At 28.7% G+C, this 72089-nt stretch overlaps 3 protein-coding genes across 5 annotated transcripts; all 3 read right to left on the bottom strand.

The window, feature by feature from the left end:
* Nucleotides 1–2747: 2747 nt before the first annotated feature.
* On the bottom strand, nucleotides 2748–10825 carry LOC107454069 (uncharacterized). Its single transcript, XM_043055606.3, has 3 exons — nucleotides 10590–10825; nucleotides 4497–4717; nucleotides 2748–3105 (listed from the first exon to the last, which is right to left on the bottom strand). Exons 2-3 carry the CDS (start codon nucleotides 4709–4711, stop codon nucleotides 3006–3008), a joined length of 315 nt encoding a protein of 104 aa, XP_042911540.1. The 5' UTR covers nucleotides 4712–4717; nucleotides 10590–10825; the 3' UTR covers nucleotides 2748–3005.
* A 10755-nt stretch (nucleotides 10826–21580) lies between these two features.
* LOC122272216 (uncharacterized) lies at nucleotides 21581–31696 on the bottom strand. The gene is made up of 3 exons (XM_043055605.3): nucleotides 31459–31696; nucleotides 25234–25447; nucleotides 21581–22855 (listed from the first exon to the last, which is right to left on the bottom strand). The coding sequence occupies exons 2-3, from the start codon at nucleotides 25437–25439 to the stop codon at nucleotides 22564–22566; spliced, it is 498 nt and encodes a 165-aa protein (XP_042911539.1). The 5' UTR covers nucleotides 25440–25447; nucleotides 31459–31696; the 3' UTR covers nucleotides 21581–22563.
* An 8590-nt stretch (nucleotides 31697–40286) lies between these two features.
* LOC107454070 (uncharacterized) lies at nucleotides 40287–66791 on the bottom strand. Of its 3 annotated transcripts, none has more exons than XM_087157780.1 (4): nucleotides 66611–66791; nucleotides 45966–46165; nucleotides 42877–42912; nucleotides 40287–40575 (listed from the first exon to the last, which is right to left on the bottom strand). In XM_087157780.1, the coding sequence occupies exons 2-4, from the start codon at nucleotides 46154–46156 to the stop codon at nucleotides 40440–40442; spliced, it is 363 nt and encodes a 120-aa protein (XP_087013906.1). In that variant the 5' UTR covers nucleotides 46157–46165; nucleotides 66611–66791; the 3' UTR covers nucleotides 40287–40439. The 3 variants fall into 3 exon arrangements, with proteins under 3 accessions (XP_087013906.1, XP_087013905.1, XP_087013907.1); XM_087157779.1 differs by lacking the exon at nucleotides 66611–66791 and adding an exon at nucleotides 52617–52993; XM_087157781.1 differs by lacking the exons at nucleotides 42877–42912; nucleotides 66611–66791 and adding an exon at nucleotides 52617–52993.
* Between the last annotated feature and the right edge of the window lie 5298 nt (nucleotides 66792–72089).

The following is a 72089-nucleotide window of genomic DNA, read 5'->3' as shown; positions in this document are numbered from 1 at the left end:
TATTTTTTGATCATATTAATTCCGTCTTGACTTAGACATGTTTAGATTTTCTTCCATTAAACTTGTCAATTGTGATCAAGTATTTAAAGATGTTTGCAAACAATTGTTTGAACAAATGTTTTTAGGAACTTTATATTTGGGAACATTAGCTAGCATTTTAAAGCAGAAATTATTAAGATTAAATTCTTGGAAACAAAAGTAGCATTAATATTTCCGTTAAAATTGAAGAGCTGAAAACGAAAAACATATTCTACACTTGCGTTTGATTACAAATAACCCAGTTATTTTTATATTTATGCTTGTTTGTAAAAATATTTATGTAGTTGCAAAACATGTAACTATGTTTGACTTTGATTGAAGGCACCTGAATATTTTTAAAACTTTTTGAAGTAATAATGCAATGTCATTTTCATCCTTATTTAAAACAGTAAAGCTGGGAAAAATCAACAGTTTAAACTGGTGAATGCTCTCTTATATCAGAATATTCATTTTTCAATAAATATAAATGTCAAAAATTTGTTAGTTAACCTTAATATGTTGACTTTTCAAGCAATATGTTAGTGTTTAAAATAAAGAATAACTCAACGAATAGTTAGGCTATTAAGAATTCAGAGCTCAGGTAGATAAATATATATTAAGTAATTCGAAATTCCGAAAACTATACTAATTTATTTGCCGCAATATATAAATATAAGGGATGGTCCAAGCTTTTAAAAGAGAAAAAAAATAGTTTGGAACTTTGTATTACTTTTCTACTAATTTTTTAACATTTAATGATTGTATAAAAATATTAAAGATAATATGATATTGTTAATAACGGGAGTGTGCTTAGAATTTATTTTGTGTTGATTTAAAAGAATTTTTATTTTTATTTTAAATATCCAATTAAGAGTTTGTAATTGCGTAACATAATTCTGATGGAATGCTGCAAAAAGAATTTAATTTTACTTATTAATTTTGATTTAATTTTACTAATTGATTGCATTTGAATCATATTTTGTTATTTCAGTTACATTTTATTTTAATTGAATTAGATTTGATTAAAATTACATTTGAATTATATTTATTATATTTAAATTAGAATCATATTACATATTATATTTGAATTAGTATCATATTATATTATATTTTTGAAATTACTTTGCATCTGAATTTTAATTATATTTAATTTTAAGCTCCTTAATATGAGAATTTAACTTACATTTTTTAAAATTACATTAATTTTAGTCACTTTTAAATCACTTCACTTTTTAAATCACATTATATTTTATTTTTATTTTAATTGTACTATATTTGGAAAATATAATATAATACAAATTATTATTTAGAAATAAACTTATTTTCAAGAATCGGCATAATATATTAGTTAGTTTTAAATAATGTATATAAACAAGTAGAGTTCCTAGTTTCTTTTCATCAATAAATTATTTCTTCGTTATATTTATGAACACTAATATTTAATCATATCTTTATTTAAATTCCTAATCTGAATAAAAAATAAATTTTAAAAAATAAATAAATGAAACGAGCTGTTAGGAAATCCTATGTAAAATAAATAATTTACTTGTTATAATTATTGTAAAATTTATTGTTAGTTATGTTTATGAACAGTTACTAAAAAAAGTCCTTATCTCAATAATTAATCTGACCAAAAAAATAAATTTAAGAGCTGATATGAAGTCCAATACGAAATATACAATCTACTTGTTCTATTTAAGAACAGTTATTTTTATAGCATTAATTATACGTTATATTTAAGAACAGTAATATTGGGTCATTTTCATACGTTATGTTTATGAACAGTAATATTTGGTTATTTTCGTAATTTATATATTTCAGGTAAAGAATTATTGAGAGCTGTTATGGAATCCTATTTAAAATATTAGTATTCTGCATGCTATTCTTTACAGTTATATTTACGAACAGTAATATTGGGTCATTTTCACACGTTATGTGTATGAACAGTAATATTTGGTTGTTTTCGTAATTTATATATTTTAGGCAAAGAATTATTGAGACCTGTTATGGAATCCTATTTAAAATATTAGTATTCTGCATGATATACAGTTATATTTACGAACAGTAATATTGGGTCATTTTCATACGTTATGTTTATGAACAGTAATATTTGGTTGTTTTCGTAATTTATATATTTTAGGCAAAGAATTATTGAGACCTGTTATGGAATCCTATTTAAAATATTAGTATCCTGCATGATATACTTTACAGTTATATTTACGAACAGTAATATTGGGTCATTTTCATACGTTATGTTTATGAACAGTAATATTTGGTTGTTTTCGTAATTTATATATTTTAGGCAAAGAATTATTGAGACCTGTTATGGAATCCTATTTAAAATATTAGTATTCTGCATGATATACTTTACAGTTATATTTACGAACAGTAATATTGGGTCATTTTCATACGTTATGTTTATGAACAGTAATATTTGGTTGTTTTCGTAATTTATATATTTTAGGCAAAGAATTATTGAGACCTGTTATGGAATCCTATTTAAAATATTAGCATTCAGCATGCTATACTTCACAGTTATATTTGCGAACAGTAATATTGGGTTATTTTCTTCCTTTATTTTTATTTACTCTATTCTTTAGTTATTCTATTCATTCGAGCAAAACATCAATCAGAGATGTTTTGAAACTCTGAGAAAAATTCATTAGTTATTTGGAATTCGTGCGTAAATCGAAATAAATCAATTAAAAAATAAATCCCAAGACATTAAATTAAAAAAATATTGTTACTTTATTGATCAATAAAATAATAATAAAAACGTAGCTACGTATATGTACAGGGTATGTATTAGCGCATATGATGACTGTAGGAGACGCTGACAAGGATGAGGTACAGGTAAAAATTGAAAAAACGAAATTATTTACAGTTTTTTTTTGTGACATTTGGTGAGAGACGATTCTTCTCCATTCGAATGGAAACCAACCTCTGCCACCGCAAACTAATAGTGAGCTAGAATTTCAGGTGATAAATTACCAGTAAGCTTCTCCACCTCCATATCCACCATGTCCTCCTTGGTATGGGTCATGATGGATCAGTTGAGCATGGGCAGATGCACTGTGGCTGTGGACACTGTTGGTGGAAAAAAAATATTGGTATTATTATTAAATGAGTGAAATGAAAGAAATGAGTGTACTGTGCTTTACAACACTAATATTTTTTAATATAAAATTTACCAATCCTTAACGAGGGAATATTTTAGACTACATTTTTATCTTATTGTTATTAAATGAGTCAAAGTGAGAAATGAGTGTAATGTGTTTTACAACACTAATTTTTTTACTGATAATTTTGATATAAAATATATTAATCCTTAACGAAGGTATATTTTAGGTTGCACTTTTATCTCATTATTATTAAATGATTGGAAGGGAAGAAAAGAGTGTACAACACCAATATTTTATTTAATATAAAATTTACCAAACCTTAACGAGGGAATATTTTAGACCACATTTTATCTTATTATAATTAAATGAGTGAAAGGTAAGAAATGTTATTAAATTATAATAACATTTCTTACATTTCTTACATTACGTAATATATAACATTTCTTACATTACGTAATATATATATATATATTACGTAAGAAATGAGTGTAATGTGTTTTACAACACTAATTCTTTTATTAATAATTTTAATATGAAATAAATTAATCCTTAACGAGGGTATTTTTTGAATTGCACTTTTATCTCATTATTATTAAATGAGTGAAAGGGAAGAAAAGAGTGTAATGTGTTTTACAACTCTAATTCTTTAAATATAAAATGCAATAACTTTAACAAGGGAATATTTTTGACTATACTTTTATATTATTATTACTATTATTTCTGAATTTTTCAATTTTATATAAGAAAAAGAGTGTAGTGATATTCATCTGTTAAATTTAGATGTTTGCAAAGTAACCAATACACTATAATAAAAATGACTGAAATTCTATGAATACATTCTGGATTTTTTCAAAATTGTGAAAGAAAAAATTTGATTTCGCAAATATTTTCATAAACTGTCAAATTATCTAGTAGGTTTCATTTTTTGTACTTAATATAATAGCGACATTTAAACGTTGAGATTTGATTCTAAATTTAATAAACTTGAATTATTATGATTTCGACGAAGCGCAGAGGATAGCTACAAAAAAGAAACTAATTTAATGTTTTGCAAAAATAATGTGTATAAGATTCAATTTTCTTCTTCTTCATTTAACTGACTGCCCTTTGGAATCCAAAGCCTTCTTAAGAATCTTCTTCCATTATGTTCTCGTATTGCAATTGGTTAAAAACCTCATCAATGCAGTCAAACCACATAAGTTTGGGCCTGCCTTTAATTCGAAGATGAATTGGTTTAAAATTGATTCCTGAATTAGAGGCAGTTAATTGAGAATTGTTAACTGAATTAGAGGCAGCAGAATTTTAATAATTTAAAATTAGTTTAAACTTTAAGGTAGAAGAAATGATGATACTTACGGGTATTTAACGTGGCTGTCTTTTCCCAATTTGATTGGGAATGGAAGAGGCAATGGGATTGGCACAAATCTAGGCTTGATGGCTTTGGCGATCAAGTAAGCAGCCAAAAGTTTCTTGTATCTCAATCCACCGCCAGCAGCTACAAAGGGTGGGAAAATCGTAGATCCAAGCAACACTACGGTTAAGGCTAAGCACAGAAATTTACAACTGGCCATCTTAATCTGAAAAGACAAAAGGGCATTTAACATCGACGGTAAACAAGAAAATTATGAAAAAAATATAACTTAATGAGGAAAAATTTGTAGATGTCATGAAAGGTGTTAATGATATATAGTGAGATTGTATTACAATTTGCTTTTTTTCTGCTTGGTCATATTGTGTCGATTGAGCTATAAAATTGATAGTAGCTCATAAAGATTTGCACAAATATATTATACTATATATTAAGAGTAGAAGTTTATATATTATACATTAGAAATTAAACAATAAAAAATAATTAAGTACTTATAGATATTAATCTGAAAGAAAATAGCCATGCTTCACACATTAGAAGTTATAAGAGTTATTGGAGAAGTTATTAGTCTTTTGTATTACATACATGAGTACATAATACAAAATAGTTCATAATCGGAAAACTTCTATATTCTCTAATTACGAAATAAACGAAAGTACTCCATTAATAATTGAATGTGTTGACAGTATTAAATTATTAAAGTTTTGCAATTAAAATAAATTCAAATAAATATTAATAGAATAGAACAAAACAGTAAATTTTTAATAAAATTTAAAAAAAACTAGATTTTACAATAATGCAGCGCCTATGAAGAAGTAATGCTTTTTTTTTTTTGGACTTTAAAATTTATATTTCGTTTAGTTCGCCTTGAAAGCTGCCAAACCACCAATCATTTATTAATTTATCCATTTATAAATCATTTCCATTATTTTATCCATTTATTAATTTATTTAATCATCTATTAATTAGTGTTTGAAAACTATTATTACATAAGTTAATTGTTTATATTTAAAGAAAAAAAAACAATAAACGTAAAATAATTAAGGTTTGTCAAAAGGGTTTCATCCTTCTCTGCAAGAAATAGCATTTTTTTTCTAGAGTGTTTTTTTAACCACATTTCATAACTGCGAACTATTATTTAAAAATACTTAATATACTAATTTCATTTAAGGAATTTTCATTTTAATTTATTAACTTTTATTAAGTTTGGTTGGGTGGTAATTTCGTTTTTTCGTAAGAAATAATTAAACCAGTTTTTAATATTTTTCTTTCGTAAAAGGGCAATAGTCTTTAAATTAAACTTGAAAGTAGATCAAAGCAATTTGCGATTGCTTTAGGGTCAAGAGTTAGTCAAATCTGTTCAAAAGAAAAATTTCGAATAATTGTCTCAAAACCTATTTTCTGATTAAACTAGTTTTTAAAAGTCTATATATTTGTTAAAATAATATATATTTATAGCTTTATCAGTATACGTTCCATTAAAAACATTATTCCATTAAAAGAAGTAAATGGAAGGATTATTTTATTTGAATAAGTTAAAATATCTATTACAAGACGTTTTTTTAATATTTTTAGATTACCACTATGTGAATTTATTATTGTATATAATAATATATATTTTCAAACGAAGGAAAGAAAATTAAATTTCTGCAAAAATAATTACTAGTTTTAAGCATTTATAAAATTTTTATTGTTTTAATTTTCATAGTAGGTCTTGGCCCTCTATGGGCTGTCAAGTCACTGAATTTAGTCTTTTTAATTTTTATGTTACAAAAGTTTAATTGTTTAACAATTTTTATGCGTTTAATAAAAATGTAATACTAATTGTAATTAAAGTTAGTAAAATTAAAGTTTTTGCACTAATTTTTTAATTTAACACATTAACTTGCTGAAGTTAAACGTAAGTATACGTTAACTTTTTATTTATGATAGTATTTTGACATAACACTTACTTGTAAATTCTTTAAAAGTAATTATAGAAAAGTAATAAATTGTATCAAATTTATTTACAATTTAGAATGTAAAATAAATTGATTCATAATAATCTATAAGGCGAAAGCAAATACTAGCAACAGGGAATTAAAAATAAAATATGCCTTAATAATTTATAAGTCGACACCAAAAATTTATAATTAAAAATTTAAAACAATTCATGTCGTAATAATCAATAGGACGACGCCAAAGCTTGAAACCAGACAGCACAGTTACGCCACAACTGGTTCTACGCCTTAAGTGTTCCTTTCCCTTTCTATTGGAAGATCTAGAACAAAGATCTTTTTTTTTTTCTAAAGATATCTTCTGGACAAGGAAAGTAAAAGTTATTTTTTTAGGTCGGATGATGGTGTTTTACTTCCTCCATCTTTATAACACTCTCTCTTTCGTTTTTAGGATATTTTTACTTCTTCCTTTTAAATCCTTATCACGACGGAGGCGAAAATCAGATGTAATGATACCACTCATTTTTAGTTATAACTGATGGTCTCCTGTCTTTGTTTTTTTTTTTTCTTTTTGGAATTTAATGAGTACCGGACGTTGAACTAAATAGCAGGTGATATTTACGGAAATGTTTTCTTTGGTGGAGAAGAATTTACGAGAGTATGCTAATGAGATGACTTAAATAGAAAGTCATACTTTTGACTAGTTATTCTTTTATAAGCTTGGTATTTACGAGGAAGTCATGTATTGTGATAATAAAATGAAATAAACAAGTTTTTCTGTTTGGTGTTTAATTAGCGTAATTGGAGTGAGGATTAATTGCTGGTTATTTTTATGACGGTTTACAATTAGCTTTTCTAATATTTTTTTCCCTTAACTCTGAAACAGTCATTAGTTGTCAAAATAAACGATATAAACGAAATAAATGACACGTTGTTAGTAATTAGTTCATTTTGAGACAGTTTTATGTACCGAATTGGAAAGTTTAATTGCGATTCTTTCAACTGTTTATTTAAATTTTCCTGCAAGATCTTAATATAAATGATAGCATTATTTTCCCTCGAAAGTTACAGACATTAATACTAATTGTAAAATTTAGTGGAAGTGCACGTTAAGTAACATTTTGATATCACTCAAACATCCATCTATATGAGCAAAAATTTATACTGCCCAGTATGAGAAATTTGAATGTAAAAATATGTTATGTCAACAGTTTCCTGATAATTTTTTACATTCTAAAGATGGTTTTCCCAAATTCAAAGAAATGTCACTCAACATGCTTTTGCTCTAAGCTCTTTAGTTATTATTTAGTTAATAACTTGTTATAAAGCAAAAGGGAGGAATTTGTTTTAATTTCATTTTGAAACCACATAAATATCTTTATATCAGAAAGTGTTATGGTCGGCTGTGAGTAAGGAACAAAAATTTATTTAGCCGACAATGAGAATTTTAATGCAAAAGAAATTATTTTTAACAACTTTCTAATATATTTATATGTTTTTAAGAGGATTTTTCCCGAATTCAATAAAATATCATTAAACATGCTTTTCTGCTAAACTCTTCAGTTTTTGTTAATGGCTAATTGTAAAGCTTAGTGGAAAAAAATGTTACGGGGCATTTTGTAAACTCGTTGTTTAAAAATGTTGGGGCACCATAAATATTGAACTAAAATTAATAAAAGGCATTTCATTGGAAAAAAAAGCATTTTTCTAACAGTTTGTTAATTATGACTCTAAAGCTTTTAATTATCAAAATATGTTCCTCTACTAAGTTCGTCAGTTATTATTTATTCATACTTCATGTTTAGCTTTATACGTTATAATGTTGTAGTCATTAATTTGAACAATATTTAAGATAATTTCCAGCATTTATATATACAATATTTATGTTGATTTTCCTTACATAGTAAAGACAATAAACACTTGAATTTTACTCAAAAAAATTTTTGAATTTTAATGACGTTTTAAACTTTTCCCAGAAAACTATAGAATTCCGCTCTTTATTATCGAGCTTTTCTTACTTTTTTAGAAAAATCAGTTAAAAAATAATTTAGCCAAATTGAAATTGAGTGTAAAGCGAGAAAATCTTTGTGGTTAGTCAAACGGCTTCTAAGTTAATAGCGAGAGATTTATTTACTTTATAAAATTAAAAGGAAGTTTTTGCTGCGCATACTTTTTAACTATTATATCATTAATATTAATATTTCTTCCTTTCTTTATTTGAAAAAATATTAAATATATTAAATTTAGAAAAATAGAGGATAAAATCGTTTTGAGAATGACACCGAAATGATGTGATAAGAGCCACTAGGGTAAAAATGGTTAATTATTAATTTATTAATTAATTAATTTAATTAAATTAATTAATAACACATAATTAAATTAATTAAGTAGATATTTTACAGTGTTAACTACCAATTATTATTTTTAACGCACACACAATTCTTTGATTATTAATCCATATTAGGAACGTTAAATTATTGAAATATTACTTCGAATATAAAACTAAGAATGAAATAACTGTGCTATTTTTGATAACTTTGACTGTTTTTGATCACTTTGCAATGCTTAGAGCTAACGAGTTAACCAATTATATATTTTTATACGTATAGTTCAAGTGCTATATTAGTTTAAAAAAAAGAAGTGATTACAAATTTAAAAGATTTTTTGAAAAAAAATTCTTTAAATTTATAAACAATCCATAATAATGGCCATAAACTATTTAAGGAAAATTTTAACGAAGACATGGGCAAATGCATTAATAGAACAAACAAAATATGCATGCATTAAGTCAACTGGAACAAATAATAGCGATTAACACCATCAAAATGAGCGGTAAGCAATTTAATTGAAGCGAATAAAGTAAAAAAAAAAAAAACATTTTATTTTCAAGGCAAGTGAAAGAGGTAATTGAACGATTGCATAACTAAACAGCTCAAGTTCATGTTCAACTACAAATGCCGTTCCGGATGAATCATTTTATGCATCATTTGGAAAGCTGCTCGCATTTAATTGCTAATCGTCCTTTAATGCGTTCAATTTTTTTCATAAATTCAGGAAATTTAATGTTTTATTCAGAATATATAAATTGAATAAACATATACTTAAAACCATTTTTTTATGTTTTGAAATTTACTATAAATATTCAGGACTTAAGCAATTTACAATGCTGTATTTAGTATTTTATTCCAGTTTTTGCAAATTATCCTACAGTGAAATAATTCTTATTACAATTAAATACTATATTATGTGATTGTTTTAAAATAATTTTAAGTAAATTACATTATTAGAATTTACATGAGTTATGAGTTATGAAACTATTTTAAACCTAATATTTCATTAAATCTTTAAAGATTACTTTTTAGTGTTTTATAGTACTAAAATTATTTTTATTATATTTTCCTTTATAGTTAGAATTCATCTATGCATACTTTTTGTTTAATATGCTTTTTTTAGGTCGATATACTACTGAATATTATTTTTACTATGCTTTCCTTTAAGTTCGGATTCATATATACTTTTAGTTTGAAGTAGGTTGGAGAATTTTATTTAAGTCTTAAATCCTTGTAAAAAGATTTTTTTTAAAGCAAAAAATGAGCTTTTCTACTTTTATTTAAGAGATCAAGTAAATTTTTGCAATTAAAATTTTAGAAAATATTCGTTTTAAAGTTGACTTTTTTAATTCAGTTTCTTTAAATTTTTTTAACGCAATCATGAAGCTTTAGTTGAAATTTAAAGCAGTAAATATTATTAAAATTGATTAATTTTAGACGAAGCAAATAACCTTTTATTCGCTTGAAACATTGCAGTCTTAAACAAAACTGATTGATTTGAAACCGTTTTTTGTCCTCACAATCGATTTTTGCTTTTTTAATTTCAGCAAATGCTGCTAACTGACTTAAACCATAGGGTTTAAAGCGAGCCAGACAAAATTCAAATAATAAAGAAAAATTGCAGCTTTATCCGAAAGGCAAATGTTGCAGCACTAGCCAAAATAGTTTGGCAAATATTGCAGAACGAGCAACACTATTAAGATATTATTGGTTTCACTATTAATCGAACGAATTATCCAAAGTGTATTTTTCTTAATCCATGGGTTGTTGTAGGTATGCAAGCGTTCAGGTATATCCACAAGTTTCATCTTACCTTTAATGAGTGAGTAGATCCTAAGACCACTTAAAACTTCTTAAAGGGTGTGAAGTAGTAGGTGAGTTTGATGCCTGTATCAGCGGCGCACGCCCTTTTATATAAAACTACAAATGGCCCATGGGTTTTCCTTTAAATCTCAGATGGCCCAATTGAGATCCTGTAGCGCCACACCTCCCCCGCGGACAAATGTAAAAAAAATCCCTCTGCGTGCGGCAGCTATAATTGTTTACATCACAAAATGGCCATTTCCTTTGTTTTGTTAAAGAGACGGTTGAGATTTTTTCGATCTTGTTAATCTGTTGCAGGGAGGAAAGGAAGCTAAATTAGGAAGGCTCGGCACGTCCAATTAGATCGCTTCGAACATGCCCGAGGCTATTGTCCATCCGCTGCCCCAGAATGGTCTGCATACCACTTTCTCTCGCCATTATTCTTACCTGTGAGATATTTTTAAGAATTCTATTAGGCGAGCACGTGGGGACACTTTCACTTTGGTCGACGCCCACGGTGTTCCTACTGGGATACCTATGTAGAATATTTATGTCGCTATCGTTTGCATCTTTGGAATAAAAGAAAGAGGACAAGCTGCGAAACATTATGGAATTCGTCTCGGCTAATATTAGTATCAGTTGACAATAAGAATATTAAATTTTTTTTTCTTTCACGTTCATGATAAGAATTACTTCCTAAACTTCCGTTTATGTTGTCACTTTGTTCAGAGTGGATTACGCACAAATGTTTTCCTTGGTACACTCTAATCTGCAACACATTTTGAGGGTGCTTTAATCATTTTAGGTACCCAAGAGTATTAAGGTATTATAGATATTTTAGTTATTCTAGATATCTAAGTTACTTTAGTTATCTAAATTATCGTTAGTTATTTTTGACATCTAAGTTATCTCTTACAATTTCAAATAAGTTATCTTTAGACAATTTAAATAAGTTATCTTTTGTTTTCAATATCTAAGTTACTTAATTGTTTTTTATTATCTAAGTTAAACATTCCAGACTTAAAAGTTTTATTTCTAATCATTTTAACAGCGTAAGATATTTTGAATGAATTTAAAAGAAAAAAAATAACAATATTTCAAAAATAAAAGATATAAATGTTAGTGATAAAATAAAAAATAAATTAAAGATATAATGAATTTAAAAGAAAAAATAACAATATTTCAAAAATAAAACATATAAATGTTAGTGAATAGAATTGTATTTAAGAACGAATATATCGTTCAAATTTAGGTAAAAAAGGGGAAAAAATACAGATTTCTTTTTTAACATGATATTTAAAAAAAGCAAAATTCATTTCGTATTAATAAAGTGAAAGTAAACTATTTGAAATTAAAGAACAGATTACGTATTTTCAAATGATAAGAGTATCTCATAAAGATGTATCTCATTAAATTTAACTCAACTAAATATATTATAAAAATACTATTATAAAAATATTTTTTCAGACTTTTATTTTTTACAACGCAAAATTTACATAACGATTTTGTCATGATAATTTAAGTTACACGTAATTATAATTAAATAAAGATTATATTATGGAATCAACACATAAAAGCTTTTCTTTCGTTTTATATGCTTATTTCGTCAGCATTTTTATTCATTTTTTGCTATTTTTTAAAAAATTTTACTTATTCATTATTTATTATTTATTTAATTATAAAAGTTCATTGTTCATACATTTTTATTTATTTACTTAATTTTTTTTGTCTTTATTTATTTCTTTATTATTATTATTATTATTATTTTAGTAGATGGTGTACAACTAAAAACTTTTATTAATCATAATTTGATTCAAAATACTTAACAACAGTGACAAGCTTTTTTTTGTTGTTTCTTTTCCTGTTTCTTAAAAAGTGGTCTGAAGATTTTTTGTTGCGAACAAAGTTACAATGATAAATAGAGTTAACTTATTTAAATAAGGCCTTTATATTCTGGTGAAAGCAGATATATGCGTTCTTTATATGATTCTCTTATTAATTTTATGTTTTGTATTTGATAAAGCTTGTGTACTCCAGCACATTCTATTCTTTAAGTATGAACCGAGTATATGATGTATATGACCATTTTTAGATTAAATTGATATTTTTTAGAACTTCATTTTACTTTAAAATATTCGGAAACATCTAAAGTGGAATATTAAAAAAAAACATTTAAAAATATACATTTTGTTATTTTATGATTAAAACTTTACTTAATTATCTTTTATTTTTATTAGTTTAGGTATTCGGTTAGGTACGTACGAAAAAAGGTTTTAACTCTATGTTTAGATTTAAAATTAATTCTTTTTTTTTATTCAAAAGGAATTAAAATTAAAATTAAAAAAATGTCTGATATGAATATTCATATCAGACATTTTTCTAATTTTAATTTTATGTTTCTAGATTAATTCATAGATAAAAATAGATTCTCTTATTAATTTTAAGACGTAGAAATCGTTCCTTCACAAAGGGACATAAAAAATCCCAACAAGATCCCAATTAAAAACTATTTTCTGAAGTTAATGGGTAATAATTCTTGGAAATAAGCTCATTAAAAGAATCCCCAAAATTCCCTATAGTTTGCCTAGAATCATCTGTTAAAACGAATCAAGATTGTTATAAAGCTATTTTAAAAAATTATTTTTTAAAAGCAATTTTAGAAAAATCGTAGAAAAATTGGGAACGCATGTAATCTTATCATCAGTTCAAAAGATTATATCACTAAAACGTGATACGACTATATCACGATAATAATACTTTTCTGCGTTGTATTAATATAGCCGAAGCAAAATATATCAATGCATTAGGGGGAGGAGCACCAGAAAAAAAAAAGAGAAGAGAGAAACTGATTCAAAAATTAAACATTATCACATAAACATTATCGCATAGGTCGTAAAAGTTTAGGAAAAGTACAAAATGGAACGCAAATCGGAACATATTGTGTTTTGGTGATTTTTGCCTGATAATAATATTAAATTTTCGAATGGATTTTCTTTCTTTTTTTTTTTTAGTTGTCCTTTCACTATTTTTTTGTTTATATATTTTAATCCTTATCTTTGGCTACATAAACACAATGTTAGAAGGCACTATTTTTGAGGATTTAATCGTATAAGCTGATGACAAAATAATATCTTTTTATTTTTTTCTCCTTTCCTAATTATTTCTTTAAAAAAAAATATTACTTTTTTTTAAATTTTATATATATAATAATATACATATTTTATTATATATTTTTTTTTCTTTCTTCCTTTTAATTTTTTCTTTGTTTTCCCTCGATTTTTTTATTTTATGTTGTGGGTTCTATATACTTACAGCTTATGCACAGTTAAATCTTCCTTTATAAATTTTCTCTTTTCGTACATTCTTTGTTTCTCTTGTTTCTGTGCTTTTATATATCTATATCTATCAATCTATCTAAATTATGGATCAATAACTCACACTCAAGCTGTCGTAAACGTCTTATGAGAACAAAAAAAAATTGATTAGTGAATATTCTTGAACTAAGAAACTATTGCAAACAATACATTAAATTCATTCACACATTTTTTTATTACTCACTTAACTACATAAGTTTTGTTTTGGAATTTACAAATGAAAAGGTAACTTATTGATTATTCATTCATTAATCTCGACTTATAATTAGTATAAATTTTATTCTGTGTTTTTTTCCCAATTGTTTGGTTAAACTTAGACTCAAAAACGTTTATGATAAATTAAGTTTTTATATTGAGTCATAATTTAAATAATATGAATTGGAGTAATATTTATGCTTACATTATTATAAATATTTCTGTAAATAATTTTCATACGATCAAGAAATTTTTTTTTCTTCTCTTCTTAACCTATATGTCTCAACTTTTAACTAAAAGGAGTGGGAATCAAGTAAGTTTTTCCGATCCTAACTCCCACTCCAAATCCTTTGTTTCAATTTTTTGAAAATTTTGTACAATGGAGTTGAATTACTTTATCGCACTTCTTAAAATTTATTATGGTTCAACTTTACAGAAAACATAGTTTAGTATAACTTATTATTAAGATTGTAGTAAATTTGAACCGTATCATGGTTCAAGGAATAGATAATATGGCTCAAATTTGAACCAGTTTATCTTTCCGGAACCAGTTTGAGTTGGAGGAAGTGTTTTTTTTTAAAAATCTTTTCATCATGAATATTGCGGTTTCATGAATAAAAGATGAAAGAATTCCTACAATCTTGCTAAGTTTAATATCTAGCAAATTACCGTATTATGGTTCAAAACCAAATCGGTTTTTCTTACTATGTAGTGTGAGGGATTTTTCTTCTTCCTTTTTCTTCATGAATTTTCCGGTTTAAAAAAAGACTTCAAATGGAATAGGTGGAATCTGGGATAGCCTGGTTGGTAGGGCGCTGGACTTACGTTCGTAAGAACGGGAGTTCAAATCCAGCCGGCCGAAGCCTCTCCGTGTAGTAAATGGTGACTGGTGCACGCTAAATATGTCGGATCACAAAGTCCTCCATATTCCCATAACAAATTATACCTCTGAGGGTATTGAATTGGAGATTGATCATTCTCTGGTTCAGGTCAAAATTACGATCGGTGGATGAATGAATGGGTCCGCCCAATAAACGGGTATGAGGTATGGGTGTAACAGAAGTCAAATTCTTGGCCAAAGATTGCGTTACTGGAAAACAGGAACAATCTCAACCCTTGCCTTATAACCTACGACAGCAAAAACAACAAAGGAATAGGTGGTGATAAAAAATAAATTAAAAAAAGGAAATTTAAGTGTTTTTTTGTTTTGTTTTTTTTTAATAAAAAAGAGCATTTATTTATTATATTAAGATTTAAAACTATTTAGGAATTTTCATAGTTAAAATTTCATAATAAGGTAAAAATAATATTTTTTTGTGGAATGTGAATTTTAGATAAAAACGAAGCGACCCCCTTTCGTTGCATGATAGTCTATAATATTTTTTTTCCTAAGAAAAAGAGGTGCTATAAAGGATATTTCATATCATACCTTTAAATTTCGCAATATATTTTTTAATGAAAAATAAACCTTTTTCCTCATCTTAAGGGGTTCTTTCAAAATCATCAAGTTTTGCAATGGTCTCTAATACCGGGTTTGGCTAAAAAATGACTTCTTTATGAATGGGAATGTGTGTGTTCTGGAAGTGCACTCTTTCCCGCCATTAATTGCGTAACGTGGATGACCCAGTTACACTTTTCTTTATGACTTTTTAGTTCCTCTGGAAGTGTTTCTTTTTTTTTTCCGCTTTCCAACTTGCTCTATATTAAGTAGTGACCTTAAGGAACTGATCTTTATAAATACCGTTATTATATTACGCTGTCTGTCACATTTTTATTTTCCGGCTTGAGCAGGTTATCAGGTGCGCAATCACAATCCTTTCATTTCTTTCGTCATTCCTGAAAGAAGTGTTTTCTATATAAGCATGCAGGTCCATTAAAACCAATGTTTTGACAAAGCTTGCCTTTACTTAAAACAAGGCAGCTTTTTTTTTCCTTCCTTAATGCAATATAGCTCTAGTAGAGTTTCACAGGCCTACGGGACTTGGTCTAAAAGGATACTATATGCCTGTTATTGATATTTATATATTACATTATTATCAATATTTGATAAGCATTATAGCCTTATAATCGCATGGGCTTATGGTCTGAAGAGGTGCTATATGTTTTTACTATTGATATTTATTTATAAGAGTATTATTAATATATTTAATACGTATTATGGACTTCATTATTGCACCGATCTACCGGGCCTGATCGGAAGAGATAATATCAAAGGCCTGTTATTGATATATTTTTAAAAAACGATATTAACCATATTTGATAAGCATTATGGCTTTCATATCGCATGGGCCTACGCGGCCTAGTCTGAAGAGATAATATAAATATCTGATATTGATATTTATTTATAACAGTAAAATCAATATTTAATATCCATACTTCTATGTTTCGTGAAGCATTATTTGCTTTGTATATTGTTAATTACTTTAATGAGCAAAAATCTTTTAGATGCATAAGAATCCTTCATATGAATAATAATTAAAACTCGTTGTTCTTTGTTTTCAAACAATACTATTAGCATTCTATTCGAGAATATTTCCTAAGATTCCTTATCGCAGAAAGATTAATAGCTAAGACCTGCACTTGTACTTACATTTGTACAGGTTTTGCTGACGTATTGTAATTCTTTACGAGAAGGGATACTTTTTTTCTTATTCCGATTTTTTTTACCTTAAAAATTAAAAACAGCACATTTCAGGAGGTTCAGGACGTTCAGGATCCAAGTTCACAGCAATCAGGCTCCTTGATTCAGTCGAAATGTTTCAACATTACAATATTATTAACAATATAAATCGAAATGTCAAGTGCTCAATTGTGAATAAAATTCCTGTCACAATTTCATTTTTTAACTATTTATATTTTAAAATTATGAGAGTGTTTTTATCTTCTGAGTGTTTCACCTCAGTGTTTCCTGATTATATAAATAAATTCATTGATAGTTAAACAAACATAACTGTTTCCTTTTTTGCTTTACGAAATGAAAAATGTAAAATTATCAACTTAGTTTGTGATGACACTGATAAATTTAAAAAAAAGTGTTCTTGCTCGACAAGTTTATTTAACCTTTTATGAGACTGCTTTTAAATTATTTTCTTTAATATATGCATTATTCACTCAATGCTGACCAATTCGAATTTTTTTAATATTATTCTCTGCTTTAGATTAAATGAAGTCAAACTAACAGCAAAACTATAACAAAAATCCTGCCTTATTTTTTAATTTAAACTTCTTAAAATTTTAAGAGCGCATTACAAAATGTTAAAATACATTAGAATTCTAAAATGATATGAGAATATCCAAACCTGTGAATATATTAAATGATTTGCTGAATGCAGTAAATAAATCAATAAATTACACTGGGGCACACATTTTCTTTCCTTTATTTCTTTTCTCTTTTTGTATGAGGTTTTTTTTAACAGATCTCAGATACTTTTTTATCGAAGATTTCAAATCAGCAATAGGATTCTTTCTCTAAACTAATTTTTTTTTTAAATTAACCTATCTAGTCTTGTCCTACAGTCTATTTTTTGTTAAAATGTACGAGTTTAAAAACGTTATACTCAGCAGGGGGTTGATAAAAGTTGCGACTAACTTCTTCGGGAGTTTATAATCAGAATTAAAGTTCCATACGAATCCAGGCCCAAAAATGTTGTCATACGCCGCTTAGGGCGCTATCCCTATTATGAATTGTTTCTTCGCATGCTTCTGAAAAGGTCATAATAGGTAACCGCCCCTAGCCATGTACGATAACATTTCAGGTCATGGGTTCCCATTCAATTTTAATCCATGCGATGTACCCTAACTCCCCATGAAGTTTGACACAATATTTTTGCTACCCCCTGTCATACATAAGGTTTTTTCGACAAAAAAATGTCATTTAAAAAAGATCTATAGCTTGAGGAGCAAAACTAGTTTCAGATTTGTATGAATGCAATAAAAAAATTTCCCCCAGTGAAATTAATAAGCGTTAAAACTTTTATTACTTGCAATGCTTAAATGCATTTATAAAATAAAAACAGTTAATTTTTTTTAAACTTAATAAAAATAAGCATGTTTTGCCAAGGTTACACTTTTGTATTTTTTTATTTGTTGAATGTATATCTTAAACATGCAAAAATTTTTCAAAACTGCAATTTTAAAAAATTTTACAAAAAAAAAATTTGCATTTTCTTTAAAAAATTTGTTTTATGTAGCACACGCTTCGTTTGTAAAAGAAGCGTGTGCTACATTTATTACTTTTTTTTACCAGATGCTTTTCAGATTAGATATAATTTAAATAAGTACGATTTGGATTATTTTATAGGGAGTTTAATTTCGAAAAATGTTCATTTACCTAGCAGCCGGATCTCATGATTTCGTCGGGAGGTTCCAGAGGTGAAAAAAATGTAATTTGGCAAAATTAAGTTAGTATGTTTTAAAGCACCACTAAGTATAAATTAAATTTGTATATGAAAATCTCAACGATGTCTAGCTATGTATTTTACAAGGTTATAATAATTCCTGTATATAATTGTAAATTCAATTGTTATAACACTACCGCTACAAAGAATCTTAATGGTGAAGAATTTTAAAGCGTAAAAAACAGCAGCGGTTATCAAGTTTTAGGATATTTTCTTTTACGAGAAAATAGTGAGGAATATTTTATTTCACAAAAACAAATTAAAAATTAAATTTATTTTCCTCTTATGCGTAACTGATAGCTCTATATTTTATGCTTTATTTTTGACAAAGATTACAAAAAATGTGTAATATGGTGATCCTTCGCAATTCATGTTCATATATTATGTTCCAAATTTTATGGTCCTGGTCTATAGGGCATATAACATCTGTAAATTTATATCACGGAATACTCTTCAGATGTAGCATGGAGCTTGGTGAACAGCACATCTTTACTTCTGTACATTTACACACCAGTCGACCAGTCTGTGTAGGGGGCAGGGAACTGTCCTTGCATCAGAAAGGTTCTGGGTTCGAATCCCGGGCAAGGCATGGATGTTTCTTTCCCTCTATCTGTGTTCTATGTCCTTTCTCCTTTGTGTGTGAATGTGTGAATGTGACCCGCCCTATAAACGGGTTGTGGTAGTGTGACGTGGGCGACGCTGTTCCACCGCCGTGGCTTCGCCACAGGTGCCCACTGGGTAACGAAAAGAGAATTAGCAGTTCTGGCACTTTCTGTGGCCAATGGACAATAGCTCCAAGTGCCCGCCATTAAAAAAAAAAAAAAAAAAAAAACATTTACACAATTGCCATCCAGGGTCACTCTCTGGGTTGTTTCATTTGAAGGTCCCTTTTGTTCATCACAATGAACATGAGGGGATTTAATTTAATACTATGCCAACCTTCGTCTATCAAAAGGTCCCTTATGATATAATCGAGTTAACATGTCTTATATACTAGTGATATGGTATTTAATATTTGTAGTGGTTGTTACTCCCCTTCCAGAATTTTATCTGTGATAGAATTCGATGTACAGATACCACTAGTTGAATCATGCTGTTTATTTATTTATATCAATTTTGCTCAATATATTTTTCTTTATTTTATAGCATTTTTCTCTTTTTTTTTTGTTGTTGTTGTTGATTATAGCATACCGTAAACCGGGGCGAGTCTACCCATTTTTTCAGTTTGTCAACTTTCAAGTGGTCAAACTTTTGTAAATATTAAAGAAAAAAGGCTTTTAATAGGTGTTTCGGAATCGCTATTTATCCCTCTTTAAAGCTCTGAAATCGATTTTAGAAAATATTATCAGTTACGCTGTTACTGTATATTTTTATGGAACTGCTGACAAATCTCTCGTATGGGGCGAGTCTTCCCATTCTACTAAAATGAATGTTAACATTGTAAATAATCAAATTTTACTATGAAATTGTTATTTTAGTTACTATATAGGATATTTATGAAGTAAAATTCATAACTTTATTATATATTCCATTTTTTTATTCATAAAATAACACACATTGAGTATTTGATCGATTTTCACATTTTGATCACAGTTTTGTTTTTATAATTATTAACATTATAAAATAACATTTTTTTTTCTGATTATTGTTGATAAAAATAAATTAAAATTAATATAAATTTACAATTAAATAATTAATAAATAATAATAATTAAAGATTATTAACAAAATCATGGCATTTTTTTGTAACATTTAAATCCATTTGTTTTGCGAATGTAATTTCGAACCATCTGTAATAATAAATAATAATTTATTTAACTTGCATTAAATAAAAAAAGTTAATTTTATAATATAAAAATTGAAAAAATAGGTAAAATAAACATATTTTATATTTACATTTATATTTAACCTATAATTTTTCTTATTAATGATAAATTTATCAATGCAGAATTAAAATAATATACTCAAATTCATTTAAAATGACTTAATTTTAATATAAACAAAGTTCTAAATTATATTATTATGCTTCATTAAAACTAAATACGAATGGGTAGACTCGCCCCGCGAATTCTGGCTTTTTGTTTACAACAGCAAAACTTACATTATTTTTGTTTTTTTTCGTATAAAATTAATGTAATCTTAGTCTTAGATAAGTTTATCACTTAACCAAAGTGAAAATAGTAATAATAATAATATACTTACGGAGCACCAACTAAAAGTTTGCTGATTTTCAATACAAATCTCTCAAAAGACGTTTGAACAGGTCGGTTAAAAAGACACCAAATAAATAAAAACGGATCAAGCTACTACAGCGCCATCTTCCTTGGAGTCTGAACAAATCTTCCGTCGGTAAAAAAAATTTTACTTGCAATTTAAAATAGTGAAAATTAAATAAAACTAAAATGGGTAGACTCGCCCCGGTTTACGGTATTGCATTTTGCTCATTTTTTTCAGTTTTGTTTATTATCGGAAGACTTTACTTACTCTACCGGATATTTTTCTTCTTCTTCTTTGAGCAGTATATTTTTAAGCAAATCAATTGTTTAATTTGGATCATCCATCAATATTGACGAGTTCATATCACGTCTGGGTCACCAATGAGGGGAATTTATCTTTATCGACTATGCCAACCTTCATCTATCAAAAGGTACCTCAAAATAGAATCGAGTTACCATGTCTTATATACTAGTGATTTGGTATTTAATATTTGGAGTGGTAGCTACGCCACAGACAAATATTCAACACATATTAAATTTTTATTTTATGACCGGCTGTAGTTATGCTTTGATTCTCGTTATAGTGGTACATTAAATGCATTTTTTGTCATAATTTTATGAAGAAAACCACTTGAACGAATATTGTGAAATTCCATCATGGGAAATTTCAGAATTCTTATTAAAAAAATATAAATTTGCTGGTGTCTGCAAAACGAAATATTTATTTCATATATTCCAAAAACGGCAAAAATTGATCAATAATGTTTAAAGCATTGAAATAAATGATATAACATTGGGAAACTGAATGCATTTGTTTTTTTAAATTTATTTTGATTAAAAATGAAAAATACGTAAACATAAGTCTAAAAATATTTATTAAGCACATGAAACCAATGAGTATATAACCCATTATGTATATATTACTAAACTAATAAGAATATGAAGCAATCTAATGGCAGGTGAGCTGGCGTGTGATAAAGATTGAAGTTGAGACTGATACTTGATAAATGAATAACCAAAGTTGATAAATTATAATTACAGTAATCTTCGTAATTACAATTAGTGTTCCGTAATTACCACCCTTAATATATATGTTAAGAAATATTTAAATCAGCAAAGAAAACGCTGTCTAAATATAACGAATCACTATTGAAACTATAAGCACAAAAACTTCATTGATTCCCGGAAGAAAAAAAAGAAGAGTCCTGAAGGCGATTATCAAAAATTCAAAGTTTAAACAGACATTTAAATAACAGGTTTCGAACTTGTGTTTAACGTTTTTAAACTATTACATTTAGGCAAGAAATAAACTATAAGACTAGACTAGATAGGTCATTTAAAAAAATAGCTGTAGTTTGAAGAGAGAATCTTATTGCAGATTTGAAATCTTCGAACTGGAGCGATTTTAATAACGTTTTTGTTTCTCCCTCTCTCTCTAATGTGTGATTTCTGATGGGCGCATTTTAACAACGATTCCAAAATTTGCAAAGTAAGGGTGGTGGTTACGAAACATCCTGTTAATAATTAAATTAAAAACATCAGACTTTTTGAGCCAGTTGCCACTTTTCATTGTAGTTGTGTGAAATTATGGTAGAACTTTTGTAATTAATGAATGTAATTTCGCACAATATCCACGAAAGTAACTAACGATGGCGGTAATGTTACCATTTACTTTCCAGTTCTTCGTTTTGAATCTTATTTTATTCAACAATTTTTGAAGTCAATGATTCAATGATTTTATTCCAAAGCATGATGTGTCCCGCAATGCATCACGCTTTGAATTATCTTAAAATGTTCTTTCAATCATTTCCGCCACCAGTCTTCACTGAAATTCGTGTAATCGTCCACGGTATTGTATTCTTCAATACTGTTGTGTACAGACGGTACAAACACGGATTCACTGTCCTTAACAATATCGGAAGAACTGAGACTCAGCTGTTTCAGGATGCTGTCGATGTTTTCAGATGCTGATTGAAGTTCTGCCAGTGCATGAGTACCAGAAGCTTTCGAGTCATATGTTGGGTAGTCATAGGATGCCTGTTGCCAGAACTGGTCACCTTGATGACCATATGCTGAATAGCCGTATGGATGAACGCTGAAAACAGAGATTTACAGTTTTTAGGATTATGCTTTAATAAAGTACTGACTTGTTACCTGATTAAAATCTTCATTGGTTTCAAAAATACATAAAAGGCAACGTATTTTTTAAGTAACTTATTTTAAATTCAAAATACATAAAAAGTAAATATATAAAAAGTAAGCTTCAAAAATTCATAAAAAGTAAGGCATTTTTGAAGTAACGTATTTTTGAAGTAATGTATTTTTGAAGCGAATAAAGCTTTTAATCTTGGACAGTTTCTTGCGATTATTTATTTAAAATCTATTTATTCTTCTTAGGATTATTTATGCAGCGCAAACATCAGGCGAGATTGCATCGAATAAGGATCAGAAAAAAATACAGTTGATTCCAAGAATTTGTAGAACAGCTCTTCTACAGTGTGTATTTGAGCAAGCAATTTGATTATTACAAACATCAAGAATTGTTATTTTATTTTCCAAAGTTGCTCAACAAATGTCAAGTTTTAATTTTTTTTCCTCTGAATTTCTATGCAAAACCAGATGTGTGAAATATTTCAAAATTAACAGAAAAAACTAACCTGGAATCATTTGTCTGAATATTACAGTTTTAGTTGTACTAAATTTACATCACTCTAGAGCTGTACAATGGGCTATTAGGGAAACATCCCTAAAGATGATCCCAAGATGTGTCATAACAATTTTGATCCTCTGCAGAGGAGATGGCTTCCTACTTTGGTAGCCAGACGAACTACATGCGAAGTCGTGCACTTTACGTTCGAAGAGTTTCACGAGGAACGATACCGCGCACTCTTTACTCTTTCACAGACTGATCGAAGTGGTCATCCAGTCGCTCACTGACCACAGCCAGTGGGCATTCCGAGAACTACTGGGAACCATGTCTTACGACCAACCCACTGTGGGACATACCATGGTTTTACTTTAGTCTCCGTTCTTTTTTCCTAACCCTATAACGTGCGATTTTTTATGTATTGCAGTGGTTTTAAAACTACTCTCAAAAGAGCTGTAGAATATTAATGTAATAAGTAATAAAATAAGTATTTTATTATCTGTGCTACTATTTAAAATCTGAAAAAAAATATCGAATTCTATGCTTACAGATCCAATTAGAATCTTTAAGTTACTTATTTATATTTCTTGGTATTTTAGTATATTTAAATTAAAAAGTATTGCTATTAATGAGTATTGCTATACAAACAAATTTTATCCTTTCATCTAAATTTATTATTTTTCATTTAAAAAAAGGAAGCTTGTTATTAATCTACTTGTTTACTCATTCATTGTTGCACATTCGTATGAAGGTTTGTATGCTCATTACAAAGACAGCTTATAAGCAAGCCCTTGTCAAGTTGAAGAATCGATATCATAACAGCAACACAACGATATATACAGAGTTACATCCAGGCTTAGATCCAGGACTCGAACCCGTTAATTCCACGATAAAGATTATTTGATCGAACGACGATTCCGCTTGGCTAGAAAGGCTGCTTAACACATTTAGGATTAACATACACTTTTCAAAGAAAAATTGGTAGCAGCTCAGGTGTTTCATTATAAAGATTTATTTTGCAGAAACAAGTTAGCTTTGCCAACCGTTATTTATTACAATATGAATGTATTGTACCTGAAGTCAAAATACTGTGCTTTTTAAAGCAAAAATGGTAATTGGTTATAATATAAAAAAAACGCAACTACTTCCACTTAGTAGGAATAACATTTACCATGACGCAATGCTAAATTCTATGCCACTATCCACATAAATTCCACTATCCACATAAATCAATTATTAATCAAAAATCGAATATCAATTACTTTTCTTTATAATGCAATAAAATCTGGTGAGCAGCTATTTAAACAATCAAACACTTCGTTTGTTTATTTGTGGCTTGAAGTTAGGATCGCAGAAAATGCCGTTTATGGGTTAAATTTAGTAGGAATAACACAACCTGTGACGTAGGCTATAGTATACCCAATTAGCAAAAAGAGATATCATCTTGGTATAAGCAAATGTGTACTACCACTTCGTCCATATGGGTGTTATTCATATATAAAACACTTTTTGTGAACGAGCACTGAATTAAAGAGTCAAGTGTGGTGCTACATATACAAAATGGAATGTAAATAAAAGTCATGGTGCTATACAATGATAAGTCACATTTTCAAATTGTTTAGAGGAGCAATTTGGGTGAAAAACACCTAGATTTCCTTGTAAGCAATAAGATGTAAGCATTAAGCAGTCATCTAATAGAAATTCCGGAAATCTGTAGAAAAAAAAATAAGAAGAAACTGTTTCACTCAAAACTTAAACACTGGAATGTGTGGCTTATTATTATATTTCCCCCAAGTACTTTAAATTAAAGTATGAAATTTACTTACGGATAGGGTTTTCGCACGTGCTTGCTAAAGGTAATAGGGAGTGGAATAGGAATAGGTAGTGGAACAAATCGTGGTTTCAAAAGTCCACCTATTATAGCGGCTAAAGCAATTTCTTTTGTCATGAAATGAACTCCCATAATTTCTGGTATTAAAAATCCCAGCAACAGCAACATGATGTTCAGACATTTCATAAATTTTGGATGCATTTTGGTATCTGTAAAAGAGCAAGACAATCTTAATTTATTCAATGTCAGAAAATTTTGCAGGAAATCTCTAAGACTTGATATAAATTCATTAATAAAAGCACAGAGTTTAAATAAAACACTTCTTTTAAGAGTACGCGGTTTTTGCAATTATACGGTTCAATAACAGAAACAGATTTAATGCAATTCTCAAAACTCTCCAGAAATGTGTTTCGGTCTCTCTTAAGAAGACGCCACTACGGGGGAGAAATTCTTAAAAACAATTCTTTTCCATCTACCTAAGTAATTTGAAGTTAAAAAAAGTGAACCTAGAGAAAAACCATGACGTTTTAAATGCTTAAAAAATGTTTTCCAAAGATCAGAATGCGAAAAAATTAATTTAGGTTTACTTTCCAAATGCGTAATCTTGCCATAATTTATTTGCACTTTGATAATTTGAAGAAAAAAAATCCAGCACTTAAATTCATAATATTTCATTTATGGTTTACTCTAGATTTATGTGAACTCAATTTTTTCTAAACTTTAAATTGTAATATACAAATGTTAGCAATTATTCTAGAAGTTAGTGACCTCCAAAAGTTTCATGTAACATACATTATGTTATCATAGGTAAATTTCATGATTTAATGGTAAATTTTAAATTAATTAATTCTATAAGTTAATTGAACCATTGAAAAATCATTAATAATAATATGACAGCTTTATTAATAATAATAATAAAAAACAGCGATAGCAGAAAACGCAGCTAGCAAATTAAGATCCTCTTTTTCCCTTCCCATTTATGTTTATGAAATTACTTTCTACAGTTAAATTAACATATTAGGGATGCATAAAAGAATATTGAAATAATTATAAAAATAAAGAAAAAACTCGTGCAAAAATTCTATTATTATTTATTTTTTTAAATCTTAAACTTTTATTAAAATTTTCTTTAATAAATGTTTTTTTAATAAAAAACTGACAATATTTAGATTAGAAAAATAGGGGCTTAATCTAGACTTTTAACTTCTTGAAATACATTTAAAGTTAACTCCTGAAACCAATAAGATTGAGTCTTTTTGCGCAAAAATCCTACCATTAGATCAAAAATTATTCTGGAGAATAGCAACTTCCAAAAGCTTGAAGCAACATACATTCACTGTGTTTACATTATTAAATTTCTTGATTTAATAACAATTTAAATTAATTATTTCTACACGTTAGTTAAATTGTAGGAAAAAAAGTATTATATTTTGTGGTAGCTTTTATAATGATAAAAAAAACAATGATATTAATTTTAAAAACCACAAACAAATAGACATAATCTAGTTATTAACATCAGAGCTAGAATTTTAGAGCTTTAAAAAATATTGGAAAAAATGCGAAACGCTTTTAACATCCGTCAAAAAAGATTTTAAAATTTAAAATAATGCCTTTAAGTTTTAGAAAATTTTTTTATAAAAAATCTTTAAAAAAAACTAATAAATCTTACTTTGTATTTGTAAATTGAATGAAAAATGTAGAAATTAAAATAAATATGCAGTTTATGAGAAAAGTAAAATGTAAAAAAATACCACATAATATTAGAATTAGAAGTAACTATCTTAGAGCACATCAGAATTGCATTGTATTATTAAATGTTTTTGTGAAGTCTTTAAATCAACAGTTGCTTAGGGTGTTTTAAAAATTTTAATTTGAAGTCCTTAAAAAGAAAATTAATGCGAAATTAATTTGTGAGGAAAACAGTTAATCCACAAGCAAAATGGTCTTATAATAAAAATCATTCAAAATTAATAAAAAATGCAAATCTAAATACAGAAAAAATTATTTAAAACATTTATAAGGAATGCCATATGAAGGAAAAAATGACCAAGTATGTATTTACCATCAATAAGCTAGTCTAGTTTATCATAAATGGAAATGAAATTAACGGAACCGTTAATAACAAGAAAGGAGATCTTAATCACTATAACAATAATGAAAAATTACAGTAGAAAAATTCGATTAAATTCCATTTTTTTTAATCATAAATTTTTCTTAAAAGCAGCAAAAGAAATTAGTTTGCTTAAAAAACTTAGATTAGAAAATAAGGTCTTTCAACCTTCATCTTGACACACATCTACTTTTTGGCAAGTATTATCATTTTTAAATATGCTATCTTAATTCGAAACAGATTGAATTGATATTAGATATTGACAATAGACACAATTAGATTGATTTGCATATAATTTTTTTTTTTTTTGAAATTCTATTGTAAGTTCTTCATAAAGAAATTTCAACTTAAGGTTATTTAATTTTCTGAATGACTTTTTTTGTTCGGACATTGTGAGTATGGCACCCACGCAAATGCAAATTTGAATAAAAACGAACTTTTTTTAGGTCAAATTTTCTTAAAATGGAGTCTCTCTTATTCACGCTAATTTAAATCAGTACCATTTCGGATCACCGATAATTAATTCCGGTTCAAATAATGAAGCTAAAGGATCCTTGAGGAAAGGATGTTTTTAGGTCCAATATAGTGATGTCTCTGTAAAAAGTAATACTGTAAGATATTTTTTAATTTTATTCTGAAAAATAAAAAAAAAATTTGAGGAATTATTCTGTTTTGTTCTGTATAAACATGTACCTTAAAATGATTTTATTTCCAATATGAAAAGAAATAAGTGGGCAAATTTGTTCTGTACAAATAAAAAAAGATCAACATTTTACTGCGAAAATTAAATCGAAGCATTTTATCCACATTATTAAAAATGGATCCTCACATTTGACAAAACTTTCTTTGTTTTTGGCGAAACCATTTACTGGTATATGCTCCGAGCAAAAGATTCGTCAAAGTGAAGAAATAACTCTCCTTACTTCTTCGAGGAAACGACTTTCATCATAATTAACGATATATTTTGTCATTCTATTTTTTTTTCCAAAAAAAATGTGTTCATCTAAATTTTCTATTAATCACTTCTTCGTGAGCACCATTAGGTGGATCAAATGTCTTCCAGACAACACAAGAAGGTTAGATAATATAGAGGGATAAATTACACAGGTGCCCGAATCCAGATTCAAATCCGGGATCCTCCTGGTATGGTACGAGGCCAACTTCTTGATCACCATAGAGACTGTTTGACTTGACTTAATTCGCCAATTTTTTTTTCCAATCGGCTAGTCTTTATTCTAGTATCGTCATTCTAGTAAACAATCTCAAACAGCTGTGATGAGGTTCGGAGTAGAGGAAACATTTTCGTCATATATTTGACATTTCGCGTTTTGTCACAAATCATGTGGTTTCGTGACAAAATGATTCTCGAAATTAACGAGATACAGCTAAAGGGTTGCTGAATCGTCGAAAGTGGGAATTTTATTTCTGAGAGTGCAGCTAAGCTCCCGTTTATCGCGCATAGGCGGCCGATCGAATTTCTATTGCAGTGTATATGACGTGCATGCTCGTCATGTGAAATAAAAAATTGCAATTAACTATCAAAACTTGAAATTTGACTAAAATACTGTACGAATATTACTTTGTGGTATGTTTTATTTTTATACTACCAATAGAACTGCCAAATATTTTATATTGTGGTTCAGGAGGGAAGCTCGTGGCCCGAAACCATTCACATTCGTAAGCCATAACTTGGACGGCGAGCACTGATTTGCCAAGAAATTGCGTGAACAATTAGCTGAGCTAATATTGCTCTTATGTTCTTCTAGAGAAGAGATGGGTTCGTTTACTAAAACAAGTTTTCGGACTCTTAAATTTTTTTTATAAGCTACTTTTCAGCAAACATTTGCTTCAGTTACTAAATATAAAATTTATAAGGCATAAAAACTTCAACAATCTGCTACTTCTTTTCCAAGCTTTTGCTTTTGGCCTTTTATACCTCGGTTACGAGCGAACTCTGTAATCCTATGTATCTCGGGCTTGAACTAAAATCCTTCGGGGTCGAACCTCAAAAAGAGAGCATGAACTTCTCTCTCGGCTTAGGGGATAGAGTGTTCGCTTTCTAATGAGGCGAACCAGGTTCGAATCCCAGTCGATGCGAATTCAGCATCCAGCTTGCATCGACCACAGTGCTGACGCAAAATATCCTCAGTGGTAGACGGATCTTGGGTTAGAGTCTCCTTGCCTTCAGGCTAACCGTGGGAGGTTCTCTTGGTATTCCTCTCCATGTAACGCAAATGCGTGTTGGCTCCATCAAAAAGTTCTCCACGAAAGCAAATTTCTCCCAAAACTGGATCCAGGAGTTACCTTGTCTTCTGAATTGGGTTCAAAATTACTAGGCTACGGAGTTGAACATTAGTAGTCGTAAACCAATAAAATTGGGTCTGCTGTTCAGCGACGGTTATAAAAAATAAATAAATAAATAAATTTAAAAAAAAGCAGAGTCCTGAATAGTCTTGAATTGAATATAAGAATTGTGAATATTCGATCCAAAAGCTCTTCCTTCCTCGCTTTCGCCTCATATTCTTATATTGTATCGTATTATTTTTTGACATTTTTTTAACAACAGTAACCTTTTCAGAAATAAATTTTATTATTTTTTTAAAGACAAATGTAATCCTTTCTCGTATTTCATAAAATTTATAACAGGACTATTTGTCATGCGCTTGGCATGCATACGGGCAATCTGAGTAAACATATCTTTATTTTACGGATAGGAATGGACTTAAATCTATAACTAAGAGGGAAGCTACAGTATGAAAGATACTATCACAATCATTTAGCCAGGAGTGTGTAATAGTTAGTTAATAATAGTTGCATACTTAAGTTGGAAACACGCAAAAAGTTAAATTAACATTAAGAGGTCCAACTGTTTGACTATTGAGCCACATTTTTTCAAATTGGGTCTACTAACCTTCTCCCCCATATTTTAAGGGACAATATATCAAGTCAGTGTAAAAAAGTATGTTTATTCAGAGAAATACGTCGTTTTTAATTTCATGGCTTAAAATAACATCTGTTCCAATTAATTAGCATCTATAAACCTAAAAATTGCATAATAGAACGTGAAAATATGATTTTTACACAAAAAGTTATTAAAGTGTTCCGTTTTTAAATTTGTGCATTTTACAATTATGTCCTACTAGCTGAATATTCGTTTTTTCGTACGAGGTGAATGAATAAAGAAAATAATGAAATAGTACTGAACTAAACTACGAAATCATGCACAAAACTAAAGGGCGTATACCAACACAGTTAATAAACCTAAAATAGTATCGATTATTTATTTATCTATTATTATTTGCTGCCCTTCCCGGTGACTTTACGTTATTAAATTAAGTGAAACATGATTTTTTTTATAGTTCATTTCCTCTGAATAAAGATTAACTGTATTCAGTATCATTTGACATGACTTGGCAGTTTCATTTGAAGTTCAATGTTAGGAAAAAACAAAACCAAGTCTTTCTTCCAACCAACTTCTTGCATTTCAAATAAGATAGAAATTCAGTTTTTCCCAATTGTTGCATTATTTCTTAAATAAAAAACACTACAAATTTCTATGCATTTTGTACGCTGGAACCCCTTAAAATTTTTTTTATTTTTGTAAGACCTTGTTTTAAACATTAAGTACTACCATAGATAGTTAGGGCCATACAATTCTGTAGTTATAATTATTTACAGATCACTTCCACTGTTTAAGAATGTTCTCATATCAAACTTTTAAAATTTGGTTAAAATTAGTTAATTACTCTTACTCCAACTTTTAGTAACTTTCATAAGTTTAAAAAAAAATATTAAAAATAAAAATATGGGTGTTACGGAACATAAAGCAATATATTGCGCCTGTTAACAGACAGTGTTTACTTTTCTTAAAATAAAAAAACATTAAAATTCTAAAAGTTTCCAAAATTTAGAGCAGTGTAAATGTCATCAAGACTTATTTTAACAAAAAATATTATATACCTTCAAATATTGTTATAAAAATAGTTACAAGCTTTTAAAATCGGCAAATAGTAAATATTCGTAATTGGTAGAAAAAATAGCCCAATATTACATTTTAATACTTATAAATTTTAATTAGCTAAAAGAAAAATTATTGTAAAAAGTACTTACTTTAAGGATGCAGATACTTCAGAAGTCCGAAAGAAGAGTACTAAAATTTCAGTTAAACCCTAAGTTAAGTATGGAGAGGAATCATTCTGTTGTCAACTTCAAGGGCTGGCCTTCAATATTCCATATTGGAGGATACTTCCCGCTACTCATCTATGTTTTTGTGTCAAATGTAGAAGAATAGTCCAGATTTAGACACCTACGAATATTTTACAATTCTTCAATTGGATCTATGAGTCATTGTTTTCGTAAGTGGAGTTCAACACGCTTGGCGAGGTGCCCTTTGCATTCAAATGGCTATTGCTTTTTAATTTGGCTGGATGGAACATTTTTCTTATTAGATGGGCTGGAACCGTTGGCGTCACAGTGTTATGATCTCTGAAGAGTAAGGAGACAGATGATGTATTGACAATAGTGGTTTGAAGATACTTTTCGGTATAAATAGTTTTTTTTTTTTATAATTTCTATGATAAAAAGGAAGAAAGTAGCAGGAATTTTATTGCAACATTATTATAATTTGATATAAATGTAATTTTTTTCTCTATTCAGTTGATGTATTTAATTACTGCATATGGGAAATAAAACTAAAAAACATATATTTCGATTAAGAAGTTTTTTGAAATCCAGCTAAAGTGTTGCTTAACAGGGTAGCGCAATAAACGGAAATTAATATTGAGTAAGTGCTCAAAAATATTATTGGTAGTTTAATTAACGGCATTAAAAGGTTAGTACACCGTAATCAAGTTTTATTTTGAGAAACAAAAGAAAGATGGTGGCAGGGAGTTCATTGCAACACTATTGTAATTTGACAGAAATTAAAAAAGGAAAATTTTCTATATTCGGTTTTAAGTAGTTAATTACTCGATAAGGGAAATAAAAGAAAAAACACAGATTTTTATTAATCAGGTTGATGAAATCTCGCGAAAGTGCTAATTAACAAGGTACAGAATTAGCGAGAATTAATTTTGAGTATGTACCGAGCTCTAAAATATTACTGGTCACTTAACACTTTTATCGCGGCAATGACGCGCCTTTGCCGTGCTTAGAATTTTTCCACATCTCTTAAAAAAATCCTTTAAAACTTATTTATTTTATTTAAAAAAATGAAAATCAATTGCAATCAATAACCATATTCACTAATACAACAATAGAGCAAAGCGAATATTCCTGGTAGACGAGTTAGCTCGTTCGTCGCGATGAAAGAGCTAATAGCATTAAAAAATTGGTATACAAAGATCAAATTCTATTTTCGAATACCATTTTAAAATGTTAACTGTACAGTGCCAAAAATGGAACCGGTAATGTTAAAAATTATTACTTAAAATGTAACTGCCAACTTTTAGGGTCCATTACGTAAGTATTTATTTTTATAGTTAAATATGTAGCAAAGTTTCTTTTTTATTCTTCGATTTACAAATACTTTATAATTATACGATAAAATATTCAATATTTTCTTGTCTTTTACAGTGCGTAGTTTTTTAAATTACTGAACAATTTCTGCCCCAGAATATTATACTGACAATTTTCTAGAAGAATCTCTATTTTGGGATATTATTTTTAACGAATCTTATAAGAAAGATTGTCCTCATTAAATTTATATGTTAGAAAAACATAAGATTCGGGAATACTTTACTTTTTTATAATAGTCAACTAAAATTAAAAAAAGTTTTATCTATTTTTGAAAATAATAAATACTATTTTAAAGTTTTACAATCTTAAGGATCGACATACTTTTCTAAATTACTTATAATTTATTTATTATTATTACTTTATAATTATTACTTAGCTAAATTATTTTGTCCCACTTTAATATAATATGCATCGTTCATTTGCAAATAATTGCAGTGCTTATGTTTAGATTATTTCCACTTGGAAATTAAATGTATATCATACGATTCTGAAAGAATTCTTTAAAACCTAAATCTTAAAATAAAAAGTTTATGAATGTGCCAATAAAATTATAATTTCTTTACTCGTCTCTTTTCTGCCATGATATTACATATTTCTATTTGTCTCGTATTCGTGTCCTTATTAAAATGAATCATTTCTTATTTTCAAATATATGATTAAACCTAATATATGATTACATATTAGAAAATGATAAATTATTCACTTGAATGAGGTTTATTCTTTTGATACTAAAAATAGTTATGAATATAATGAATCAAGATTTAAAATTAAAAGAAAAAAATTCCTTTTTGAATTATTTTCTATTAAGAAATGCACATAATATTGCTTCAGGAAAAGGATCAAACACTCCTACATGTTCATCTTATTGCGTTAAAACGTGATAAATAACTCAGATTTATAAGTGACTACGTCATCGTTCTTCTCGCCTTGTTGCTTCCCAGTAACATCTACACACAGCGGGATCCTGTATATACTCGACTGTTAATAGCAACACGGGAGCTATCAGATACACACAACTGTGAGCTTAACACAGCACTCACGGCTAACGCTCAAAATCCGGTTAACTTAATACCGCTCTTCTAGACTTTAACAAATACGGTAAATAGAGGTATACATCGAATTCCATCCCTGATAGAATTCTTTGGGAGGAGGATTGTGACGTAACTACCACTATAAATATTAAACATCAATTTACTAGTATATAAGACATGCTAACTCGCTTTAACCTAGAGGCACCTCTTGATAAATGAAGGTTGGCGAAGTCGAATGCTCTTTCACCAGAAATATGAGACTGGCACCCAATTAGAATTTGAGATATAAAGCGTGCGTTATTTAGAATAGTTTTTACTTTTTTTTTCTTTCTTTTTTTGTCAAAATTATACTGATTCGATGCTACAATTAACAGTTTTTGAAGAGTAGTTGAACAATATACGATTGTTTGTTTTTAGATTTCCGATTTAAGAAAACTAGCAATTAACGTCAAAAAATTTTTTCGTATCATCGAAATTGTCTTTTATAATTTTAAACTGCAATCAATTTAAATTGCAACAAACTACTAACAAACGTATATTTTGAAATTACTAATTTAAAATCGCAAACTTAAAAATATTATTTATTTATAGTTTTGAGGAATATTCCGTGAAAATTCTAAACACGTTATCTCCAAATCTAATAAAGTGACCTCTTTATTTGTAACCTTTCTTGAAAGGTATTGTTCTACCAAATAGTTATGAATCATGAAAAGTTTTTAAAAAGAACAAAAATTATCAAGAAAACGCAAATCAAAAATTTAACCTAAAATACAAAATGGGGCGTGTGGAGACCTCTTAATGAAGATAGTCGCAGAAGTCCTCCCCTCCTATTTTTTTAAAAACTTTAATTCAATTATCTATTGTAATTCAATTATAAGAATTTCAGGATTAATGAAAGAAGTGACTTAGTATTAAAAACTTTACATTTCAATTCATCGTATAAACATAGTCTAAACAGATAATCGAATTATAATATGATTTAAATTGAACACATAAGCTCACACACATAAACATTCAGATGGTGTCCCAGGTTGTTGCAGCTTTATCTTATCTTTTATGACATAGCTTAATAGCTTAGCTTCTTCTACTTGCACTGAATCTTTGACTACCAATTCATTTATCCATTCGACTTCTACTATGCCTTCAGAATATTTAATTACACACATAAGTTTATGTGCTAAAAAGTGTTCTTATCTTCAGGAATTTGTTTATGTTTTCCTTCTGTGGCCAAAATTCTTGAACTTCGAAACTCTATTAAGAATTTTTTTTAAACTATTTGTATTCCCATGTTTAACTTTTAATCCAAATTTAAAATTTTCCAAGCATAATTTCTCTTTTTCAAATTAGTGTTACGACAATTTATTGTTTTCCTGAAGCATTAAATGTTTTATTTACGTTGATGGTCAGTGCTAAGCTCTACGACTTATGTTTCTAATTATGAAAAAAAAAAATGCTTCTAGACTTATGTTTCTAATTATGAAAAAAAATGCTTCCAGACTTATGTTTCTAATTATGAAAAAAATGCCTCTAGACTTATGTTTCTAATTATGAAAAAAAATGCTTCTAGACTTATGTTTCTAATTATGAAAAAAAATGCCTCTAGACTTATGTTTCTAATTATGAAAAAAAATGCCTCTAGACTTATGTTTCAAATTATGAAAAAAAAATGCCTCTAGACTTATGTTTCTAATTATGAAAAAAAATGCCTCTAGACTTATGTTTCTAATTATGAAAAAAATGCCTCTATACTTAAGTTTCTAATAAAAAAAATGCTCCTTGACTAATGTTTCTAATGATGAGAAAAATGCTCTGAAACTTATGTTTCTAATGATGAGAAAATTGCGCTTAGACTTATATTTCGAATGATTAAGAAAAGCCTATTATTTCAATAAATTCTATCTGTTTTAAAAATAATTTTTTCTGTAACTTTATGAAATAATAATTAGTAAGAAATTTTGAAATGAGTAATATTGAATACTTATTTGTAGGGCTTCATTTTCTTATGAACAGAGCACTTGCCCAGGGCACCTTAATAAAACGGGATGTTCAAATATTATGTACGCACCTAACAAGGGAAAGGGGTTATGGATTTGCTTATTTTTGCTGACAAGGGGGCGGAGGAGACTGAGAGATGCTTGAAGACATTAAAATCCCTTTATTTTTCAAATTTTTTGAAAAAGCAAAAAATTTAACAAGGAATTTACCCTGGAAAAATATCAAATATGAAATAAAATTCAAAATTGAGAGAAGATAAAATTGAAAAAAAAATGTTTCTTCGAACATTTACAGAGGTCGAGAGTTTTGAACATAAAAGGAAAGCACGAAGTATTCATAAGGAATATTCAACTCAAAATTTTTTTAAATGAATGAAAAGATAAATTTTGCTTTATGCAAAGTTTGCAAGGCAGCGATGAGTCAAATGACAGGTGTCTGTCATTTGAATTTAGTCCTGAAAATAGATATGATTTCGTTATTTTTTCTGAGAATAGGGGAGTTGAAAATAGCCAAAAATATGTTTATATTTGAATGAACTCTCTTATGTCATTGCATAAAGTTTCTTTTATTTTTACTTTATTTCTTATGCTTAATGGGAATTAAATCACAATTAATGTTTTTATTTTAATCCATTAGTGGATAGCACCATTTTATAAGAGCAGAAAGTTTTTATTTTAAAGGAAAAAGAAAGTTATAGGGTTTAGTTAAATTGAATATAGTTATACTTGGTCTGCTCAAATAATGCTTTAATTTCAGGTTTAATTCAAATCAGTATTTCGCCTAAGGCCTCAGCATATCTCTATCGGCCACTTCTTACATAATAATAAATCTTCATAAATACTAAAACTTGTTCATGAAGTTAAAGTTAAAAAGTAGATCATTTTGAAGATTATTTTAATATTAAAATAATAAAACAAACTAAGTTACGTTTTCATGAAACAACCAGACTCAGAAATAATAAATTTTATTACAAAATAAAATGTAACTATATTCAGATTCTTTTTTCAGTTTCATGGTTTTTAATTTTTTTTATAATTAATATTGGTAAGAAAAATTTCACAGAAAAAAGTTTATATGTTTTAAACCTATGGTGTTCATAGATTAAGCAGGATTATTTAGAATTCAGTACAAGAAACATATGTTATCAAATCGGAACAAATATCATAGCATTAGAGGTTAAAGCAATGTTGTATATTCAAAAAATGTTAACTACTAATGGAAATTTCAAAACAAAATATTTTTTTAAATTATTCTTAAGAAAACATAAATATTCTCCAAAAAAAGAAAGAATAAATTTTTATTGAGTTAATTTAACCTTAAAATATCGAAATTCTTTTATCATTAATCATCTATCTTATTTCACGATATAACTAATTTATATTTATCTGATCTCAGATTTTTCTTTCTGTAATTTGAATACTTTTGTAATTTAAATTAGATTTTGTTTAAGTTTTTACAGTAACGTTTCCATGATTTTATACATTTCATTATACAATTAGGCTGTATTAGCAATTGGTTCTAAATACATCTATCTTATTTCTTAAGATTTCTTGTTATTTCAAAGAAAAGAACAGGGTATTATGCTGTAAAAAATCTTTTTATAAAAGCCATAGTTTTTATTAATTAAATATTAATCTAGTATAAATACTTATGGATTTTTTAAGACATGTTCCGATCATGCTATTTCAGCTCTCTGTTTTCAGATACACTTTTTACTTTTCTTCATGTATAGTGTAATATTTAAGCCTTATTTAATTATTCGTTATCTATAACGGTTTTTTCTGTACGTGCTCAGCAACTCTTTGTTCTTTATTAAATTGTTTTTTATTGCCCTTATTATGTATTGCTTTCTGACATGTTGTATTTATTATTCTCGTATTCACCTTGCTCATTGCTATATTTAGGCCTTTATTTCTTTATTACTTGCTATCTACAACTTAATTCTTATTGCCTGCTATGCAGCTCTTTGTTCTTTATTACTCTGTCCTTTTGTTAGTTATTACCTTTTTATTTGTTCTGCTCATGTTTTCTCACACACTTTGTTTACTCCTCTTTTATTCTCCTTGTTCATTGTTATATTTAGGCCTTTATCTCTCTGTTACCTGCTATCTACAATTTATTCTTCATAACTTGCTATGCAACTCTTTATACCTTATTACTTTGTTCTTTATTGATTTTTTAAATGTTTTACTCTATTTTTCGATTTCCTCACATGCTTCATTTACTTTTCTTGAGGTCGTTTTCTCTTTGCCATATTTAGCTCTTTATTACTCATTTTTCATTATTGCTATACTGTGTTTTTTGTCCCTTTTGTCCCCTTATTATTTTGTTTTTTATTGCCTTTTATGTGCTCTAATCTAGTATTTTTTCACATGCTTTATTTTTCGTTCCTTAATACACCTTGCTTATTTTTATAGTTTGACTTTAATCTCTCTATTATCTCTCTGTTATTTGCTATCTACAACTTATTTTGAATTGCTTGTTATGCACCTCTTTGTTCCTTATTACATTGTTCTTTATTGCCTTGTCTTTCACGCTTTATTTATTATTCTTTGTATCTCCCTTATATGTTGTTATATTTGATTCTTTATCTTGTTATTACCTGTTATCTACAGCTTATTCTTCATTAATTTCTATACATCTCTTTGTCCCTTACTGCATTGTTCTTTATTGCCTTATCTTTCAAGCTTTATTTATTATTCTTTGTATACTCCTCATATGCTGTTATATTTGATTCTTTATCTTGTTATTACCAGTTATCTACAGCTTATTCTTCATTACTTGCTATACAGCTTATTCTTCATTAAGCTGCTTTGTCCCTTACTACATTGTTCTTTATTGCTTTATGTTTCACGCTTTATTTATTATTCTTTGTATCTCCCTTATATGTTATTAAATTTGAGTCTTTATCTCTCTATTACCTGTTATACAGCTAATTCTTTATTGCATGCTATGCACCTCTTTATTCCTTACTACATTGTTCTTTATTACCTTATCTTACACTTTTGATTTATTACTCTTGTATCTCCCTTATATGTTGTTATATCTGAGCCTTTATCTCACTATTACCTGTTATCTGTAGCTTATTTTTTAATACTTGCTATACCATTTTTTGTTCTTTATTACCCTTGTTCTATTATATTTTATACGTTCTACTTCAGTTTTCTGTTTTTTTTTTTCCTTTCTGTTTTACACGCTTTACTTACTACTGTTGTATTCACCATATTTATCGTTATATTAAGGCTTTTCCCTCTCTATTACTTACTATTTATTTTTCATTACTGTACTGACTACTCAGCTTTTAGTTTCTTATTAAATTATTTCTTTTTGCATTTTTACATTCTTCTCTTCGATTAGCCATACTCTTCCTTAGACTGAAATGTATGAAGCAATGACATTTTAAACTTAGGTTATAAAATTATTTGTAGCATGCCAAGTTGATTTTATCGAAGTGTGATCGGCAATTTGGCACATTATTTTATGATTTCTCAAATTCTATGAATTGCAAGGTCAGTATGATACAGTTTGACACTTTTCAAAATGAAGAACATTATGCTTCTAAATTTTAATATGCATACAAATATATCGTGCCTCAATGTTAAAATTTTAATCATCATATTTAGCATAGAAAATTTTTAACATTAAAACTACTTTCTTATGGCTTTTTATTTTTTTTTAAACTTATAAACCGTAATTAGTAACGATTGTTAAGGGGTCACAGTACCCAAGAAATGACCAAAATATCAATATTTTTTTACTGCTTATAACAAAACGAAACTATTTCAAACGAACGGAAAAAAACCCATTTCTCTATCAATATTTTTAAAAAAAGTTATGAATGATTTGAAAATTGCCTTAATACAGAAACTTGATCAGCAGACAGACTTTAAAGTGCTTTTTCTCATCGATGGTAATTTTGTGTTTTAATCTTAATTAAATCCCTAAGGAATTTTTTCTACTTAAGATAAAGCTTTGGAGTAAACTTTTTTATCTTAAATATAATACACTTATTTAAACTGTGCATGGAATAGCATTTTATGATGTATTACAATTTTTGCAGCATGTTATATATACCAAACAGGAATTTTTAACTTTTTTTCTACTTTTTGGCAAAATAATCTATAAAAAATGCTCGAATTGATATATCAACAAATGAATGCATAAAATTGTTAAGAGGAATATTGTAAACACAAGGAAAGCAAATTGTTTTTGAAAATATGTTGAAATAAAAAGGCCATAAGGATTTAAAAATTGTGAATTTTTTAAATTTTTTTTTTAAATTTAAAAAAAAAATTAAACAGTTTAACTATTTTTTGAAGATAAATTATTGATTATAAGTTAAAGCAAGTAAAGCATCTATATAATACATGATTATGCCTGTATCTTTATTTTAAAAAAAAATGTTGCAAGGGTACTGTGATCCCATAAAAACGGCTTTTCTACGCTTTGGAGTAAGTATCTAGATGTTCGGAACAATTTTCAATCTTTGTTTTGGCACACTTTTTCTTTCTCTCCTTTGCTGTAACTTTGATATTTTTGCTCTTAACTCTACCACTGCTTATTGGAACCTTGACAACAATGCTGGACTCCTTGGTTTGAAGAGGTGTTAATCACAATTATTTTGGGTTCAGGACTAGGGTGTTGTACTACTACTACGTTTGGTCCATCAAACTGCCGCTTGAAACTAAAAATTACAAAAAAATAATAAGTAATAAAAATAGTCATATTATTATTGCATGTTATGCAATATTTACCACTTTATTAACCCTTTGACGCAAAATTTTCATTAAACATATTTTTCATCTTTTTTTTCATTATTTTGTATTAATAACTAAATTCAAACTACATTTTTTGAATTCTATATTTTGGAACAAATATAATTCCACGAATATCATAGATTTTCTATAATTAAATTACAACAAAATATATTTTTAATTGAAATTCGAGTTTCAGAAAAAAATATGTTAAAGAGACACTGGTGTGCCATTTGCGCCAAAGGGTTAAATACTTCATACTAAGGTTATGGTTTCAAAATATAGGCTTCGTAATAAAAAAATAAGAAATATTATTATTTATTATGTTTACTAATGTTATTATTATGTTTACTATGTTTACTAATCCATTTTAAATGTATAACTGAATTTTTTGAAGCGCATGGTAATCAGAGGGGGGAAAGGGTGATCGAACCTGATTCATATCAACACGTGTTCTGTTTAATTATTTTTAAGTACTTTTTTTTGTTTCACCTGGGTTGCAAAATAGTTTTTAATCCTACGGTCGGTAAATTCATTTGATCTGTTTATTGCTTACGTGAATATGATAACTTTGATAGGAAATGTTTGATATAAATTTAAATTCTATTTTAGATTCAAATAATAAAATTTTTTGAGAGTAAAGTGAATGAAAGTAATTCCTAAGATATCATTTTAGCTCGTTGCCAATTCATTTATACGTTTTTAACTAGGAATGTGTTAACAATTATTCAGCTCTTGTGTTTACGGTTTTAGTCAGAAATATGAAACTTTCATAAATCAACACCGAAACGTGATTCTCATGATAAAAAAAACCTGAAAAGGAATTGGAACGATATTTTTAACATGTAAAATGGTGGCATTAGACAGAGATGGGAAAAATAGTATTTTAGAATTTTCTATTCAGTTGAGTAATTCAATGCTACTGAAAACGATGGAAAAAAATAAAGCATTTTGACTTGTATGTTGCTTCTTGCTCTCTTCATTTCCGCCTGGCGTCGCCATTGTTAGTGTTCAGAAAGATAGCGCTTGAGAATCACTTTTAATTGAGAAAAAGTAGATATTGCTGTTTAAAAATTTCAAAATCCGGCACTGTAACCTTAACAAGTGCTAGCTGAATAATCGTTTTTAACACTGTTCGTGACATATGCAAATACAGTAAAAATAGTGTGACCACTTCTGTACAAAATCTTTGTAAACAATATTTCCTTTACTTGCAAATATTTTAGAAGATTTTACAAGGCAAAACTATTTACACAATTTGAAAGATCATGCTGGAAGCTTCTAGAAATTGGGTCATTTTTGTCCATGCAAAATTCGGACCGAACAGAAATGTAATACATATAAAGAAATTTATAATTTCTTTCTAGCTTTAATGCCATCAATTTTAAAATCATTATATAGGATTGAAATGTTTATATTAGAATGTTTTTAGAATTATAGTGGTATTAAGAAAAGAAAAAAGCTATTGGTTAGTCCAAAAAATTCGATCCGGTTTTTGATAGGAAGAACTCCCAAAGGTCCGCTAAAAATATTCAAGTATAGTAACAAACTACTCGTCAAAGCAATTTAAAGTTTTCCTAATTTCGCAACCTCTTCAATTTAGATAATATTCATCTAGTATGCATAAAATTTATGTAATAAGTTTCAATATATGCAATAAATTTCCAAATCTTTATGGTGACTAAGAATATGTAATTATCAATTTTCAAAAGCAAAAAAAAATCTATTTTTTAGTAAAAATTTTGCTGCCACTTGAATATTTTTCGCGGACCTTTCGGAGCTACGCTTATCGAAAATCGGCACGAATTTTCTGGATGACCCAATATTAATTTCCTACTCTCACTTTTGTTGATGCAAATTTTGCATGGGTAATTACTGTAACCCCATTACTGTTACCTTCAAACGTAATCTTTCAAAAGTTGACAATAGTTTTGCCTTGTAAAACAATTGCTGTCAAAAGAAAAAATGTTTACAAAGTGATAGTATAAAAGTTTTCTCATTATTTTGTCCCGTACCTTGGAATACTTCATGCAACATTTCATCCCGTCCTCTCAAACGGCATTTTCGCAAAGTTTTCATATTTTAGCAAATATATGTGCAATAACCGGGTAATTACTTTTTTCTCTACAAATTTTTCTCTCAAATTTCTACAAAAGTGTATCTAAATGAATATTTTTTTTCAGTCGCTATACTATATTTCATTTTAAAAAGTAATAAGTCCTCGTACCTACCCATTTTGATTAGACTCCTTGCGGTTGGCAGAGAAGCTGAAAAATGTTGACATTTTGATATTTTAGTAAACGGTCACGGTTTGATGAGAATTTATTTCATATTAATTTTGCAATGTTAAGGAAACAAACATTTTAATTAATCTCTTTAACGATCAATAATTATTGCGTCGCAAATATGTTCAAATGCTGTTACGAATTGGAGAAATGTGGGTAATTTTAAATCAAGTGAGTAATTTTTATGTTTACTAACACTTACGCTTTAAAAATTGCAATTCATTTATTACCGATCCAATTTAGAAGCTGCATATGTCTAATTTATCGCTGTTTTTTTTTTCAAGATAAGAACTTGTAAAGGAATAACTAAGGATAGGTAGGTACTTTATTTACGTTGCACTAGAGCTGCACAATGGATTGTATGCGACCGTCTGGGTAACATCCCTGAAGATAATCCGAAGACATGCCATTGCAATTTTGTTCCTCTGAGGAGGGGATGGTTCCTCTGCTTTGGTAACCCGATGACCTGCTCGCGGAGACGAACACTTTACAGTAGAACAATTTAAAGAGGACCGATATCGCGCACCCACTCTGTCCCTTCGTTGGTACGCAGGTGGATCAAAGTGGTCACCCACCCGCTTGCTGACCGCAGCTAGTGATGCTTGACTTCGGTTTTCTACTGGGAACCTTGTTTTTATGATCAGTTCTCGGCAGAACCCGAATAAGTAAGGAACTGATTTTAATCTATGTTAAAAAAATCGTAAGTGCCGCCACTGTTTTGATTATTTAACTAAAATTTACATGTTATTCCGCTGTATAAAAACTATAACATTTTGAAAAATGTGCATGGGTTACATGGGGTATAATAAAATTAGTATCCGATGGTTAAATAGATAATTATTATCTATCAAACTTGTGGTAAAAAGTACCATACGGTAAGTATGGCACGGTAAGTATAGTATTAAAAAGTACTGCAAGCCACAGGAATTCACCTTGTTTTGTTTATGAATTTAGCGATCTTTTTTATATTCAAATTAGTTTTACAGTAACTGATTGCACTATTTAATATTTTTCGCGAATGTTTTCTCGCTTCTTTTCGCTATGCTGAAGAAAAAAAAACGGCTTTATGACAAATCCTATTTAAACTACACATCGTAATTTAAAGTATAGAAAAGAAGTGAGTCCACATAAACCAAGAGTAAACCCTGAAGTTTCACACGCTGAAAAAAATTCAAAATATCAAAATGCGAACGCTTTATGAAAGAATTTCGCAGTAGAGAAGTGATCATACCACAATTCGTTTTGCTTTTTGATATTTTGAAGAAAAATTCTCTTTTCACCATTTGAAACGTATTGAATTTACTCTGGGTTTACCTAAACTCTTTTTTTTCTGTACTTTAATTTTTAAATTACTTTTTAGAATATACTTTAATTTTTAAATTACTTTTTAGAATGTACTTTAATTTTTAAATTACTTTTTAGAATATACTTTAATTTTTAAATTACTTTTTAGAATATACTTTGATTTTTAAATTACTTTTTAGAATATACTTTAATTTTTAAATTACTTTTTAGAATATACTTTAATTTTTAAATTACTTTTTAGAATATACTTTGATTTTTAAATTACAAAAAAAACATTATTTACATTTAATTTTTAAAACACTTTTTAGAATATACTTTAATTTTTAAATTACAAAAAATAGAATTCACTTTTAATTTTGAAATTTAGAATATACTTTAATTTTAAGTTACAGTCGGTAAAACAGAATTTGCCATGAAGCGTTTCTCCCGCACTATATCACACTCTTATCCAATTACATAAGTTATTGGGTAATTTTTTTCCCTTACTTTTTACTCAAAAATATTTTATGCTATACTTTGTCTGATAAGTCTGTCTAGTCTCTTGCTCTCTTTATTAAACAATGGGTCAGTTTCTTCGCTCTTAGCCTTAGGAGCTACTGTTCTGACGATACAGTTCGAAAACAATCTGAAAAGTTTTATCGGTTTTCATCTTAAGAGAAGAGTGGATATATTCCTTTCTTGCCTTTTTGTTATAAATAAACGATTCTGTGTCGAATTCAAATGATTTGAAATCAAACTTTCAATTTTAATACATATTTACAACAATGCACCGACAAGAATTTTGTCACTTTTTTTATCAAATTACAAATTTATTTAAAATGTACATTTGTAAACTTAGAATTTGATTGTTGTATTTAAATTAGAACTATCAAATCAAATTCAGTTGGAATGCTCCCAAAGCTTGTAAAAATGTGTATTTTCTTTTAAGATTTTAACTTATTTATTGTAGTTAAATTTTCTGACAGAAATACTTGGATTATTGACAACAAAAAAATTATTATTAAAAAACGGAATAACAACGCCATGTGAAATTTATGAATTGCATGTATCTAAAATTCAACAATTAAACGATAGACTACTTAAAAGTTGAAGAAACTTGAGCGGGCTCCAAAACCTGTGTGCCCTGGAACAAACCCCTTCTTTCACTCGATTTTTTGCTTTCATTTGATTGAGTAGGCAATATTCCAATCCTTTCATTCAGAGTCGTGATGGCTCAGGAGATCCAATGAAATAAACCGGGTTCGAATCCCAGCGATGGCTGGTCGATACGAATCCGCATGTGGCTTGCACAGACCACAGTGCTGAAGTGAAATATCCTCAGTGGTAGACGGATCATGGGTTAGAGCCCTCTTGCCGTCAGGCTAACTGCGGGAGGTTCTCATGGTCTTCCTCTCCATGTAATCTAAATGCGGGTGAGTTCCATCAAAAAGTGAAGTCAAATTTCTCCCAATACTTGATCGTGGAGTTTCCTTGTCTTCTGGATCGGGTTCAAAATTACAAGGCTACTGAATTTGAACATTACGGATTGAGTCGTAAACCAAAAAATTGGTTCGGCTGTCCAATGACGGTTTTAAAATAAAATAATCTTTTCATTCTGTGTCTCGGAACTGATGTATTCAACGATTAACTACGACTAAAACGACTGCCTGAGTTTTTATTTTGTGCTTTTTGCATTGATTTCTACGGTTCTGCAAAGAAATATTGGTGAAACTTTTGTTAAATTTTCTTACCCTGAGAATAGGTCTCTCACCATATTCATAGAAAAAGGTATAGGTATAGGGATCATTCTAGGTGGACCTCTCATCATCATCCCCATACTAGCTCCATGAAGCAGTGCTTTCATCATGAAATCCGAATGATGAGCATCTACTAAAGCAATCATCATTAACAGACTTATGGCTGTATATTTATATGCTAACATCTTCGACGTCTGTAACGAGAAAAACAGAAAAAGTTAATCTATATATATCAAAAACAAAACCCTCTCTCAAAAAGGCAAAATTCTCTTTTTTATCAGAGAGATAGAACGCAAAAATTCAGATCAAGTGCTCTTTATGAGATAAATAGAAAAACTAAACATGTTTATTTTTACACTTTGGAATTATTTGAGTAGTTAAAGAGTAATTAGCCTAATTAACAATAATGCTAAATAACACGCCTTAACCATGATAGAAGTCTGAAATCGGGGTCATGTGTTAATTATCAGATATAAAGAGAAACTAAAAAAAAAAGTTTCATTTCGATATTTTGTAATTATCTGGATAATTAGCTTAATTGATATCACAAATAAAATGATAACTATGCGCAGTAGTTTAATTTAGTTGAAAAAGAGAATTTCAATGACAATATAGACTTACAGGGGTTGGAAAAAAATTATGGACACTTCTATACTTACTTATTTTTTCATATTTCTCAGAAATACTTTGAGAATTACTTTAAAACTTTAGAAGTGTTAAGATTATGCGAATTCTCAGACATATCAATAAAGTTTAAAGGTTTGAGAGACCGAGAATAAATTACGAGAGAAAAAGAATGTTTTTAAACACCCTATATCAAATACACTAGCAATTTCTATCAAATAATTGGGTTAATTTATCCAATAACTGTATAAAGTTTCGTAAACCTAGCTTAAATATTCATGGAAATATGAATATTCTTACAAAAACGATTATTTATATTTACTATTATTATTATTATTATTTATTTTATTTATATTTATTATTATTATTATTTATATTTATTATTTTTTTATTTACACTTTCTGATTATTACTACGGAAATATTCCATAAAATTAAGCAAACTTTTTAGAGTAATTCTTAAATAATAATGAAAAAATCGTTTTAAAATTTGAAAAAAACTTTTAAAAATTGCACTAAGTATGAGTACTAAAGTATTTTTTTCATAGTACGCACTCCCAAAAAACATTAAAAATAGTTTTTCTTCATAATTTTCCTTTGAATCGTATTTGATTACTTATAAAAGGCCAATTTTAAATATCTTGGAATTGTAAATTGCCATTAGCAATTTAGCAAGTAGCTTTTTTATTGAACAATAAGGGGTTTTTCGCGAATTTTATTATACAATAAAATTTAACAACGAATGATACTTTTCTAATATGATGGTTTGGACAGCAAAATGTGATGGCGTTACGTCAGTTAATAGGAACTCACTTAATAGGGTGAGGTCATATATAATGAGGATATCATTTTCAATATATCTTGTTTAATAATTTTTGGAAAATCATTTTCAGGTTTAAATTTGCAAAAAAATTGAGAGAAACTTCTATAATTTTCAAGATATTTAAATCACAATTGTTTCATAAGTATACAAATACGATTCAGAACAAAATTATGAAAAAATTTTTAATGCTTTTCGTGCTTGCGAAGTATGAAAGAATGGCTTTAAATGCTCATATCTTTTGCAACTTTTAATAATTTTAAAATTATTTTTTGTTATTATATTTTCTTGTATATTAATTAAAGATTACACGAAATATTTTTTTTTGTTTTATTGAATATTTCTGTAGTTATAGTAGAATAACGTAAGCCAAAAAAGATTAGCTTTTCGTAAAGAAGTCCATATTTCATAAATATTTGAGCTATGTTTACGAAATTGTGTGAAGTTATTGCATATGATAGCTGAAGTAGTTGATGCAAGTTACAAGCTTACTGCTGTATAGGCTGTTTGGCATAGAATATTTAGAGGCACTATTTTTTGTTCGTAGTATATTACCAGTCCCTCGAACCTATAAACGCTTTAAACTTTATTGATATGTCTGAAAAATCGCATCGTATTTCTTGAGAAGTATGAAAAAATGTGTTAGTATTTTTGTCCAATCCCTGTATGTCACGAATGCTAATTATCTTCTAACGTATACATAATTGCCAACTTTTCTGTATTTACCAAAATTTTTAATATTTAAAGTGATATCAAAATTAGGATTCTATAACTGATATCTGGTTTAATAAATTTGATTTTAAAAAAATTCGAGCTCATTTTAACAACATCATTTAGAAATGTCTTAATACATAAGGTCTAATAAATTTTTGATGGAATATTTAACTAATGACGAAGTTTAAACTAATACAGTAGTTAATTATTTTTTTACTCATATTACTACCACTAGAAAAAAACTTTTATCTGAGAAAGCAAATGTTGGCAGCTATGTGATGCATTACATCTGCACATTACTCTTCTTATACATACTCTCCAACTACAACAGAATTTCCATATATTTTCAAAATATTTTTTCATGTGGTGGTAAAAGTAATGCATCAATAATTTAATAAAAACAGTGATTGCTATTTTAACAATGATTTGGTCCGTATAGATAAAAGTAAAGGCGGTAAAATTTTGTGTATGCTTTTATGAGTTAAGTAATTTTAACACTAGATTGCCATAGGAAGTCATTGTGACTGCTTTTATTTTTAATTAGAAAAACAATGATGTATAATAATGACACAATTTCTTAGAATTTTGTACAACATACAATTTTTTTATTGTAAGAATTTACCAATAACTTGTTATATAACTGTAAATAATATAAAAAAAATATTAAAAATTAATTTTCAACAAATTTCTTTACACTTTATTTATTCTTTTACAATCCAGTCTATTTGACTGCTTTTGGGCAATATAGATATGTACTAAGTTTCAGTCTTTCTAGTGTTAAGGGAGGTTGTTTTGTTGATATACGGAGACATTCTTGTTACAGTTTGTCTATAGAAAGAGCCCCCTTAGCTACAAAGTCTAAGGCCGTCTGCTGCTATGAAAAGAAGAAACAGCGTATTTCAAAGAGGTGAGCTTCTTTATCCTCTGATGCCCTTTCTCTCTCCAACCCGAACGGAAACCAATCAAATATCGACCCAACACCTCTTTTTGAAATAGTTAAGCCTCGTAACCATAGTTACCGCAACTTATCCAGACGAATGGCGAGGGGAGTTCTTTCCATAGACGAACTATAACTTTCACTCTTTCGAGAACAATTTTTTGAAGTAGTAGTAAAGCGATAACCAAATTACAATCATAAGCAAGAATATATATATTTTTTATTTTGTCAGAGTTTCCATTGTTATAGTACAAGGTGGCCACAATTTGGAAAAAATTAAAAAGTGGTAAAAATTCGACAATACAAACTGTTTTAGCTTTATCTCGCTACCAAGAATATATATGAAATACCCAAATATGACGTCCAACTTGGGCAACTTACAAAATTTTCTTGTACAGAGTATAAACTTTGATGGTAACCAACCCGAATGCACAGTACAACTGTATATAAATATTCTAATTCTTTATCTCTTCCTTTAATCCTAACACCATAATTAGTTTTAGCCCCAGGGTGGGTTTTTACCAGTAAAAACCACTGATAAATACTAGTAGCCCATGTATATTTACTGACACATATAGTTATTTGTTATCAATATCAAACTGTTAGAAATATATTATTGCCATATTATAGCTAATATTAAGAACTATTAAGTAATGTATATTTATATGTATATGAGCAAATAACAAACAATTGGACAGGTGATATAATGTAAGCTTTCTCTTAAATTGTAATTGTAAAACAAATTTTTCACATAACCAGTTGAGGTAAATCTTCTCACTATTAAAAACTTAGAAAACTAATACTAGCTAATAACAATTAATTAAATATTAAAATCATATTTACAAATTGCATTATTATATACCATTACTTTACAGATGCATTTATATACAGAAAATAATTGAATAACTAGAAAGCTCAAACACAAGATTTTGGAATTTTATAAAAAGAATTAAATATTAATAAGAATTTCTTTTTCTTTCTCCTTTCCTCACAAAAGAATAATTGGAACGTTAAAAAAATATGCAGTAGTGACAAAGATATTGTTATATAAGGATTTATCTTACCAATCTTTTGTCATTTATTTTTATAAAATTAGATTAGGATAAAATAATGTTACTTTGCGTGAGCATTTGTAAGGACAAAATTATTCAAAATCGTCATTTAATCATGTTAAAAGTATAAAAAGTAAGTTTATATATGAAGATTTTAAAAATCAGAAGAACAACAAAAATGAATATCAGTTAGAATATCATTAGAAATCAGGCTAAAAATGCTATCAAGTTGTGAGACCAGACCACTGACAATATATTAATGCACTAATAATTAATTTTGGTCAAATGTTCGAATAAATTAAAAATCCATATACGATAAATATTAAAAAAATACCCATGCCAAAAAAAGTCTTATAGTGGTTAAAGAAAAAGATCAGAAGATAATACAAAAAAAAATATCAGTCCAAATCAAGACAATTTTAGTGTAAAATATTATTTAAAAAATTAGAGCAAGAAAACCAAGATGAAGAAAAACCAACTATGAAGTTATAATTTGCAAAATTAAACACCTATTTAAAAAGTTATAATTTATAGTTTGCTTAAATTTTTTTTCCAACTTTTTCAAAACTGGTAAACTAAAATTTTATTCCAAAGATTGGATAAAAAATTTTTGAAATTTCAGAATGACCTTATACTATAAACAAATACATATTCATATAAATTTGTTCCTATCATATTTTTAATATTTAGACTGCTGAAAAAATTACATTATTTTGTGGTTAGCAGACTTAAAATAGTTTTTATTAAATTTGATAAAAACTAATCCTTTAAATAGTTCAACTTAACATAGTTTTTACATAGGCATACTTAAGAATAAAAAATATATTTAACCTTCTGCTATTTTCGATTATAACACACTCATTTAGCGTAAACATTATTTATTAATACTTTTTAAGAATTAAATTCATTGTTGCAAATACAATACAAGATTGATTAAAAAACACAAGTAGTCATAAGTAAGTACACATACTTAATGCTAAATATCATTGTTTTCCGTTAATCCTGTATTCTCTTCCAAACACTACACTTCAACTAACATTAGAACTCAAACAAGTTAATAACTAACAACATATTGCCGAAACATAGAAAAGTTTTTGCAAATGAAGTGCAATGGTCTTTTGAATTCTTTGATAAAACTGTTATTAACACATGTAAAGATACATTCTTTTAAAGTATGCAGCAGAATTTTATAAAACAGCAGAGGTATTTTTCTTTTAGGGATTAAGATAGGCCGGGATAACCTGGTTGGCTGGGCGCTTGAGTCATGTTCGTGAGAACGGGAGTTCGAATCCATCCGGCTGAAGACTACCCGTGTAGCATATGGTGACTGGGGCATGTTGAACCTGGTGGATTACAAAGTCCTCCATGTTCCCATAACAAATTATACCTCTGGAGTACTGAATTGGAGATTGATCGTTCTCTTTTTCAGGTCAAAATTGCGCTCTGTGGATCAATGAATGAATACATGAAAGGGTCTGCTCTATAAATGGGTGTGACGTAAGTAGAATTCTTGTCCATAGATGGCGTCACTAGAAAATAAGAGCACTCGCACCCCCTTTGCCTTAATAGCCGGCGACAACAACAACAGGGATTTAGACAATTTAGCTGCCCTCTACGCATAAGCATTTCGGGTTGAAATTGTAAGAAAAAAGCAAAGTGAAATTATTTTTGTTTTTCGCTTTTCTACATTTTTACCATAAATAAAAAAGTGTCTTTTAGTTATCTTTATGTTGACTTAACGAACTTGTTACAAACATAAAGTTTTTGTATATTTATAATAATTTATATTAATATTTATAATTTATATTTATGCATTTTTTGCATATTTATATTTTGAATAGTATTATAAAGGAGTTACAATAAAGCTCTAAAACAGAACAATAAAAAATCAAGAGAAAAAAAAAGGTTAAAAAAGAGTATCAAGTAAATTTCAACACTTTCAAAAAATTTTAGATCTGAAAATTATAATATTAATGTTTAGTACAATAATGTTTAGTACAATATACCATTTTAACAATGTTCCAAATTCCTGTTTCAAAACTGTTAAATTAGTTACTGTTAATACCTGCTTCAATACTGTTCTGTACAATTTAAGTTGGTTACAGAAACAGCAGAAACAATCAGAAGTTTTTCTAAGGGTGGGGCAAATGTTCCTTTTATCAAAACAGTTAATACTATACCAATAATTGATATGAAATAAAGGGTAAAATTAAAGGGTAAAGGTTATGGGTATTTACGTATTAACATGTTATAGATTATATTTTACACACCCGGTTCGGGTTTGTAAAATACATAACATAATTCATAAGTGGCCATTAATTTCACGAAAAAATAGAAAATTATCTCAATTTTAAATTATCATGCTTTATTACGGAATATAAAAATTATTTCGTTTTTTTTCCAGGTTGATGCAAAATCGGAATGATTTTTCAACCAGTTTTTATTTTCAAAAATATACGATTGGTGTTTTAAGTACCATCGGTAAATAAAAGTTACTTACTTCATGAGTATCCAATAATTTAAATAAAGGTTAATCAAACATCTATTGTCTTGTTTTTTTTCTTCCTAAACTAATTTGTTACCATTCACACTAAAATACAGATTTCTTATCAAATAAGAAACAATGAATAAATGAGTTTTCAAGAACTAATACACAATGTAATCCATAGTTCTGTAAGAAAACACACATAAGTATTAACCAACTTGTTGCAGTTAACAAAATCAATGTAAATCCTAATGGAACAAACTACGCATAACAAACTCACGCTCCGACAACATTCTTAAAAAACTCTAATTTTTCTCTCATTTCATCATTATATAGCCAAAGGAAAGAAGGAACTTATATTCACGAGGAACTCAGATTTGAATTTTATTTAAACGAGCCGTGTCATTTTCCTAATATCTGGAGAGTCACTTTTCTGTGGCCACCGATTGGAACGAAATTACTCTCAAAAAATCGTTTGAATATCACATCTTCACGTAACAAATGAATAAGCAAATATTACTTTTATAATTTTTTTTCACTATAATGAAAGCTCTCATTCTTTTGTTATCCAAAATTGGATATTAATTAGAAGATGTGCAGTGATATTTTGTTGGATTTGCCCTAAAAATCCATTTAATCACTGTTATGGAGTCACAAAAGCAGCGGCTGGCAAAATAATGGCAAATGTTTGAAGGATGCATGCTCGTTTTAGTAGGTTATTCAGAGCTATAACAATCGTTTGTCGTAAAAATGAAAACAATTTAGAATGTTTTACGTTTATTCTATGGTACTGTAAATCTTTAAAAATGCTATAAATGTAAAATAAATGTTGTTGAATAACTGTCATTTATTTAACAACAGTTAAATTAGCAAATAAGAAAATTAAATTGAAACACATAATAAGCATAAAAAAGCATCAATGTCATCAATAGTAAAAAATGAAAAAAAGTGTTCAGATTTTATTAAGATGAGTCACAGAAGCACTGTAGCCTTCTTTAAAAAGACAATATAAACTAAAATAAACTCAGTGCAATAAACTGAGATGGGCACAGTAGGACCAAGGCCTACTGTGCCCATCTCAGTTTTCTTTGACCTTGGGCTCTGGGGTGCAGGAGCAGATGTTCCGGTTAGGTGGTCAGCCGAAAGCGAAACCCCCTGTGTTTAATTCCCAAGCATGCTTGGTACTTATTTATCGACCCACTGAAAGGCTGAGTCAACCTTGCCCGCCCCGAGGATCAAACCCAGGACTTGTGGCACGGGAGCGCGAAGCGCTTCCACTCAGCCACCGGGTGTCAAAAAGACAATATAGTCGAATATATAATCTGCAAAAATTAATAATAATGATTCAGGGCTCGAAAAAACTCAGAAATTCTACCCGTCCCCGAGGACGGCTTGTCCAACAATGTACCCGTCCTCCTTTGTAACTATCTCGTAGCTTCTAAATAAATAAAAATATAATTTTCTCTTATTTATTACTAACATTTATATAAATTGCACAATGAATTAGTAAGTACTAGGATTACAAATACTAGGATTACATTATACAGTAATAAAAGAAATAGGTTACTAATAGCAAAACCTAGTATTTCTTTTATGAAATAATTTATTTCTTTTATGAAATAATTTATTTCTTTTATGAAATAATTTATTTCTTTTATGAAATAATTTAAATGACAAAGGTCAAGTTATCTGGAATGTCAATTTATTCGAGGTACTGCGTTTTTTAAATGAATCAAATATGACGTTTGCCAGTTCCACATCAAGCGAATGATTTACAGAGGCTTCTGCACAGAAATCTGAAAGGGGTTTTCCATTTAGGTGGATGTTCATAATTGCGTTTAACTCTTCTTGTTTAAGACCAGTAAGTAATGTGTTTTTTTTGTAAGTTCATTGCTGAAAAGCCTCTTTCAACCACTGCAGTGCTCCCATACAGAGAAAACATTAATTCCACCATGCGCAGTATGTTGCTGTATTTCTAGATTAGAGGGTCATTTTAGAAGTGAGGGGCTAGACTCTTGTAAGATAACAAAAATTGAAAGTGTATCACGAACATTAACGGAAAAATGGCCGTCCGCGCGGAAGTTGGATTCGAGAAATTTGTTGTCCGCGAGGAATTTTTGACCGCCGAGGACATGCGGACGGGCGGTTTTTCGAGCCCTGATAATGATATATTTACAGACAAAAGACAACATATCTACCGTATAGCCAAAATAGAATAATCATAGGCATTGCACAACTTATAACTAAACATATTCCAACGTTAAAATGATAATATACAGGGATCGGACAAAAATATGGAAACACTTCAATACTAACTTTATGTAAACAATCTTACTTTCAGCGAGCAAGGGTTTTGAAAAATTTTGCATGGCGAAATTGCTTATTTAATTTGGACGAACATGTTTGAAGCCTTTAGGAATGGTGTCTTTTTTACCCATTCAAAATTTACATCGATCAAAATGAGCGTAGGAAGTTAAAAGCCTTTTTTCACCACTATAATTTTAAAAGCATTCATCAATCTTATAGCATGATATCAAAATTGCTAGTATTAAAGATGCTATTAATATGCTAGTATTAAATATATTATTAACTTCCTTTCCTAATTTAGGTCGTTCCTAAATTTGTTTCAGCAAAAAGTACCCCGTTTCTAAAGGCTTCATGATTGTGTCAACAGTTTTGCCATGAAAAATCTTCCAAAATTTATGCTGCTAAAAAATTAATTGTTTGCATAGAAGTGTCCTATTTAAGTTTTGCATATTTCAAAAGTGCAAAACTTAAATAGTATCAAAAGTGTTTGCACATTTTTGTCCTATAGCAATTTTTCTATAACACTTGATGCTAATCAATTTTTCCTATATCAGCATTGATAAAAACCACTTTTCTTTAAAAAAAATTGTATTTCCAGTCACCATCTAGTATTTCCGTTCCTGCGCCCTATTGAAAATAAAATCGCAGATTTTTTTGATAAAACGAAATATTTTAACTATCACAGTATTTTAACAATTTAAGTAATAATATTTTCAGAGGTGCAATAATTTGAAAAAATTTGAAAAGTGATGACAAATGTTTTGTGGGTTTAAAAACATTTGTGGGTTTTGTGGGATTTTTAAAGACATAAGTTTCACGCCAATTCTAGAAATTCAGTTGGTCAATTGTGTCACAGATATTTAATTTTCAAATATTTCCGACCAGTATTTAAAGCATTTTGTTTCCTCAACCTTTTTCAACCAGTTTTCAAATATTTTTTGGAATGTGGGTACCCTTATTTAGTTTTAAAATCGAAAGCAGAGTTGCTTTTAAAGTAAGGTAAAATTTAAAACTTAATTATTTTGCTAGCTTGAAATTAAATTGAAATTTTTGTTTTTTAATTTAAAGTAAATTGATTATGACTTTTTAATATTTTATAGGACGTTGTGACCACTATTAGCGGAATGCATGTTTGTTTCAAACCTTTGGAAACAGATAATGATAACCCAAAAACCTATAAAAGTTATAAAACTTCATTTATTTAGTTTCCTTAAAACGATCTTTGTTACATGAGCATTTATCTCTATATCTCAGTTGATATATAATGTATTTAAAAGTGAAAAAAAATCAAAATTTTAAGAAATATGAAAAGTTAACTTTTTAACTATTATTTTTATTTAAATGAAAACCTTTCTTATCTATTATATTTAATGAATTCTGTCTAAAAATTAATTCTATAAATATTTTTTAAAAGATAGAATGAATAAGTCTTAGCTAAGAAAAAGTTGGTTTCTCAATTTGATTACTCTTTCGTGATTACGCAAAATACATTCTGACTATCAATTGTTGATAAAATTAGATTAATTAAGAAAGGAAATTACATTTCCTTTTCCTTAAATCATTTTAATGATTCATTAGAGTTTATTAAACATTAAAACACTCATTATTAGACGATATGTTCCAAATTTAGTTTTATTTTATGAAATGTAAATATTATATAATCGCTATTTAATGACTCAATATAGATACTTTATTAATAATGTAAACTGGGTCTGATAATATACCAGAACAGGAAACTCCTAATTTACAAAGATTAGCTACAAAAAACCTCTTTTCTTTCAAAGCAACTTATGGAAGCCTGAAGGCAAGGAAAAGAATCGCCATTTTTTATTTCATGCACCACTAGAATTGCGGTTAACAGTTACTACACTATTCATCTGCTTTATAATAAGTCATTATTATGCACGTGATATTGCGATCATATTGATGGTGGTCAATGTTAAAAATAGACTGGGAGTCTGTGTGAGAAGTAGTTGCATTTCATTACACTCGTTTGGAAGGAAATGGAAAGTATCCTTACTATATGAGTTGTTTAATAAGAAAAGGAAGTAGTTAAAAAATGAATGGGTGAAAGGAAATATTCATATTTAATGGATGGATGTGTCCCTTTATGGTTATAAATCACAATCATAGACTAAAAGATTATGTTAGCTTCAATTCTAGTAATTCATATATGAGGAAGTTTCAAAAACCAAAATGAAATGGTACACTTGTAATATCATTTGAAATTTAATTATTAAATTATAAATTACTACTTTGATGGAAATTATTTTCTGTAGGATTTAACAAAAATTTATCGTGGGTCTTAAAAACGTATGACATCGGTAGTGAATTCAAGTTAATATTAACAGTGATCGAATCTTTGATTGAATCTTGATGACACTGTGGTTCAAGACATTAAGCTGTCATTTTGATGTTCTATACCCAGGAGCGGCTTAAATCCATTTAAGTTCAAAATTAGTGCGAACAAATTTGCCTGGGAATCAAATGGAAACTGGTGCATTGGAATATATATATATTTTCTTTTAATTTAATTTTTTTTTTAAAAAATGTTATTAAAATTTTGCTGAGTTCACAGGTTTTTTAAAAGATTATGCTGTACTGAAGTCAATTCTAAAACAAAAGACTAGAATAAATAAATAAAAAATATCAATAACTTATGCTTTCCCACATTTTAAAATCTAAAACTATTCTATGTAAAAAATTTATTCATCATTTCTTTCCCTTAACATGAAAATAAATCTTCGAAATGAATTTGAAATATACTTTAAAATTAAGATTAATTTGGTTAAAAAAAAATTTAAAATTTTTTTTTTTGTAATTATAATGCATCATTTTAATAAGTAGTACATGTCTCATTCTAACACCTTTTTTACAGAACTAAAAAATCTTAAATATTCAGAGCTAGAAAATTTCGTCAACTATTAACAATGTTTCAGTGGTGTACCATTGAAAGTTAAAATTTAAAAATGCGTTATATATTAAACCCACATTTTCATTAAGGTATATCAGTGCACAATTTATAATACAGATAGATATTGACCATCTAAAATAGTTGGATTTAATTACGTAAATTCAAAAGAACGCAAGAACGTATTGACCTTTCTTTTCGATTGACTTTTCTTTCACAGCGATTGTAAAGGAGCGGCAAATGGACCCGTGTGGCGTAAGTTCGTGAATAATCACGTGACTTCCGCTTTAAGTGAAAACTAAAGTAACCATTTTCGCTTTTAAAAAAACTTAATAAATAGCACTCATAGGAAAGTAATAATATGTTTTCTGGGAGTTTTGAGAGATTCTGAATGCATTAAGATTTTTTTTTAAATTACTGTAATTGGCCATAATTATATTTTTATTTTACATTATAACCGTCGTTGAACAGCCGATCCAATTTTATAGGCTTACAACTACTAATGTTCAACTTCGTATCCTTGTGATTTTGAACCCAATCTAGAAGACAAGGGAACCCCTGGATCGATTATTCGGAGAAATTTGCCTTCGTGGAGGACTTTTTGATGGAGTTAACCAGCATTTGCGTTACATGGAGAGGAAGACCACGAAGACCTCCCACGGTTAGCCTGACGGCAAGGGGACTCTAACCCATGATCCATCTACCACTGAGGATATTTCACGTCAGCATTGGGATTGGTGCAAGCCGGATGCGGAATTAGTATCCCAGTCATTGCTGGGATTCGAACCCGATTCACCTTATTAGAAGGTGAACTCTCTATCCCCTGAACCATCGCTGCTCTCCATTATTAGATTATATAGGTGGACAGAGTTTCTGCAAAACAAATCCTAAAAATGCGACCTTTTTCTTCTTTGGAGAAAGGAACCGTTCTTTTAAAAAGGACGCTAGATTCAAATGGGTTAAGAAGCATAGGCAAGATCAAATTCAAAAGCTTGCTTTACTTTTTTATTACTCTAACTTGTTTGATTAACCACAAAACAGAACTATAATTAACCATTTGCATTCGAGAGTGCTTCTCCGGTACCCGGTATGTACCACTCTGAATGTTAAACTTTTTACATTGATAACATTATTTAATGTTCTATTAAGCTTAAATATCATCATCTGTATATACAACTACATAATAGTATCCTACATTGCACGTCTGTAAATATTATGCATCATCATTATCACCTCAGCATAATTTTAAGTCCTACTAACAGCCGCACAATTGTAATTCCGTTTATTTTCCTCACTACACTACCATACCTCATCAAATCAATTTCAAGATAAATAAGAAAAGGGCTACTTCGGGGCCTCAGGCACTGTGTCTTTAATGGCAGTTGTGTAAATTGTAGGTTTTGTTTTGTAAACTCTTAGTTTTTGCTTATTTTTTATAATTGCAGAAAGAACTTAACTAAAGGAACTTAAGATATTGGCTCATTGTTTAGGATTTAGAAATAATGTCTATCTTTGTATGATAAGAAAGTTTCTGAGCAAAAATTACTAGCTAATTTCTTGATATTGTCAAAATCAAAATTAAGGGGAAAGAGTGAAGCTAAGTTTATATTTTTATTATTCTATTCATTTTTTCTTCTCATTTCGCTATTTGATTAACCTTAAAACAAACAACTATTAAATATTATTTTTTTAGAGTTTGGAAATAAGTAAAATGTACCTATCTTAATATTCTATGAAGAATTCTAATTTTTCAGCAAAGATTTGCAGATCAAACCTTGAATGTTGGCAAGATCAGATTCACGGCTATAATTCCAGCCCTATTTTTTATTATTATCATTGTTCTGTTTTGTTGTTCTTTTGTTTTGTGATAGCCTTGAACATCAACTTCTGGTAAAATTTAATTTTGTTTAAAAAAAAGTTTTGGAATAAAAAGAATGAACATGTGCTATCAGGTGTATAACGTCAATATGTTTCCCCCTTTTTTATTTTTGTATCTCCTATTTCAAATAGAACTACCTGTAGAAATCTAGGCCGATCATTTTATTCCATTGAGAAGAGTATTAAAAGGATAAATTTCATCATTTTAGTTTCTGTTCGCAACTGAATTCGAATCACGTGTTTGCTTGAAGCCTAAAACTCTCCCTCTCGTTCCAGAGAAAGTGTTATTTTTAACTTCCGCCGACACCCGAGGGATGGCTTGTTCCAATTCCGGTCAACAACAAAAAAGAACAAAACAAAACAACAAGAAGAAAAAATCTGATGATGAAAAAGGAAAGTGGTCATCGTGGAAAGTAGAACAAACGAGAAAAATGGCGGAATCTGGATTGGCCCATTTGCTCGGCCAATTTTAGAAGCTGATGCAGCTGGTTCTGGTTCAATAAACTTCAATTGCAAGAAACGAAATGCGTGCTTCAAGATTGGATTTATATTGTAATGATATTGGTGACAATGATGCCGACAAGCAGATTAGAACTCCCGACATGCATGTTCGTAAATTTAGTCCTTCATTATTATAATGTTTTGCATAAGAATACAAGCTATTGCCAAAACAAAAGTTTTCAATAATTTCTAGTTAATACGAAAAAAAAAAATTTTTTTTGTCAGACGTAAAAAAAATTGGTAAATCTCTTTTGAAAGGCGTGAGAAAAATTTACAGGGGAGATGAGCCTCAAGTTTTTCGCTTTAGGGCTGAAAAAAAAAAACGAAATTATAATCTCCTTCTTAGTTTACTTGAAACATGCTGTTTTTAAAATTTTTTATTTTATTTATTTTATTCTTATTTCTAGTTTTTAGTCTGATAATTTGTTTTAGACATCCGACAGGGTAAAAATCGGCAATTTGGGTGAAATTTTCGATATGATATATTATTATTGTTATTATTGTTATCATTATTATCCATATTAATATGTTCTTTCATTAGCTTTGCAAAACCCATTAAAATTTTTATTTCCGATTTTTAGAAACTAAGTTACAATTCTTTTTCGTTAAAAGACATGAGAAACTGAAACCGGAAATAAGCTTACGAAAACGAAACTAAAATGTTATTTGTTTTGTTCTGATTATTTGAACCTTTAGTTATTTGAATTGATTATACTTATAGGATAAATAAAATTCATTTTCAGAAATTAAATTTCGAAATAGTAATTTTATAGTTACCAAAATTTTCTTGTATATTAAATGTATTTTCTGAATAATGTTAATTTTGAGAAAGTTTTTTTTTTTTGCGCTAACACACATTAAAAAAAAATCATAATAGAATTTTTAATGTAGATTCCATATAATGTTAGCGCTGTTTTGAACTAAAAGCTAAGGTCTAAGTTCAAATTTGTTACTTTTTAGTTTTATCAAGCTTTAAATAAGGAAATTTATAAAAATTCGATATTAAACGAAGTATTCAGTTCAATTTTTAAAAAAAAAGTTTTTAAGATTTTCTTTAAAAACACGAGTAATCACAATATTGATCTAGAAAATTAGAGCTGTTAGCGTAACATGTGTGATTTTTAAGCTCAAATTTGCCGTTATTATAAAAAATATTTTATAAATATTTAAACTTAACTTTAAATTTAAAATCTTAGAGCCCCTGTCTACCTAACATAAAATTAAATAATTAATTGGTCTTTTTATTAAAAATAAGTTTGTAGAAACCATTCGAACATCTGAAATTGGAATGGGAAAGATATTATAGAAAAACAATAAATTTTGCTTTCACAATTGGCGCACAATTGTAGCGGTATCAAGCGCAGCTAATTGAAACTAGAATACTCTAGCTAGACGGAGAGCGGACGAAATTTTGATTAACGCTATATTCTTTTTGTCTATAGTATGAGATTCAATTCAGCGGTCAAAAATAATATTGAAACTAGCACTGTTGTTAGCTTCAGTCGAGATTGAATTTCTCTAGCTAATCGAAAAACAGTCGAAATTTTGATTGCCATACTCCACTTTCAAAGCGACTAAATAAAAATGTAAGCGAAGCACAAACACTAAAAAGAGCAACCCACCAAATGTAGTTCTGTCTAGAACAGTGTTTCTTAACCTTTTTAGTAGAATGGACCCCTTTTAAAAATTTTTAAGAAGTCACGGACCACCCCCAGTGAAAAAAATAAACGCAAAAAACATCAATTATTACAAAACACATAATTTCATTATTTTAATAGTATACAAAAATTTTAAAATAAATATTTTTAATGTGAAGGTTGTTGCCGCTTTTTCTTAATTAATAAATTGAATTGAGGAATGGTTTTCAACAAAGCAACGCGCATATCATGTTCAACATTCAATCGATTTCGATGTTTTGTTTTCATTGTCACAAGTGTCGAAAATCCCGCTTCGCAAAGATACACTGTAGCAAATGGAATTATAGCTGCCACAGCTCATTTTACAATCAATGGGAAGGCTTCCAAAAATTTTAAAAATTAGGAGTAGTCGGCGGACCCCCAAAATTTTACCTATGGACCCCTAAAGGATCCATGAACCACAGGTTAAGAACCTCTGGTCTAGAACAACCATTGGACCGAACAACCATTGGAGATTTGAGACTAGTACTTCAACACTTCTTCAATGCTTATCTATTGTTTCATTTGCTCCGAAACCGTTCAAACATTAGGTAAGTATATTTCCTGACAATTTTGAACGCTGTTCAGAAAAATTAAGCAAATCACAAATCCTTTGTCATTCTTATGTAATAAGTTGCAGCATCTTCTTCTTGTTTTTGACTGTAGTAAGCTAGTTCTAGGATTCAGTTCCATAAAAAAAATGAAACTCAGCGCTAAACAAAGTTTCTCTTTTCTCCTATTATAAAATTATTAATCACACTAATTATTATTATTATTATTAAAAAAGCTACGTCATACAATTATTTTTTTATATTTTATACCCGATGCTGAGCAGCCGACCCAATTCTAAGTTAACGGCTATCAATGATCAACTCCGTAGCCTTGTGATTCTGAACCCGACCCAGAAGACAAGGGAACTCATGAATTAAATATAGGAACAAATTGGTCTCCGGAAGCAGAATATGTATCAACCAACCACCACTGAGCTTCTTCCTACTCCGTTTCGTGCCTTCATGCGCCATAGTAGATCAGCATTAACATAGTTTTTTTTCCACTAAAGAGTTAGATATGGCTTCTGCTCGGTTTTGCTCGACAACCTCCTGGAACTGCTTGCGGAGTTTTTCTTCTTCACAATTCTCCGTGATATTGGTTCACGAACAATAAATTTGATCTTCTTTCGCATTAGTAATAATTTGTGGTAAATTTTAGTTTTTTTTTAATTAGCAGGTGAAACTTAACAATAATCGTTGAACAGCTCTTGCCGTAAACAAGTTGCAAATTTATTCAATGCATAGAAAATATGTCTGATAAATTTGGGCTCTACCTGGCTTTGGAACTTAAAGCTATCTTTTGATTGATTTTTGTATAGTATATTTTTATGTAGTGAATTAGGAAGGTAGGATCAGACATACCTATCTTAGAGAACATGTCGTTATGAAATTGATGAGGGTCTGTTAATTTGTAAGGGAAGAAATGCGACTGCAAACATTTTTTTTACAACCCAGAAACCTGCGCACCCTTAAGGATCTAAAGATACAGTTTATTATTTAAATGTTAGCCGTAAAACTTATTGGAGAAAATTACGCTGTGAATTTTTTTATTTATTTATTTTTTACTTATTTATTTAATTTTTTTTTATTTATTTGTTTCTTTTTTTTTTTTTTTTTTTTTTTTGCATTTATACAAATACCAGGTCTTGATTAATTTTGCTGAGGAGATTTCAAATCTAAAACCAGTTTTGCTCTCAAAACTACATATTTTCTTTTTAATGACATTTTCAACCGATTTTTTGTTGTAATACACTAGTTTAAAAAAGGTGATGTAGGTACATTACGCTATTACGTAAAACAACATTAATAAAGAGTAGCGTAAATGTAGCGAGTAGCGTAAATGTAACATCTGGGGGAGTTAGGGCATATCATCTGGGTTAAAATTAAACAGTAACACGGAAATGAGATCGTACCCGGCTAGGGATGCTTCCCTGTTATGACCTGTTCAGAAAGAAACAGTCCTTAATAGGTAAGTACCCCTAGCTGCGTATGGTGACATTTCCAGGCATGGGTTCCAATGTAATTTTAATTCTGATTTGATAACGTCATTTAAAAAAAAACGGTATCTTGGAAATAGAAATCGATTGCAGTTTTGAAATCAGCAACACAAAAGTTTCGAAGATCTGTTAAAAAATCTCAAGCAACAGAAGAAAAAAAATTGTTCTCCAGTGCTTCTAAAATTAATTGGCGCAACAAGAGTAATTTTCCGCCCTCAATAAAAATCATTAAATTTAAAAGCATAGAAGAAAGACTAAAGGAAAAAGTTATAAAAGGATAGTATCTAAATCTCTATGTTAATTCAACTCATAAGTCAATTCACTGTGTACAGAGGCGTAGTATTCTTCGTATGTTGTTTTTTACTCCTACACGAAAGGGTGTTGTTTAAATAATAAAAGGTTTTGAATTTAAGTGTCCACTTAACTCGTCAGTTGCCATTAGACGACAGGTGATATTTTCGTTATGTACGATAAAGACAAGTTAGTGTAAAGAAATATTTACACAAGCTGCCAAATTCACGCTTGAATTTAGATGCCAAATTTGCGTTACATTGTTTAAACTATAAACTGGCTCCACCTTCCTCTGTTTGCTCTGCTCGCAAACCCCCCATGATTGCTTTGAATTGATAATCGTTTCTCCCTAAAATGTCGATGTTTTTTTTTCTTCCAAATACAAATAAAATTTTGTTAAATGAGTATAATTATTAAGCAGAGAAAATTTTTAAACGAAATATATTTATCAAGCAAAGAACTTAGGGCCGAGAAAGCCTGGTTGGCAGAACATTGGACTAATGTTCGTGAGAACGGGAGTTCGAATCTAGCCGGCCGAAAACTCTCTGTGTAGTAAATGATGACAGATGCACGGTACATCTGTCGAGCCACAAAGTCCTCCTTGTTCCCATATTCTCCTACTAATTATAATCGAATATAAAATTCTTTTATTTCATCGAACTCTGTACATTTGTAAACATACCTACCTGGGCCATTTCTCTTTCAGGGCTGAAAGCCTATATATATACTGAAAGAAGCAAAAACTGATAGGATAGGCATTTCATTTTAGCATTTTTTTTTTCGAGAAACATTAAATATCTGCAACTACAGAGATTTTTTTTTTTTTTTTTGCAATTAGCATATGTATAAAACTGCCTCTTTCCTGAGAATAAATATTGATTAAAAGTTTGAGGAAGAGAATATATTTACTCTTCCTAAAAACAATTTAAAACTGAAATGGTTTTACCAGCTTTTACTCTTTTCCGTCACTTTCACCCATGTTCCCTTTCATAAATGCAAAGTTGCCAACCAACCAAAATGTATTTAAATGTTTTTTAAATTTTATGAGCATTTAAAACACAGGGTGGTCACAGTCTGGAAAAAAAAAGGGGGGGGGGAACAAACGTCTTATAAGGTTATCGCAAAGTTCATAGACTTTAATTGTTAGTGAATTTCAGGAATTCAGTAGATCAGTTATCTCAGTCAGATCAGTTCAGAGATATATTGACCGTTCTCTTCTGAAACTAAAAGCGCTTACTAGTTTTTGAAAGAATTTAGTTTAAATTTTTTTTGTCCTGTGGTGGTTTTTCTTTGAGAAATAATAACACAAAATATGTACTTTGACATTTCGTTCTTTGTTTTATACATAAGTTTTAAAATAATTTTGATCACCATTTTGCATAAGAAACTTTTGTTGGTGGTTTGGTTGGTTAGATTTTGTTGCACCAATAACTTCTAGGTGAAATTTTAAAAAAATTATCTGATCACACAATAATTGTCTACATTTTTGTAATTTTATTGCTTCTAAGAGCGTGGTTTCTATCTCTCTCTCTCTATCTCTCTTTATATACATATATAAGTTAAAATTATAGAGAAAAAACACGGAAAATAATAAAGATTAATGAAAAGAAAAGAAGCAAAATTATTAAAATAAAATATTTTTTAAAAATATTTAAAAGCAAATTTTAAAAAAAATCTATTTAAAGGCCGGAAAACAAAAAAAAAAAAAATGAAAAGATATAATTATAATCTCTTCACCAGCTCTCACGAGTACATCAGCAAAAAAAGAAATAAGGGACGAACGATGAAAATAAAGAAAAAATAAAAAGTTTTATTATGGTGCGCAGGAGCTGCAAGTACTTGAAACCCATAAAATAATTTAAAAATTCAAAGAAACAATATATTTTTTTAAAGCGAAGAAAATTTGTTAATAAATAAAACGCTTTTAATAATAAATAATAATGTTTCCATATCCTCTATTCCTTCTCTGCGGAAACACTCTGAATCAAGATCAAAAGTTGAAGCCAATTCCGAGTAGGTTTTCCCACCTTGCAAATACTGTAAATAAATAAAACTGTTATGAATAACACCTACATCGATTCAGATTTTCCGTGTGTTATTTTGCAGAGACCTGAAAAAAAATCTCGTTATGGAATTTGTTCTGTTTTCAATTCTTCCTGTCCACCCTAAAAAATTGTTTAACTTTGTATCTGATGCAATGAAGGAAACATTCTTCATAATCATAAAAGTCAAGTGTTAATCAAGAAATAACATTCTCTCCAAATTTTTTTATTAAATGGCGTCATTCATATTGGCGAAATTCTCTAACGTTAGATTTCGCCAAGCATATAAGAAGAACTAGTAAGATTAAAGAAGGTAAAGATAAATAAAATAAAAGGTGAAAGTGTTCCAAACAAACCTCAAGGCAACTGGATGGGGGAAGGGGTTACAGAAAGGGAAATCCCAGTAACCATGATGGACTGACGTATACTTTCCGTCTTGTGGTCAGTGACTTCTGTATCTAAAATGGGTCAGAGTTGGCGTTTAGTTGGCGTTCAATAAAATCTTGCTAATGATAATTTTAATAGGAATAAATTTTATGATGCACATTCTATAATGCGTGAACAATCTTTCGTAAGTAGATTTTTTTTTAAAAAAAAGCTTTGACAAATATTTAATAGTGTCTATCACGAAATATATATTTTTACCGAAATAAATTTTTTTCATTGGATAAAAAATTTAACAACTTTCTTATCAAATTAAGTCTTCCTGAATGCTCTTAATATTTTATTTTTTATGGATCAAAAACGTAAGTTGTAATTTTTTTTAAAGCATATATGCAAAAAAATAAATAAATAAGTAAATATTTCTCAAGTTTAAAATATACAATGTTTATAATGTAAAATAACACCAAGAAATAACACATGAAATGTTGTAACATTAAGTTCTCGAAACTTGCTTGAAAACCTTAAATTAACCCGAAATTCACGTATCTGCCATAAATATTAAGTAGAACAAGTAAAATAAGTGCTTATGTTAATAAATTTTTTTTTCTTCCAATGCCCACTTAGATGACCTAGGTCATACAGGCACCTGAAGGGCAGATTTGTTTGCTACTCTTTCAGGGGCACCATATCAGGTGGGCCAACGTTGCTCCGACAGTATGGACAGATAGTACAGAAAAGGAAAGAACATCCATGCCTTGCCCGGGATTCGCACCCAGAACCATTTGGATGCAAAGGCAGTTCCCTAACCCCCACACAGACGGGTCGGCTGTGTTAATAAAATTAAGGTCTTCAATTTAATGCTACTTTACATAGTCAACTTTACATTTCAGAATTTTAATCTAAAACTTGTTTTGCGTATATGTAAAAATTAGAATGTAAATTTTTGGTCCAAAAAATGATTGCCCATTCCTGGAGAATTAAATTTTTTTTTCCAATTTGACTGAGGAAATTTTGTAAGTTTTATGTGACCACGAAGACATCTCTTAATCGAATCTTAAACTTTACATTTCTACGGAAAAAAATCGTGGTATAGTTTTATCTCTCTATTCTAAAAAAAAGTTTTTGCAGTTAATTTTGTCCCCTGAAAAACGTTTTAACTACGTGATGAAAATCTAAGATTAAGGAATCAATTCATTCAGAATCTTTCAGGGAAGACATTTAGGGCATTCAAATCTTTTACATAATTTTAAATTTTTATTTATTTTAGTTTTAAAGCACGATTTTGCAGTTAATAATGAAGAATAACCGCCGTTCACAACAGCCAATCACATGTCTGAAAACGGCAAGCTTAAAAAAGCGATTTACAAGTCTGAATTTTCTTTTTCAGAGATGCAACCAATCACAAAATAGTTAGAATTTCATTCTTCAGTTTTACAACATCTCAACTTATTTCGTATTGATATATTGATTAATCTGATTATTTGTTTTCTAAAACGTTAATTCGTAAGTTTAATCTGGTTCCGGCATATAAGATAAAGTTGAATGACAAGGAATTTAATTAATATGCAATACAGTAAATAAGCGAAGAGATATTTTATAAAAGTATTTAATGAAAAATAATAACAGCGAAATATATGCGTTTGCGAAGCGTTCTATTTACATCTCTGAATGTTGCCACCTATTTTTATGAAAGTTAAACTATTCTCTGCTATAATAAAATTAGACTTATGCGAACCTTACATTCTATTGATCTAAGTGACGATGGGATTTGTATTTTAAAAAAATGTGATAAGATTCGCTTAAAAAATGTTGACGTTATTATATGGGACGAAGCAAGTATGATTCCCAGAAAAGCAATAGAAATGATCGATAGAACTTTTCGTGATCTTCTAGCTAATGAGATACCATTTGGTGGTAAGATAATCATTTTAGGTGGAGATTTTCGACAAGTGTTACCTGTCGTTAAAAAAGCTACACATATGCAGGTTATTAATGAAACTATAAAATACTCTTTTCTTTGGCCATTTTTTGAAATCCTCCATTTGACAATTAATATGAGAGTTAAAGCTGGTAACCAAGAATTTGCCAATTGGTTGTTGACAATTGGCAATGGAGAACTTTTACATCTTGATGCAAGCACTCCTGATCTTTATTGTAAAGATATCATTTCTTGGTTTTTTGAAAAAATCGATTGTCTTAATACTAACTTCATTTATCACATCATATTATCACCGCAAAATGATCACCGCAAAGTTAACAAAGTTAATGAAAATATTTTATCACGTGTGCCAGGTGAAGAGGTTATAAGTTATAGTATTGATAAGGCCACACTATATGGAGTAGATAAATCAGACGGGAGAGAAGAAGAAGCTACTTTAAGGTATTCTATTGAATATTTAAACTCCATAAATCTCCCGGGACTGCCACCTCATCAGCTCAAATTAAAAGTTGGATGCATTGTAATGCTGATCAGGAACATATCTATTGTTGATGGCCTTTGCAATGGAACTCGATTGACTGTTCTTAAAATAGGGAAAAGAGTATTGACTTGCCAAATTGCTACTGGTAATAAAAATGGTAGTATTGTCAATCTTCCAAGAATAGAATTAAATACATTATCAAGTAATTCTTCCTTACCATTTGTGCTTTATCGACGACAATTTCCTGTTAGATTAGCTTATGCCTTAACAATTAATAAGGCCCAGGGCCAAACCTTCGATAAAGTTGGGCTATATATTGAACGGCCTATTTTTTCTCATGGTCAATTATATGTGGCATTGTCAAGATGCACAACGAAGGAGAACATTAAAATATTTATTAAAGATGATCCTGTCATTAACAATATTGTATATAGAGAAATATTATAACATATATATATAATGTCAAATTTATAAATGTATTTAGCGTAAAGAAAATGCTATTGGTGCATTGTTTATTTTAATTCCGCGAAATTAATGTTTTCATTTATAGTTATTTTGCTGAATATTATTAAAATATTTTTTTAAAAATTACCCTGTTCTTAACAATAGAATTGCTTATTGAAAAATATTATAGTGTTTGCATATATATATATATATATATATATATATATATATATATATATATATATATATATATATATATATATATATATATATATATATATATATATATATATATATATATATATATATATATATATATATATATATATATATATATATATATATATATATATATATATATATATATATATTGAATTAAATGTGTTAAAAATATATTCATTTCTTTGGGACAAAGTCTGTATTATTGTGATTATCATTTTTTTTTAAACAAGTTTCATATTAAGATTATATCTGCACATTGATGTTAATTTCTGACAATTTTGGCTCATTTAAGGAACAAATAGGACATAGAAGGAACTGTAGTCAACGAAAAAAAGTGACATTGATATTGACACACTGCTTATTCTGCATTTAAGAAAATTAATTCTTTTCGATGATAACAGTTAATATTCAGTTTAATATTGAAATATATGAAATCAAAGCATTCTTGGTTTTGCGAAGCAAACCAAGCAAGAATTGCGAAGCAATTCTCCGGGGGTTGGCGAGCGTTAGCGAGCAGGGGGCGGAGCCCTCTAGTGTTTTAAATAAATAAAATTAATTTTACTTGGAACTAAATTGTACGGTATTTAACAAGCTATTTACAGTAAATTAGAATTTGTGAAGATTTTTTATTATTTATTTAAAACTTTAACCCTTTTGTACTGTTAATGTCCAGTCAATTGATTTTAACAAAGTACTGTTTTTTTAAAGCGCAAGAAACTCATTTCAATAATTTATTACGTTAAATTCAACCTTTAAAATTCGATTTGTGGAAAGGCACCAGAGTTAAAATAGAAATTAAAAAGTAACATTTAAGTAGAATGCAAGAATAATTTAGTCATTTTTTTTACTTTTTCCTTCTTTTTTAACTATCAATGAAAAAAAATTCAAAATTTTCCATAGTGTTTTTAAACATATTTATCGTTCTTTTTTCTACTTTGAAATAAGTATTAGAAAGCGAAATAGCAGACATAATTAAATGTTTTTTTTCTTTTTTTCTGTTTTTGACTTTTAGGAGCACTATATAATCTATATAACACAACTATATAATAATATATAACACCTTGTAGCGTGAGGATTATCATAGCTTTGCGAATGACACCAAATCTGAGATCCTTAAAAAGCCACCCTTGAATAGTCAATAACAACAATTGAGGAATTATAATGCGTAAAAAAACCCATTGTTGTTGGAAAATTTTCTTCTTTCAAATGCTAATAATTTCACTCATCTATTTTCATTAATTACAGATTTGACGATTATTTTCTAATCTCAATTCTTAAACAATAACTGATAAAACTCCAATATAGAACGAGTGGCTTCCATAAATCTAAATTATCGTCTGAAACTTTCAGATTTCTAATAAGATCAGGAAATTCGATTTTAAAGCAATAGCTTCAGAAAAATATTCTGAATTATATTTTTCCCCGAACATGTTAGGTAATTATCTTTAAAAAAAAAAAAAAAAAACAAAGAAATGGTATTTCCATTCAAGCTTTCTCTATCTTTTCCCATTGTATGTTCGAATTCATTCCTTATTCACACTGATGCAATGATTCGATAAACCTATTCTTGTGGAATCGTTCCAGTTTCTAAAAAGGAAAAGTATTCGGCCCCACATTTGGGCCCCTCAACATCTCCGTAGGGTCTAAATAATTCAATTTTCTTCCTCCTACAAAAAATGGCACACGAGGAAAAATAATTTTTTAGTTTTTAAGCGTAAAAAACTGACTTTATTGACCTTTTGCATTAGTGATTCGTTCACATTGAACGATTCATCAATTTCCATGACTAAGAATTAAAGAGACGAACGATTTATTCAGATCACGATTTGAGTAAGCTTGCAAATTGATTTGAATATAAATTGATTATTCGTGATTATGTATACAGATTATATTGAAGTTCGTAAAAATGATGATAGTTACTAATAGTCTGTAAAAATGTTTGCTACGTTGCTCCAAGAGGGGACCAAAAATAAAATAAGCATATGAAAGAGAAATATTCAATAATAAATATTTCGAAAAATATTACAAAAGATTAAACACGTTAATTTTATTTACGTTCATATTGTAATACAAAAAAAAATTTCAATAGTCAAATACACAATACAATTTATCAATAGTCAAAATAATTTATCAATAGTCAATTGGACTTCTCTTTTTTCTTGAAAAAGATAACTTAATTACAAATGGCAAATGCAAAGATTTATTCGTGACTCATATAGATGCATGAATATTTTACCAAAAAACCATGTAGCCATTTATAAAAGCTATATTCACCTTATTACTGACGGTGGTTTACTCTACTATTGGTACATGACAGTACAACAAGAGGCGCACGCAACGTTACGCGAAGTACGCAACGAACAAT

Source organism: Parasteatoda tepidariorum, chromosome 2 (genome assembly GCF_982258835.1).
Source record: "Parasteatoda tepidariorum strain Cologne lab strain chromosome 2, Ptep-v5.0, whole genome shotgun sequence".
In the NCBI taxonomy this organism is placed as follows: domain Eukaryota; kingdom Metazoa; phylum Arthropoda; class Arachnida; order Araneae; family Theridiidae; genus Parasteatoda; species Parasteatoda tepidariorum.
This window is presented reverse-complemented; position numbering and strand designations above follow the sequence as displayed.

Excerpts from the sequence above, each read along its gene's own strand:
- LOC107454070 (XM_087157780.1), bottom strand. The coding sequence starts at position 46,156 with ATGTTAGCATATAAATATACAGCCATAAGTCTGTTAATGATGATTGCT. Across the intron at positions 42,913-45,965 it reads GTGAGAGACCTATTCTCAGG|CTTCTCTGCCAACCGCAAGG; the intron begins GTAAGAAAATTT and ends AACATTTTTCAG. Across the intron at positions 40,576-42,876 it reads AAGGAGTCTAATCAAAATGG|TTTCAAGCGGCAGTTTGATG; the intron begins GTAGGTACGAGG and ends TGTAATTTTTAG.
- LOC107454069 (XM_043055606.3), bottom strand. The coding sequence starts at position 4,711 with ATGGCCAGTTGTAAATTTCTGTGCTTAGCCTTAACCGTAGTGTTGCTT. Across the intron at positions 3,106-4,496 it reads GACAGCCACGTTAAATACCC|TGTCCACAGCCACAGTGCAT; the intron begins GTAAGTATCATC and ends TTCCACCAACAG.
- LOC122272216 (XM_043055605.3), bottom strand. The coding sequence starts at position 25,439 with ATGCATCCAAAATTTATGAAATGTCTGAACATCATGTTGCTGTTGCTG. Across the intron at positions 22,856-25,233 it reads CACGTGCGAAAACCCTATCC|CGTTCATCCATACGGCTATT; the intron begins GTAAGTAAATTT and ends CTCTGTTTTCAG.